The sequence below is a fragment of the Phragmites australis genome, chromosome 17 (assembly GCF_958298935.1).
Source record: "Phragmites australis chromosome 17, lpPhrAust1.1, whole genome shotgun sequence".
Taxonomy (NCBI): domain Eukaryota; kingdom Viridiplantae; phylum Streptophyta; class Magnoliopsida; order Poales; family Poaceae; genus Phragmites; species Phragmites australis.
Window position 1 is genome coordinate 9,718,107 of NC_084937.1, and position 72,089 is coordinate 9,790,195.

Consider the following 72,089-nt stretch of genomic DNA (forward strand, 5'->3'; position numbering starts at 1 on the left):
GTTGATTATGATGAAACGTTTTCGCCCATCGCAATGCTAAAGTCTATTCGGATTCTCCTAGCAATTGCTGCATATTTCGACTATGAGATATGGCAAATGGATGTCAAAACGGCTTTCCTTAATGGAAACCTAAGTGAGGATGTGTACATGACACAGCTTGAAGGTTTTGTCAATCCGAAAATGCTGGGAAGATTTGCAAGCTGCAAAAGTCCATCTATGGACTAAAGCAAGCTTCTCGGAGTTGGAATCTTCGTTTTGATGAAGTGATCAAAGGGTTTGGTTTCATCAAGAATGAAGAAGAGCCTTGTGTTTACAAAAGGACTAGTGGGAGCGCACTTGTGTTTCTAGTCTTATATGTGGATGACATATTATTGATCGGAAATAATATTCCAATGCTCGATGCTGTCAAATCTTCATTACAAAAGAGTTTTTCAATGAAAGATTTAGGAGAGGAAGCATACATATTGGGCATAAAGATCTATAGAGATAGGTCGAAAAGACTAATCGGATTAAGCCAGAGCACGTACATTGACAAGGTATTGAATCGGTTCAATATGCAGGATTCCAAGAAAGGTTTCTTGCCAATGTCACATGGCATCACTCTCAGCAAGAATCAATGTCCTAAGACATCTGATGAGCTCGAGAGGATGAGTGCGATCCCGTATGCTTCTGCTATCGGGTCCATCATGTATGCTATATTTTGTACACGCCCAGATGTCTCCTATTCTCTAAGTGTTTCGAGCAGATATCAATCGAACCCAGGTGAATGTCACTGGGCTATAGTAAAGAGTATCCTCAAGTACATGAGAAGAACTAAGGATATGTTCCTAGTCTATGGAGGTGAGGAGAAGCTCGTTGTAAATGGTTACACCGATGCTAGCTTCCAAACCGACAAGGACGACTCGAGATCGCAGTCTGGTTTTGTGTTTTGCCTTAATGGAGGAGCGGTGAGTTGGAAGAGTTCCAAGCAAGAAACGGTTGCTGATTCCACGACGGAGGCCGAGTATATCGCAGCTTCGGAAGCTGCAAAAGAGGCTATTTGGATCAGAAAATTTGTTTCTGAGTTGGGTGTGGTCCCTAGTGCGTCCAGTCCAATGGACCTCTATTGTGACAATAGTGGTGCCATTGCACAAGCAAGGAGCCTAGGTCGCACCAGAAGTCCAAGCACATACTTCGGCGCTATCACCTCATTCGAGAGATTATTGATAGAGGTGATGTAAAAATATGCAAGGTGCACACGGATTTGAATATTGCTGATCCGTTGACGAAGCCTCTCTCACATCCCAATAATGAGGCACACTTGAGCTCTATGGGTATTAGATACTTGCGGGATGGACTCTAGTGCATGTGAGAGAATGTGTTCTGTCTATGCTAATGTACTTTTGGATAATTGTTATCTGGTTCCATGAATAATTATCATTTATATTGATCAGTAAGTATGTGACTTGTTTGTGAAACTCTTTGTTTTTATGATGTTATTCTAAATAGTCCATAATCTCATATCATTGTGTGGGACAATAATGATTTATAGATTAGCACATTTGACTGAATGATGATCATGTTTCACGGATCATAGATATGGAGATATCAAATCAGTAATGTGGACACATGTTAGAGAACATGATGTTGGATAGACCCACCCTGAGATACTACTGGGATTGTTATTTTTAAGGTGCCATCAGTTGTTATCTCAAATGGTGTACCTACAGAATCCTTTGACCTGAGATCATCATTGATTCCAGAATGTGTAGTAACACACTTAGAGGCTTCCAAACGCTATTCCGTAACTGGGTAGTTATAAAGGTTGCTTTCGGGTATGTTATGAAACATGTCGTGGGATGTGAGTGATCAAGATGGAATTTACCCCTCCTAAATAACGGGAGAGATATCTCTGGGCCCCTCGAGGTAGTTGGATTGGAAAGTGCATGGCCATGCCAATGTGATTAAAGAGTTAATCATGGTGAATCCACTACTTGATCGAGTGAATGGTCGAGCTATCACAAGGGTGGCACGAATCTCGCCTTGAGCTTGACTGGTATCGTGTGGTAAAGGGATTGGTGCATGAGTATATCAAGGTTCAGCCGATATGATCTTTGTGTGCATTCGGGAGTCAATATGTCCTGCTAGGTACCGCTATTGACTTGCAATTCAGAAAAGGGTTTTCGGATAGCGGCCGTTTACACATGAACCTAACGGGTCACACACTTAAGGGGATGGAATATAAAACTTGTGCTGACTCTAGTGCAAGTGGGAGATTGTTGGTAATATGCCCTAGAGGCGATCGAGTTTGCGGATTGGATCTGCTAACGGGCTTTAATGTTGATTAAAGGACCATTAGGGTTTAGAGTCATAATGGGCTTTAATGTTGATTAAAGGCCCATTAGCGTGCTCTATATAAGAATAGGCAGGGGCCAAGGCGCATTGAGTTTTTTCAGAAAAACAGATCTTGCCACCAAAAACCCTGGCCGCCTCCTATTCCCGAACTCCCTTCGAAACCCTAGCCGGGCGCGCGGTGCTAGCACACCGGCGCACGGCGATTCCATCCTTGTACGTGTGGATGCCGTAGAGGCACTGCTACTATTGTGGTGCTGATCTGCTCGGGACGTGCTCGGGACGAGGTTGACGATCGACTACTTGACGCGCACGACGTTGGATTGGTCTGCTCCAACTCTTCTTCCGTTGCACTGCTCGTCAAGTGGTAACGATTCATGATCCCCTACTCGCATGGCTTCCTGGTTGAATGCGGTAGAGAAAATTTATTTTGTGCTAGCGTAGCCTACCCGCAACCCTTCAGTTACTTCTTGGGTTGTCGCTCCACAAACCGGTCCTTACTTAGGTTACTTGAGCAAACACTAAACGAACATCATAACCATGACAACCATCAAAACCACTTTGCTCAAAGCCTGAGATTCCATGTTGCTAGACCATTAACACATTAACGACTATTGTTGCATATATTCATTAGTCAATATTATGACACTTCTCAACATTCCAATAGCATGGCTAAGCAATCTACCCACAAAGACACCTAACCATAAACCATCTAGGTTCCAATGGATGATAAGAGAAAATCTAGGAAAAAACCTAACATAGGTGAATACCCATCATATTGATAGACATTGCATACAATTTTGTAAAATAAAACAGTTTAAAAACATAGGTTCAATATGATCAAGGACACTTGCCTTTTTCCCGATGCTGCTCAGTGTTGTCGAGATCTTGATCTTGAAGTCCCGTGAACTGCTCCGGAATGTTATCGACTAATCGCGAGAACTACCGACAAACAACACAAAGGAAAACACTAAGAACAACATACCAAACATCATCAAAATACTTTAAAAACACTATGGTTGTATAGGGATGATTTTAGAAATGTTTAGATGCAAGAATCGCCTAAATCGGAGTTAAGATGAAAAGAGAACAGTTTTTGGGAGATGGATTAGACTGAAAAAGAAATGCTGATTTTCTGGACTATCTTCCTATGGGAAAGGATTTATTGCACAACCACTATATCATGCTTGAAAACATCATTGCACAAGATTCTAGAAGTGTAGGGCAAACTAGACTTCACTGACTAGGCTAAGGAGAATGATGTGGTGCTGACTTGACATGTTATGCAAGTACCATCTTGGATTAAAGAAGTGATACGTGGAGATCTAGTCTCGACCACCTATGATGGATAAAAGGCCAAAGGTTGCGCTTCTAGGTTAAGGATATTGCCGGTGACTCTATGTAGCGGTGGTGGTTCGGGTTTCGTCGGAGATGGCGATCGGGCATGTGGCCACAAACATCGATATCGGCTTCAGTGGTGTTTCAGTGAAACAAGGGAAGCATGGCGTACAACACGGAAAGACTAAATCAATGGTATGGTTGGTTTTGGAAGGGGTCATCCGAGGTAGAGGCAAAACAGCGATGACTACTGCAAGGTTTTGTGGTGACTGCGAACAGATGTAGGAACAAAGACGCTAGCATTCCCAGAGATTGGCTATGAAATTTGAGGAAATGTTTGAACAAAGATGTTCATATATCCCGGGAACACAATGCTATGGCATAGTTTTGGGTAGATCCTCCATGGAGAGGAAGAATGATCAACGGAGATGAGACAGGTGATGGCTACGATATGCTGTGGTTGGCAATGGCGTCCTGGTCGTGTCACTGTACAAATGGGGATGGGTTCCTAGAGTCATGTAGAAGACTCCATGGGACATGCTGTGACGCAGTTGGTGCATCCATACGGCTTTCAGATTGACGGGGAACACGAATGCAAATCTGGTGCGCATGCAGAACATGTCCAGAAACCGGACAACGGGTATGTCGACTTTGATTGCGGTGGTTTGGCTGCTCTACTGGCCGAACTGGTTGGTGAGGGTGTGGGGAACATCATGGGACATGCACCAGTGAAAGGGCTTGGTGATTTGACCACCGGTCGGTCGGGAACGTTGATGCCAATCGGCTACAGCGCGGCTGTCATGCGGCTGTCCGCGACGGTGACGACTGTGGCGGCGTAGATCAGGCTTTGGCCGGGACTAGGGCTTGGCCAGGGACTTAGTATGATGCTAAAACAGTAGTAAGGGAGGAGAAGAAGGGATCCTCACCTTGCTTTGATGGTCGAGGAAGGAAGATTTACGGAGAAGACGATGTAGTGCATCATGGGCGGCGGTGGCGGCGCTCTGGCGATGTACAGACATGGCTGCAGCAACTTCTAGGGCTTGGGGCATGGAATAGGTGTAGGAGAGGGCATGCAACTCATATATATAGGGCTAGGGGCGGCTGGTTGAGGTGGAGTCCAAACCGAACATGAATCGGATTCGAGTTCGAGTTGGTTACAATTTCCTTTTTCGTAGCTCTGTATTATGAGGATGATATTTCCATCGTTCGGACTCCAAATTGGACGTTTCTTGAATCTAAATTATAGTACTCAAAACTATCTATAACTTTGATAGTCATTGGAACTTCTGAAAACGCCATCTTGATTTCCAAACATTCATTACAAGATAAACTGTTTGAACTCGGACTTCTCTGCGCAGCACTGATTTCGGGGGCCATAACTCATAGCTCCATTATCTAAAAGAGGACTTTCATAGGTTCAAATCGAATCTCTCGACGAGACCTACAACTTTGGTATTGTCAAGATTTGCATTTGAGGCCGTTTTGAACCCCGAAACTTCATGAGAAGATGAGGCTATCCAGGACTCCGCGAAAATTTACAGATTTCGTGGATCCTTTGTTGGGCCATCTAAAAGACTTGGCTAAGGGTTTGGACTTGAGCAAGATTGAGCCCAAAGACACTTTAGGTATATCTAGGGTTTAGAAAAGATACTTTTACAGAGAAATTTGAATAGGGTTTGAATTTGAATTGAGTCTGGAGTGAATTTAAGAGAAACGAAAAATGAGGTAGAACAAGAATAAGAGTAGATAAGGAATTTGAATTTGGATTTAGGTAGAATTTGAGAAAGAGGAGAGATTGACTTTAAACAAGGATTTGGATAAGATTTGAATTAAACTGGAGAAGGATCAGGTATAATCAAGGATTGAATAGATGATGAATTCAAATACCTTGAATTCCAACCATTAAGATCCTTAACTTATTCGCTACTGAGTTTTGTTAAAACCTTTTCAAAATCTTTTTTTCACTCAAAACATGAAAGAGAAAGAAAAGAAAATGAACTCTAATGCATTTACCTGGCTCCTAGCAAAACTCAGCATGCAATGCACACAAAATAATAACCTATATTTATTGATTGATTAAAAAAATAGGTTTTAAACCTATTCTACTGGCGAAGCTATTCAATAATCTTGGAAAATTTTAAAAAGTTGTAAATTCTGAAAATCAGGGTGTTACAGCGATTCATCTTGTAGCTTCCCGATTGTGTATTACATCCTTTAGTGGATACGTCGTTAAGATTGTGAACCTATGCACTTGGAAGTAGTGCCGTAATTTTCGGGAAGCCATCAAGACTGCATATATTAGCTTTTGTACTTGCAGGTATCATAGCTTAGCATCGTGTAGAACCTCGCTCACGTAATAGATAGGCTTTTGGACCTTGGCCTTTTTCTTGGGGCATTCCCATTCGACCGTCAGTACCGTACTTACGACTTGTGGGGTAGCTACAATATACAAAAAGGGCTCCTCTTTCTCGTTAGGCGGTGTAAGAATCAATGGGGAAGACAAGTACCTTTTTAACTCCTTCAAGGCGCATTCTACTTCTTCTGTCCACTCAAATCAGTCTTGTTTCTTCAACAACCTGAAGAAAGGCATTCCTACTCACCCATCCTAGAGATGAACCGACTGAGAGCAGTGATGCAACCTGTCAGTTTCTGAACCTCCTTCAGCATTCAAGGTTACCGCATCTGGTCAAGAGCCTCAATTTTGCGCAGGTTGGCCTCAATGCCTTTACTTGACACCAGGAAGCCGAGAAGCTTGCCGGACGGCACACCGAACATGCACTTTTCGGGGTTGAGCATCATGCGATACTTCTTGAGGTTGCCGAATGTTCCTGTGAGATTGTTAACCAATGCGTTTCTGGTTTCCAACTTGACTACAACATCATCGATGTATGCTTCTACATTGCGCTCGATTTGGGGTTGTCGACATTTTGAATACACATTTGTTTTGTAGCACCAGCGTTTTTTAAACCGAAAGGCATCTTTACATAACAAAATACACCGAAGGGAGTAGTAAAAGCCATTTTATGCTCATCGTCTAATCCCATGCTAATTTGGTGATACCCTGAATAGGCATCTAGGAAACATAGCAATTCGCAGCCTGCCGTAGAGTTGACAATCTGGTCGATGTGCGGGAGAGGAAAAGGATCCTTGGGGCAAGCTTTGTTGAGGTCGGTGAAGTCGATGCACATTCTCCATCTGCCATTGGTCTTCTTAATGAGGACGGGGTTCGCAAGCCACGTAGGATGACACACTTCTTGAATGAAGCCTTCCTTTAGGAATTTATTGACCTCCTCCTAGATGGCCACTTCCTATCTTCCGCAAATCTTCGCTGCTTCTGTACCATAGGTTTGGCGCTGGGATCTTGAGCATTTGGTAAGCATAGTGAACCACCGCCATGAACTTGCCCAATATTGGGCGACCTAGAATCACATTGTATGCCGTCTCGAAGTCCACGACATCAAAGGTTAGCTTTTCTGTGTGGAAATATTCGTGTGCCAAACGTGACCGGCAGCTCGATCTGTCTTAGAGGCATGGTCGATGAGTTGGGAGTTATGCTGTGGAAAGGCTTGACTCCTATTTGAAGCTTTGATCTCTGAATTCCCATCTTGTCCTAGGTTTTGGAGAAAATGAGGTTGAGTGAACTACCACCATCAATGAGAGTTCTGGAAACTTTGACGTTGAGTATGGTTGGTTGAACCACAACTGGGTATCAACTAGGATGTGGTATTGCGACCGGATGATCATTTTGAACAAAGGCGATCGACTGTTTTAACCACCTGAGATATCGAGTGGGTCCAGTTAGGGCCAAGTTGACTTCTCGCTCGACTGCCTTGTACTACCTTTTGGATTCATAGGTTGCGGATCCTCCGAAGATGTGCACCAAGCTGTGGTTTGCCTCATGGAACTGTGGCTCACTGCCCCCCACATTCGACTTAGCCTACTTATTACCACGTTCAGCGTTCGTCTTGATCATTTCATCAAGCTTTTTCTTGAACACATAGCACTCATCGAAGTCGTGCTGGTTGCTCCGATGGATAAGACACCACTTCCCGCCACCTCAACTGAGGCCTATGTTGTCTCTGGTGTTGCGCGATTTGTTCCTGTCCACTGCAACTATAGTTGTATCGGGTCCCTTGCGCTTGTCACGGGATTTGGTTTTCTTTCCTCCACTCTTCAAGGACTCAGGTTTGTCCTTTCCAGATTGAAGGTTTTTAGCACGCACCTATGCTTCTGCTCGTTTTACACACTTTTCAGCTAACTCGAAAAGCTCTTTGACCATACGGATCTTCCGAGTAGCCATCTTTCCATGTAAATCTATGTCCTGAACACCTTATTTGAAGGCGATGATTACTGACTCATTGGAGATATCAGGGATCATGGTACGCTTGTCACTGAATCGGCGGATAAATATCGAAGAGATTCATTATCGCCTTGGTGTAGCTGGTGGAGATTGTTTTCCGTTCCTGGTCGCTCGAATGTGCCTTGGAAATTGGCTATGAAGTGAGTCATGAGTTCCGCCCATGAACTAATCGAGTTGGGCATCAAGTTTAGCAACCAGGACCTTGTGGGTCCATCGAGGGCGGTTAACAGGTAATTGGCCATTACTCGATTGTCACCACTAGCTGCTCAAATAATAATGGTCTAGATCCGCAACCACTCATTGGGATTGATTTTCCTGTCATATTTTTGGATTGGGTCTGCTTTGAACTTCTTGGTCCACCGAATTGACCGAAGTTCGTATACGAAAGCCCCGTAGCCTCCGTAGAACTCATCAGGAGGAGGTGGTGGGGGACTTTCACGCTTGCCTCTTTGATCAGGGGAGTCACGTCAACCATCCCATCCTGTAGACCGGCGGTCATAGTAGCGGCAATCATCTTCACGGCATTCTTCGCAGTAGTTTTCGATCACCATCCATAGATCATGCCGATTACGGGGAATACGATTCCTTAGGTCTTCCTAACTTCCGCACCTATGGACGGGGTAGTTACAGTTTGGCCCACATTGTCGTATTCGGGCTCGACCACTTGAGCTTCTCATTTGAGATTCCCCTACTCGAGAGCGTTCCCGTCCGTGGCTCCTCGAGCCGGGGCCGTACCAACTGTGGGGCCTGGAATTGCCAAGATTATTTGCTCGAGCAACTTGGATCTGAGTTGCATCGAGTAAGGTCTTGACTTGATTAACCATAGGAGTTAGTGGATTCGTTGGATGTAACTCTGGAAGGGATCGAAGGATTAGATGCACTCCTCGTATATTAGCATCTAGAGTATTGAACACGTCGTTACCAAGGCTCGGTGGCGATCAAGCCAATGAAGCCTCATGGTGACTATTCAGAGGGAGCTTCTCCCTCAAGTCGTGAGTCGTCACAGGCAGAGGCGTACCCACCGGAAGTCGCTGGGAGAGGCCAGGAGGCATCTGTTGTCCTATGGTCCGTCAGTGAAGGATCGTGTCGGGTGCACGCAAGGCTCTAGTTGCGAATGTTTCTGGTGGTAACTCGGTGTCGGTACCGTTGGGAGCCACAGCTATTGCCGGCTCTTTGGGAATTTCCGTGCCGTGATCGACTACGGCCTCTGGATCAACCGCCATTGGGTTAGTCGATGGGGGGTCATTCCTCTGGCTAGTGTTAGAATCACCGTTGCCACCCTCATCGCTGTCGGTGTCTATACAGTGGAGAACATTAGGCTCCATAGGATCCCACTCGAGATGTCCCACGTCACGATATGCATCCACTAATCTGGATTCGAGGGTACTGGTATGGATCAGTCCACCTTGGCCATCCTAACAAAAAACCATGGTTCCGAAGATGATCTCCGAGTTGACAAGAGGGGACCCGAAGTTGTCCGTCGTCGACTCGAAGTGGTCGTAGAAGCCATCGTTAGAGAATCCAACGTAAACATGAGCCCGAGACATGATTAATCTTGCAAAATAGAAGAATGCCTCTACCTGGTGTGCCAACTGTTGAAGATTAGTTCCTGACAATGTGTCCGTAAATAGATTGGGTACCTTCGAGTGTAGAGATTAATTACGAGATGGGATAATCGATGTATGCAGGTTTGGGCCCCCGATTGGAGTAATACCCTACGTCCTGTGGGGGTGTTGTTGTCGTATTATTGATGATCTTGAGTATAAGCAATGGGGCTAAATCTATTATAGAGAGTATATCAGATCTGATCTAACCTAAAGCTAAGGTCACTGAGTACCTCCTCCGCTAGGGTCTTGATGCTTGCCTCGAGTTCTCTCTTCTTATGTTTTCCTCGTCTCTTGTTCTCGTCCCCCCCAGCCTTATATAGGGGTGGGAGTATCAACTCCTATCCAGCCATGGTCGATAGGGAGTTGTTTTCCTTGATGTTCAAGTAGGTAGATCTATTTTGAGTACTAACCGCATCGAGTTAGGTAACTAATTGAAAACTTCCTGATATGTACTTCCGTGATTCCGGGCGTATCAGGTACCACTGGTTTGGTTCTGTGATATCTAAAACTTCTTAATATGTGTCGTACATACCCTATTCGTATATGATATATTCCTTATGCGCATATACCCTATAATTAGATATTCGACAGGGCGCCGCACAATCCACATCGGTCGTGGAGCACTCGAGGCCGACGTGTGAGATGGTGGAGGCTGACTCTCCACGCGGGTATGTTGAGAACCCCCGCCTATGGAAGGTGACATGACCCTCTTGCGCTTCTTCTCCTCCTGGTGGTTCTTCAGCTTGAACTCCATTGTGAGAGAGGTGCTCACCAACTTGGTAAAGTCGGCAATCTCATGTGTGGATAGCCAGTCTTGCATCTACGAGGTGAGGCCGTTCACAAAGTGGTATTCCTTCAGCTCATCAGTGTTGACCTCATCCAGCGCATATTGGGCAAGGTGGTTGAACAGCTGCACGTACTCCATGATGGTTCTGCCTCCTTGGTTGAGGTCCATAAACTCTCACCTCTTGATCTCTATTATCCCCTTGTGGATATGATAATCACGGAATACCTAGCGGAACTCCTCCCAAGACACTCGGTGGTTGGTCGGGTGCATGACCAAGTAGTTGGTCTACCACATGCCCACCGCACCCTGAAGTTGATGGGCAGCGAAAGGCACCTTCTCATGGTCTTCACATCTGTGAAGAGCAAGTTTCTGCTTGATAGTACAAAGCCAATGGTCGGCATCGAGAGGATCCTAAGCCCACGTGAAGGTGAGCGGCTGAGTCTGTAAGAAATCAGCAAAGTCATCTCAGCGTCCGGCTCCACCTCCTCCTTGAGGGGCCGTGTTACGCATGAGAGCTTCAAGGAGCGTTGTGTGAGCGTAACAATTCTGCTCAATTTGCATGAGCACATCCGCCATGCTCAACGGTGGAGGGTTGTTCTCATTAGAACACTCAGTAAGATCTTTGAGACTACGGTGGGTTCTCATTCTATTGCAACGATAAGACGAAGAGGGGAAACTCAAATTCTGACATAGCCTAAAAGCATTTGCCATATATCATTTGCTTGGAGCCATAATATCGTATATATGGAAACATGCATGCATATGACCAATAGGGAAAAACGAATGCATGGTTGATTCCTATCTACCGTTTCTTTCTCAAGCGCTTCTCTCTGCAACAAACATCAAGATCACTTGTATTTATATAACCAATCATCACTCTTCACACCAGAAAGAATAAGTGCATGAACGGTGCTTGTGCATCTTGCCGCACAAGCGACAACTCATATGTTGTTGCCAACATATTCACTTTCTGTACCATCGCCATACAGAACACATCAGGCCCCTGCCTCGCACTAGTTGAGCCCCCAATATTTACCGACATCGGGATGCGTTCCTTTTCGTCGATGCACATAAAACATAAATGCATCATAATGCGGAAACGAACAACTTAAGCGTCGTACATATCCATGCTTTACACTTAGGGGCATAATATAGCATGTTTATAAATATTAGCAAGAGAGGCACTAAAGAAACTTTAGTGGGTTGCTTAGTGATGTTGACACACTTACTAAGCAATGCTTAGGACGTTGTTTAGGCTACTTAATTAAACCAAGCTCTGGTACCATGCTGTGAGGAACTGTCCAAATAATATTCTAATTAATCATTAGGAGGATTATTGTTCATAATCACAACCTCAATGATTAACCAAAATACCATCTTGGTAGTCCCGGCACGTGTTTTGTGCTCAAGATTGGAACACATGTCTTTCCAACATGTACATCACAACATAGCTTAAGAAAGAGCGAATAATTAAAGTTATAATACAAGTTCCAAAGCATGATAATTTATAACAGTTTGCAACAAAAGAGAAACTACGCAGTGGAAGATTAAAACCTTAACAACAACAAAAGCAGAGTGGAGCCATATGCCCTTAGGCTCCACCCCAAAAGCTACGCCTCAACAGAGTAGAATGCACTACACTTGCCCACCAACTACATCGGTGGGCACGAAATAGCCAAACATCGCCTCACCCTCGCCAGCAGAACCTGAAAGAGCAGCATTAGTACGACGGTACTCGCAAGACTTAATCCATATAGGGCACATATAAATAGCCCAAATCCAAGGATCATGCATTGAGCTATTAGCAAGAGTAAGGCCACAGGGTTAAATAAAATATATGCGGTAAGCAACCTGGAGAACTACGCGTGAGCATCTATACTTAACCAACATACTAGTGTACCCTGCAAACCACAACTTGAGCATATATGTATAGGAGCCATAGTATCCCATCAACAAAAACCACCGATCATTTCCATCATACCATAAACTTATCCCACATTTGTAAACTGTACGACCGATGTAAATGAGTGGAAGCATGCTCATGACCGAGGCCATGGCATTTCAAAATATTTTTATACCCTACAGGGGGCACAACTTTACCAACACGACTTGAGGACTATTCAACCTGTGCTACTCATGAAAGTACACTCAAGGGGGTACTCATGTCAACCTTTCTCATACCCGGAACCACCACTTGCAATGCTCCTATGGCACCGAGGTTACCGCGAGCAAGTCCTGGCCATGCTCCGGCTCCCCGACACCTTGCTTCTCCTTTTCTTTTTCTCTTACACATCATAGAGCCGCAAGGCAAGTATCAGCACAGCATATGACAATCGGCTTACCTTACCATTAGATCAGCATGTGGTGAGTACGGAAAGACCGAACTGCATCGACGGACGGCCTTAAACGATGAAAAGCGGTCTATGGCATCAGGGCTCCTCTCCCGAACTACCCAGAGGACTCCTCCTGGGCAGAAGATATCTCTAACACAACCCACATCTCACCTCAATCTCACATCTCAACCTCATCTTTGTATTTGTGAACAGTGATTAAGCCTTAGGCTCGCGAACAATGGCAGTACCATCGCTCAACTTCTATCGAGGATCTAAGCATTGATAAGCATTTTGTATAATCCTTGAAGCTAGATACCAACTATATCATCAAGGCTACAAAGGACAAGGATTCGTCAATAAGTCAAGGTAGAGACAATGGATCAACATAGGTTCTACCCATATTAGCCCGACAATGGACTAAACACATGCAAATATACATAAAGAATAATTTATCAATTTAGACTCCATTTAATTTGAATAAAGGGTGTGGTACGCTTAGATGCTTGCCTTGCTGCTCTGTGGTTTGCCCGATACTTCCCGCACATAACTCACATAAATGCGGAAGGTTGGCGTAGTCCTGGATTGGTCTTGGTTCATGCTCTGGATCTTTGTTCACTACTGAAGAACGCATGCAATGATGAGCATGAACGACATGCAATGACGGATGCTCCACAGTGTATGACAACAGTGGCAATGCAATGCTTCATGACATGAGCTTAGAGCATCAAGGATCTCCTTAACTTAAATTATTATTAAACATTTAATAATTTATGAATTTAATTAAGCTTAACACAAACTTAAATTTAATTAGAAAGTTAACTATGTTTAAGATGAGCGTGAGTATTTCTAATGAACAGGGCACAAAATAATGAAATTAACATAATTGACCTCACCAATTTTGGGGTTACCAACAATTAATTATGGATTAATAATGCTTAAACCTATTTTATTAACCAATTAAATTCCAGTACATATTTCATAGCTCCTAGTATTTTTAACATGTAAATTATGCTCACACAAACCCAAAAAAATTGGTTTCACTATTTTTGGAGCAATATTCTATTTTCTATGCATTTTACATCTTTCAGACGAATTATTAGTTGAACCAATATTCAAATTCATAATTTCCTATTTAACCGAGTATTTTAAACCCTAATTCCTTTTTACAGCAGGCTTGAGATAGCTATAGAGATGAAAGGTGGGCCCGAGCTTTTGACCCCAATCCAAATGGCCTTGAGGCCATGGCCGACACCTCGCCGAGCGCTCAGGCGCACCTCGCCGGTGTCGGACGGTGCCACGGCTCAGCCATGTTCAGCCAATGGTGGTGAAGGTGCAAACGAGGGAGACAACGGCCGACAAGGGCAGCTACGACACCTGCACATCCTAGGGAAGCAGTTAGGCATGGTAGCACTTGGCGGGCTCGGCCGGGGCACAGTCGGCGACAAGTGCCATGGAGCGGCGGCACTCGGTTCGCACGGACGGCCGCGCCGGTGACGGGCTGGAGAAGAACTAGTGTGTGCACAAGCAAGAAGGGGTGGGGGGATGCTCACCACATTGTGGACTTGGGAGACGGAGCAGCGGTTAGGTAGTGCGATGGTGAGGTGCCGATGGAGGCGCCAGCGTTGGGGATGAAGGTGCGGGTGCTCAAAATCCGCCCAAAGAAGAAGGGGAAACCAGCGTGATTAGACTGGTGGAGCATCACACATCCTCTTCCTTGGCTCCTCATGGCTTTAGCCCAGTTGGAACGAGCTCAACTCATCGGATTTTGCTGGTAGCGCGCATGTGCTGTGCCCTGAGCTCTGCTTGGATGGCCGGCCGAGCAAGAGAGAAAGAGGAAGTGAGCAGAGAGAGATGAGAGTCCACGAGGAGGGGATAAGGGCCATGGTTGAAATCCCTGAAAGCATTGGTGCCATGCTCGGCTTGTCCAGCGACGTGGCTGGCCACCTAAGTCAACAAAATCAGTAGCAGACAGAGCGCAAAGAGGGAGGGATGGGCGATGAACAGTAGCCCACTGGAGAAAATATCCCCGCCACTTTTCTAATCCATTTGGAGGTCTTCCTTTGGTCCAAAATTTATGGGACAAAATTTGTGTCAAACAATATTTCATGTACAATCCATTTTAACTTGTTTGACCCAAAAATCTTGAGCCAAAGTTGAACTAAAATTCTTCAAATATGCAAGCTTTTCTAACTTGTTATTATTTTTATGCCTTCTATATAATTCCAAAAAGTTGGGAAAAATTCATTTATATTCTTCATATGCCATGGACTAATTTCTAAAATTGTTTCCTACTCTATGTTGTACAGCAACTTTGTGTGATGCTTCACAAAACATCACTTTTAATTAACTTAACAATTTGGGTTAAATTTAAATCACATACCAAAAAATGCTCAAAACAATAAACATGTTGCTAATAATGCTCATTACTACTTAATGACTTGATTAATGATTTTGGGTTGTGACAAGGGGCATGACAGGGCAGAGCCATCCAGAGCCCTCGATAGCGGAAGCCAGAGGTAGAGTAGGCGGCAAGGCTGAGGTAGCCCACTAACCCCTCAGTGGTGGAAGCCTGAGGTGGAGTCATCGGCGAGGCTGAGACTGCCCGCTACCCCATCAGAAGTGGATGCCAAAGGTGGAGTTGACGGCAAGGCTTAGGGGCATGACGGGGCAAAGCCATCTGGAGCCCTCAACGGCGGAAGCCGAAGGTGGAGTCATTGGCGAGGCTGAGGCAGACCGCTACCCCTTCAGTGGTGGATGCCGAAAGTGGAGTCGATAGCGAGGCTGAGGTGGCATGGGGCCATCTGGAGCCAACATATTTCAAGTCCCTCTCAAGTTCATTGGAATCTCAACTCCTGCATTGTTGCAGTAATTGTTTGGAGAATAATTACCTCTTCAGCACGGAGGGTTTTGCCTTCAAGATGCCGAAGGGTTTCGAACATAATGTGTTCTAACAGGGAATAGCAAAATTTTGAAACTTGTGTAGGATCAGCCAAGCCTTCTAGCTACCTAACTCCCCGGCCCCATTGCGCTTTTCGGTCGTGAGCAGGCGGAGGGCGCGTTTTATTAGTACTAATGCCATGGCTTTAGCCGAGGCAGGAAAGCTTCTAAGAAAGTTGTACCAGACGTATATGCCTATGTGTGCATGTATGTATGAATGAATGAATGAAATTGTACTAAGTTTTACTTTCACCTTTTAACTTTGATCATACTAATGCTTCGTTTGTCTACTCTTTCCCAGCCCACTCACTCTCTTTACCCGCTAGCGGTTGGAGGGTGCAATTTTTTAGGTGCGCTTCTTTCGTACATTGGCTAGCGGTTTTCCATGACTTGCGTATTTTTTCAAGCGTAAGGTGTTAGACCTCTCTAGCACAATGGCTAGGCCTTCAAGATGCCGTAGGGTCCTTGCGGGTTCAGCACGGAGGCTAGGCCTTCAAGATACTGGAGGATGCATGCCACAACCATCATAGAGGCTAGCTAGGCCTTTAAGATGACAGAGGGTCCAATGTTAATCCGACACAGAGGCTAAGACTTGAAGATACCAGAGGGTGCATGCCACAGCCATCATGGAGGCTAGCTAGGCCTTCAAGATGGTTGAGGGTCCAATGCTGATCTGCACGGAGACTTTTCCTTCAAGATGCTGGAGGGTTTTGCACCTCTCTGACACGGAGGCTTTGCCTTCAAGATATCAGAGGGTTTTCCACCGCTCTGGCACCGAGGCTTTGCCTTCAAGATATCGGAGGGTTTTGCACCTCTCCAGCACGGAGGCTTTGCCTTGAAGATGCCAGAGGGTTTTGCACCACTCTGGCACAGAGGCTTCGCGTTCAAGATGCTAGAAGATTTATAAAATAGGTCTCTAAGACCTCTTCACCACTGAGTCTATGCTATCAGTGAGGAAATTTTTAAGACGTCTCCTCATGCGAAGGTTTTTGAAACATCTCTGTGTGCAGAGGTTTTTAGAACATCTCCACGTGAGGAGGTTTTCAAGTCATCTCTGCATGCGGAGGTTTTTAGAACATCTTCGTGTGCGAAGGGTTTTGAGTCATCTCTGGGTGTGGAGGTTTTTAAGACATCTCCATGTGCGAAGCTTTTGATGTCTATGCACTATCTGAGCAAAGGCATAACCTAACCTAAGTTTTGTACCTTACTGTTAACAGTGAATAGCTAGTTGCAACAGTTAATATTACTTGCTGGCATGGCTAATCTCAGCATGCGCCAAGCTAAAATACTAACTTGAGTTTACATTTTAACTATTGCAAGCAAGAAGCAAGTTGCAACAAGACACTATGTAAAAGGTCGAGAGTAAACAGCGAGTACAATCTTCGTGACTATTCACTGAGAGCTAGATATGCTGAGAGCTTAATCTGGCTTTTTGCACAATTAAGAGAGCTGTGTGAATACCTGTAGAGGCCGTAGGCACGATTCTAAGCCGTGATGGCACGTGGTTGGTGGTAGGATGAAGCCTGGCAAAGACCTGGTTCCATGCCATCGAGGCTTGGATTTGATGCCTGGTTCCAAGCTTGCGCCCATGTGATTAGCACTCCGTAATAAGTGCTAGCCACAAGTTGTTGGTAGCGCGCCACAAACGTGCACCACCCATCAGAATCTGAATGTTACTAGACAACCGACGGGGTCATTGTATACACAAGGGGTGTGCCATGATAGCACCTCCTTTCCTGGAATAAGCACCTTGTCGCATTCCAGGGAGTCGGTGTTGGAGTGGTGGTGCCTAAGTATGCCTGGCAGCTGCGGATTTTGCAGTATGCTGGCGAGGAGGATGAGCACCTGTAAGTTCCACACCTCAAGCGCTAGCATCACTGCCGACATAGCGGATAGCCTGGCGAACACGAGCAGGTTAGTGAAGGTGGCCCACGTGAACCCAGTCCACGTGTGCCTGCACCTTGGGCTCCTCACGGTGTATGCAAACTGGGCCATGATGAAGACCCACCACATTAGGCAGAGTGCAAGTGATGCGCTGAGCAGGCCCAGCCCTAACCGGCAGACCACGCGCGGATGGAGCGCCAGGTGGAGTGTGAAGCTAGTAGCTGGGATGTTGGCGTTGGGCGCTACGATGGGCTACGTCTACAGGAACTTCTGGATGAGGAAGTTGGCAGTGTACATGAAAATCTATGGGATGAGGCGTAGGTGAAACTTCGTGGTGGCGCAGGTGATCTCCAGCGACTGGCCCAGCAGGAAGAGGAGCGGCCTTGGGAAGGCATGCATGACAATGAGCAGTGTGTCGGTGGCCATGAGCAGTATCGTGGAGCATTGTTAGAGGATGCCCAGCACCTAATACTTCTTTGCTCCATGCGCCTGCCAGCACATCATCTCCACCACTCTCTTCCTGTCGTACCTGAGTTGGTGAGGAACTCGCAGATGTGAGCTGGAGGGTGCCTCTGATGTGTGGGTGGCCTTAGCAGGGCTGTGAGCCATAAGCGGCCTCCGGCTGAGGGGAAGCCCAAGCATGTGAAGGAGATCTAATGGAGCTCCGACCGCAGACCAGAGGGGCTCCGCCGGAGTATAGAGGCTCTCGCAGCAGTTGTACTTCGGCTGTAGATGGGCTCTGGTAGTGGAGGGCTCTTCCGAAGTGGAGAGGCTCCAGCCATGAAAGAGAGGCTTCACCGGAGTGGAGAGGCTCCGACAATGGTTGTACTTTGGTCATAGATGGGCTCCAGCAATGGTGGGCTTCGGCGGTGGAGGGCTCCACCGAAGTGGAGAGGCTCTGCAGAGTGGAGAGGCTTCGGTAGCGATTGTACTTCGGCCGTAGATGGGCTTCGGTAGTGGCATGGAGGGCTCCACCGGAATGGAGAGGCTCCGACAACGGTTGTACTTCAGCCATAGATGGGCTCTGGCAGCAGAGGGCTCCGATAGCGATGTAGAGGGCTCTGTCGGAATAGAGAGGCTCCAGCCACAGAAGAGAGGCTCCGCCAGAGTGGAGATGCTCCAGCAATGGTGGGCTCCGGTGCGGAAGGGAGAGGCTCCGACAGTGGCATGGAGGGCTCCAGCCACGAGGAGGCTATGGCAGCGACATGGAGGGATACGACCACGAAAGGGAGGCTTTGGCCTAGAAGCGCTGAGCACGGAGGTGAGCAGGAGCACAGCCTCCGTGATGCGCATTTCCCGATCTTCTGAAAGGTAATATGATAAGTTGATTGGTGGAGCTTCGACATTGATGATCCAAAGGCTCGAAATAAAGCAGATCGAGAACCCTCGTAACCACTACACCACTACCCTGTGGTTATCAACCGTGCCATGACGCAGTTGACCTCACCAAGAAGACTTTTCCTGCAAGCGAATCAAGAACACAAGCAAGAACAGGTAGATGCAATTTGAATATTGCTAACTACCAATGAAGTACCTGAGTTACGGTTCAACAAATCGATAAACGGCGAAGCTGTCTAAAATAGAATAATCTAAACTAAACCCGAGCCTAAACTATGATGACTACTGTGTATATGTAGGAGGAACATGAGAAGGTCGACCTAGGGTTGTGCAGCCATGGAAAGAGACCTACACAACCTGAACTTCGACTCCGACACAATTACAAAACACAACTAGGTCCAAAACGGTAGCACAACACCTTATTCTTCCAACTTTAACTACACCATAAGGAATATTTGATCGAGCTTATATCCATTATATTTTAAATTGTTTTTCATTGTGCATCCATTTTAAGCCTGAAGCGAAACAGGATTTTCTATGGCCTAGCCTGGAAAAAGCTCTAGTGCAAAACGTATGTCACGTGCAGGCTCAACACCCATACACACACAAGGAGGTTGCTCTACCCCTCCTCAGAAATTCTTTTTCACACGCGTGGGTTGTCTTGCTCACGTCACCCTTTGACAGGCCCTACTTTCCATGTTTAAAAAAAAATCTAAAAACTTTTTCGAATAACTTTTCTAAACAAATTATCTTGAAACTTATTTAGAAAACTTATCCTAATACCTGTCTTGATAATTTTTTTGGGAAAACTTTCAAGTTGGGGAGAAAAAAATTTTCTAAAAGAAAAAAATTACGACTATAAAATAGAACAGTCCACCCCTACTTCGTGCAGTCTTTCCCTTCGCAGTGTTCTCTGTGCAGACCTGGGCTTCAGATCTACGAGCCTGCATTCCTCTTTAGAAATGGAGGGGTTCAGCAGGAGGAATTGGTTTTTTCCATTGGAAGTCCATTCATCTGTAGCTCCCCAGATTGGGCCACTGACAGATTGGGCCCCTGTCCAGTTACAGATCAGGCATAAATTCGCAATATTTTTGTTTGATTTCCACATGTGAAAGACAAGTCACCTGCTTTATGCAGAGCTGCTGCCAAACAAGTAAAGAACAAGGAACACTACATGTGATGCTTTAGGAAAGAATTCATTATGCGTATGAGGTTAAAGATCTGGGCAAATATGATAGATCTGAGTAAAAGAATGTTGGTTCTAGGTCTTTCATTTTTGCATTCTATACCCTCACTGGCATGAACTTGGAAGTTGGAATAATGTTCTTTTTAACAATACGAAAAATCTATGCTGTTCTAATGGACAAATCACTCTTGAAGAAACATAATTTTTTTGCTATTTCAGTTCTGTCAGAATCTCTTCACTTGAACCTGGGCTCCTTGCTTCGCACTAGATTCAAGCATGGCTTCTAGAACGGCAACATCACAGGCACCTTCGACATAAGAACTGCGGGGTCAGCCTTGTGGTCTCCATCCTGCATGATAATTTTTTAGGAAAAAGAAAAGAAACCAGAATGAAGCGAAAATATGCAGTAAAGAGTTAAATGTTATCGTGTATAAGTCCAATTCCAGTTCATAAAAGCTAACCAGATTTCCTACGACAGGTTAATGTTGAGCTACTTTTCATATGCTAATAAGTGCTCGTCAGCACATACAGTGAACCAATATTATGAATATGTTTTCCAAAAAACAAATCTCATGATTAATGATCAGCTTTACTTGTTTTTTTAGAAACAAATGGCAGACAGTTCAAACTCGATGTTGATAGTATCTAAATGGAATAACAGTACATGGCAACTTAGATCGTATCTTGGGATTTTTCCAAAAGGGGAATTCCAAGATATTTCAATGGTTATTGATGTAATGAGAAAACCAAATGATTTGAAACTGATCAATACTAATAACAGTACTTTGCTAGCCTCCAAGATGTCATGGACAAACGCATTCAGTTTTTCATTCACTCCACAGAACGGGTAAAATGTCGTCTGGCACTGCCCATTTTAACTGGTGAATAAGACCTGCAGATGCATGATGTGGTTCATAAGTAAACAGAAACAAGATATCAGCTCAACTAACACTTGAAGAAAAAATTAGTCTTTTGCCTGGTAACCATGTTTCCTACTGTCAATATCCACGTTCTATTTGAATTGTTCCTTTTGTTCCATCAACCTGCCATAATATCTGCATAATTACTAGCAAGCTGAGAAACACTGATAACCAAATTAAGAGTATGCGACCAATGATACTCCCTCTGGCCAAAAATATATGACATTTTAGATGAGACACAGTCTCATAGATTTGACCATTGTTTTCTAATAGAATATGTTTATAAAATACAATAAATTTGTGATATTATGAAAATATTTTTCAAGACAAATCTACACATATGATTTTAATGTTTCCAAACAAAATATTTTGAAAGCTATTGTTTGTAAAAGTTGTACACATGATTTTGAAAGCATATTTTAATGTTTTTATGAGTTGAGGGAGTATATGAATAAGAACTAATAGCATTTATGCGACTCCCGTAAACATTTGAAATAAGATTTAACTCAACCTTTGGTGACCTTGAATTGACTGCAAATACAGACACCAGCACATCCATTTTCCAGTTGGCTGCATCAAACCATCAAACATCAGTACTGAAAATTTTTGGTTCCCAAATCACTTTCTGTTTCAGAAACTTACAAAAGGGAACATAAGTTATCTGGTGGTGGTAAAGTCGTATCACATGACGGGAGATAAATGATACAGTTGCTATTTCAGAACCTACAAGCTGTTAGAGACAATCGTCATCTTAACAAAGCAGGCAGGAAAAACTAATGAATGCATTTGTTATCTGAAAGGGCACATCAATTCAGTAAGTGGAACCATTGCTAAGCTACTTCGACGCAAGGATATTACTATCAGAGAGGTTGTACAAATGTGGCAAATCTGACCACTTCAACTTAAGATGACATAAGCAGTTGCCCATTTTCAGCACTCTATTTTCTATGCTGATGTGGAGTACAAAATCCTAAACTTGATTACAGTTTTTAACTAGGCAATGCTGCTTCAGGTAACATAAGCCAAAACATGATCCATACTTTCTCAAACTTTGAAAAATAACGTGGTGAAATTACCATTCGTAGTCGTGCAATGAAGCGGACACCTATGTCCAGTATGAAACCACCCTGCAATGTAAAGTTATTGTAGTGAGGACAATGGCCATGCATCTTGAGTTCATTACAGTGGAACATTTATATACTGATCTGGGGTGATAGTTCATTTGCAAACAGCAGCAGAAAGATATTTACAGCAGTATAGTTATTGAAAGTTAAATTAAACAGAGCTGTACAAATTCATTGACTAAAAAGTTAAATCTGTATTGACAAAGGAAAAGCATGCAACTTATTCAAATATTGCATCATTTCCTTAGGGCATAATATTATTAATTGACAAGACGATGGTTTTGCAGGGAAAAAATCCTTTGGTATGACATCCGAATATCTTATATTTGGTAACATTAGTGGATAATTAGTATGACCAATGAACTGTACATTGTCATAAGAGTTATTATGGTAAATGAAACTTAACTCATTCTTAACCATTGTCTAGTTCACATATTTATGCTGCAGCTTGGAATTGTTTCAGGTAAGTGACAATGTAAAGAAATGAAGATGTGATACAGAAAAAACAAATTGTAGACTACTTGTTTCATTACCACAAAATTCCGTCTCACCAACAGATTAGATTACCAACATAAATTAGTAAAACACCAACGGAAAAAAAGACTAAGATTGTGATTGTGTACCTCCGGTTCAAATCTGTAGTTTTCTGCGAGAGCCCGAATTGGTTTATGTGGGAACTGTTTTGGAAATGAGTTGTACATTGACAGTGCAGATTCTACTTCTGTTGTCACTGAAATGTGTATGACAAATTGACAATGCTTATCAGATATATGTATTCGTCATATCCACTACGATACATATGAAAGACATAAAGAAAGCATAATGTACGTACATCCAGAAGCAGGTTTTTCTTCACAGCGCCGGAAAATATATCATGCAAACAGCGATAAATAAATTAGAATATTTGAAAGAACAGATTTTTGTCATTTGGCTGCATACTAATTAGTGGGCTCCTTTTTATTGCAGCTACTAGTCCTCTACCTCAAATCATGTCGTTAAGATGCTCTTTATTTTGTCATTTACCTTGAATCACATGCTTTCCTGCCTTGAGAATCTTTAGGGAAAGTTCAACCTGCAGATTTGGACAATGACGTGAGAAACTCTCAAAGACTTCTATCTTTTCAATTAGAAAATAAGGACCAAATCACGAATGGGGCATCATAAATTGACTTGGATCAAGTAGATTTATGTTTAAAAATCTACATGCTACAAGTACGGACATTCTTTTTTTAGCAGCAAATATTAAGATGTATTTCTAGTTCTTCAGACTAGCGAGGAGAATAATTCATGAAAATGTTTTCATTTACCTTTGGGTTTGAACGCATACTTTTATTTACCTTAAAGAAATTGAAAGCAGAGAGGGAGGGAGAGAGAAAAACACCATAGCCGAAGGTTTATCTCAAAACACCAAAACCACTCCTGAATCCGGATAACGCTCTTCTCCTTCTCCTTCTCCTTCTCCCTCCGCTGTCGCTCCTCTGCTCTCCTGTCCGCTCTCTCCAATGGCGACAACCATTTCCTCTCTCATAACCCCTCCGGCTCTCCACAGGCGCTGCCAGAGCCTCGCCTCCGCGTCCACTCCAGCCTCCCTCTCCTTCCGTGCCGTCGCAGCGCCGCGGGCGAGTCGCTGGGCGGTGGCGCTTCGGGTGGCCGCCTCCTCGGCGGTGCTAGAGGCGCCGGAGGAGGTGGCGGCGCGGAAGCTCTACGTGGGGAACATCCCCCGGACTGTCACCAACGACGAGCTCCGCGATATGTTCGCAGAGCACGGCACCGTCGAGCGGGCCGAGGTAACGTGGTACCTTCCGTTTTCAATACCTAATACCCCACGCCCCGAAGATTGTAACTTTCTCATTTCTCAGTCTTTAACGGTTCTTGTTTTCTCCACTCCTTTTTTCGAAGAAATTCAGTCTAATTTAGCGCTTGCTCAAGCATTACCGGTTCTTGGAAGGGTAATCGATGCGGAATTTAGTTTCTTGTACTGTGCTGTAGAATTACATCAACCCACAACGCTATGGTGTGATGAGTTGCTTTCTGTCTGTTCAAATAATTTAGCTCAGCGAACTTATTGGATGTCCAATCGTTTCGCGCAGGTTATGTATGACAAGTACACCAATCGCAGCCGGCGGTTTGGGTTTGTCACTATGAGCACGGCGGAGGAGGCTAACGCTGCAGTTGAGAGTCTCAATGGCACTGTAAGTGTCCAATGTTCACAGCCTGTCATTGCGAATTCAAGTTTTGGGGCATGCTCATGACTGCAATGCAGGCATGGCGTGACACATGTTTGTTCTGTACCAGGAGGTTGGAGGTAGAACGATTAAAGTGAACGTGACAGAGAGCTTCTTGCCGAACATCGATCGATCGGCACCAGAACCAGAGCCTGTATTTGTAGACAGTCAGTACAAGGTTTATGTTGGTAATCTTGCGAAGACTGTAACGACAGAAGTTCTTAAGAACTTCTTCTCTGAGAAGGGGCATATCCTCAGCGCCACGGTTTCTCGCATTCCCGGGACTTCAAAGTCCAAGGGATATGGCTTTGTCACCTTCTCTTCGGAGGAAGAAGTTGAAGCTGCAGTTGCTACATTTAATAACGCTGTAAGCTTCTCTTGCATATTTTATACAATCCGCCTTCTGTTTGCTACCTCATGGAATACTTGCCATTTGCCAAACAAAACAAAAATGCATTTGCAATCTATATCTTATTATTTCAGTGAAACATAGATGGGATTAATCCTGAGTATTATGTGTACAAATGAGTTACAATAGCATGGTCTTAACTACATCAACTAATGCCATATTGTTTGAACATTTTATGCTGAAAGAACATTAATCAGCAATATCCTGTGGTCCATCTTTTTTCATCGGTATTTCAACACATGAATTAAGACAAATCAACTATTAGATTCACTATTGAAAAATTCTGATGCATTATAGAATTGGCATGGATTTTGATCTTAATCTCTAGACAGGAACATGCGACTCATGTCTTATTATTCTACAATTGAATGTTGTTTCAGCAATTGGAAGGACAACCCATTCGTGTGAATAGAGCTTAGATTAGCAGAAATTTGCAGGAGCACTGAAGGCAAGGGGGGATATCTTGGCGAATACATGTAGACTGAGGGATACATGGAGACTAGATTTTTAACAAAGTGATCAAGACCTTCCATGTAATTTCAATCTGCCAAACAATTTTTGTATGATAACAGTGCTGCACATAAGTTATTTGCGTTTACATTGTGTTGTTCCTTATCATCATGTTATTGTTGATCATGTTGCATTAGCGCATCCTGATAGCGGCTAGTATCGGGGCCTCAATTGGTACGAGGAAGGGTCTCTTAGATATATCCTTGAATTTGGTTCAAGTTGACAAAGATGGGCTCTATATAATAATTACATAAAGGCGGCATGGTTTTGTTTTTGTTCTGTACCATCTTTGTCAACTTGAACCAAATTCCACTTCTTGTATTGTTGTTTCAATCTCAGGCTTCCTGCTTTTATAGATTTGCCTGATAGGACGTGTTCAATTGCATTCCCTGTTCTTTTTATGAAACTCAAATGCATTCAACAAACAGTAATGGTTTCAAAGAGAATAGTGGTGATATTAGCGTTAGGCTTTCAGCCTTGTGCTCCAGTAGTACCTTGTGATGATTTGTGGGAAGATAATTATATGTATTAGTCTTGATATCAATATATATACAATATATGTGTCAATATGAGCATAGATACATTGGCCTCCTAGGTATATCCTTGACAACCCCCTCAAATTAAAAGGTGGATATGAAACATTGAGTTTGAGTAAATAAAACCGATGATGCTCTTGAGTTTGTGCTTTGATGAAGAAGTTTGTAACTTGCAATTTTGATAGCACATACTAGAGAGGAATTGTTTTCTGGTGGCAATGAGACCGAGTAAAGAAACATCAACACCAATATGTTTTGTAAGTTCATGTTTCATAGGATCAGTAACAATCTGTATGGTTCTAGTGTTTTCACAAAGAAAAGGTATGAGTGCTTCACAAGATACTCTAAAATCAGCCAACAAACATCGAAGCCATATAATCTCTGTAGTGTAGTGATAAGTGCTCAAAGTTATGCCTTTGTACTAGAATGTGGCATAGCGGTCTGCTTCTTGGACTTCCATATAAGAGAAGTAACAAGGAGAATACAATAACCAATGATAGAACGGCGATCCACCGAATCACTACCCAAGTGGAGTCCGAGTAAGCATAAAGCTAAGCGGACTAGAACAAACACTGAGATGATGTTCCCCTCAAGTAACGTAGTACATGAAGCAAATGATCAAAATGCAATGAAGTAGGAGCACTCACAAACTGGCTCAAAATATAAACTGCATGATCTATCGAGAGGGATCCTCATGGGGTGCCATCAGTAGAGCGAAGATGCAAATGAAGCTCCATAGGTGTAGCAAATACCCAAGTACCAGTAATGCCAGAGTGAGCAATAAGATCTTGAATGTATTTTCATTGAGAAAGATAGTAGCCCTTTGCTGAAGACACCACCTCAATCCCTAGAAAGTAACTAAGAGGGTCCAAACCAGACATCTGAAACTGCTCACTCAATTGTTTCTTCACATGAGCAACATGCTTCTTATCATCTCCAGTAATTAACATATCATCAACATGTAGGAGAAAAGTATGTCCTCATGGAGACAGATGAACAAAGAAAGTAGGATCATGATCACTAGGAGAAAAATCAGCAACTTGTATTACAGAAACAAAACACTCAAACCAAGCACGAGGAGCCTATTTGTGACCATACAAAGCATGTCGACGATGACAAACATGTCCTAAAGGAACATCAACACCTAGGGGTGGCTGCATATAAACTTCCTCATACAAATCACTATGAGGAAAAGAATTCTTAACATCCATCCAAGAGGTGATCTGTCACACCCGGTTTTATAAAGGGACAACAACCAGATGCAAACCATATGTATGCTAGGATCAAGTTTCATATATGCAGCGACTTCATCAGTGTATCACACAGTGCCATTATTACAATGTTTAACTTAAACAAAATAGATAGACCTCAAAGTCTTTAACTAAAGCACACAAACTAAACACAGCGAAGTTCCATCTTCCACAGGCAATTGACAAGGGATCCACCAGCCTAGCAATCTCCGTCTTCATCGATGTAGAAATCTGGCTCTCCTTCAATGTCTCCATTGTCTGAGCAGTGGTTTGATGCATATTTGGATGAAAATAGCAAGTGTGAGTACATATTGTACTTTGTAAGTGTGGGAAATATATGACATGCAAGCTTGATTAAAGGAATAGGCTATAACAGGTAAATTTTCATAAATACCAACTGTGCTATCGTACAGAGTTATAAAAACATCCTATTTAACTATGTGATTCATCACTAGACTTCCAACTCTAGGAATATCTTGACTTTTTTCCCAACTACCTAAAATTCACATCAAATTCCCAAATCAACCAACTTGATACTCATCACAGGTAACCAAGAACCATCCACTAACATTTACCCTTCACAGGTAACCAACCAAAACAACCAAATCAACTAATCATGTGAGGATCCAAGTCTCTCATGACCGTGAGCATGGCTGATATATTAGATTTTACACTCTGCAGAGGTTGTCCAGCTTTCCCCAAGAATCATGATTTTCCTTGTTGTCGTGCCGACCAAGCACATAACACACGCCAATGGTGTGTCACCCTGAGATCACTACAAGCCTGTTATAAAGCATCCTCCCAGCAAGAATAAGCCCGCTGAGGTTTCACCACCATCAAAGTGGAGTCACACTACCCAAAAGCCCCCTCATGCGCCTAGTAGCTTCGGAAAGAATCACTCTTCCCTTCCACTACACCACCAGTGGCTCATTCTATGCTGAAAATCCGCTAATTACTAAGCCAGGCCATACCTATATAAGCCTTGTAGTTGGACATTACTTCTTGGGTTGTCACTCCACGAACCAGTCCTTAGGATACCGAGCAGCCACTACCACCCACCAAAGTGTTTCACACACTTGTGCCTCATGCACCATCATCAACCAACCTTCTGCTCGACATCCCTAAGTTCCCTGTTGCTACAACAATTACCAGAATTCCCATCCCATTGTTGTATAGTTGATTAGTCATGTTTAACTAACAACCCATCCATACCCTTGTGCAAAGCTAAGCATAAACTACCCATAATCCACTATTAACAGCTAAGGCGACAAGGATAATATGTAACATGATACTAAAAGTAAATGGAATTCAAAATTAATAGTATGCATGTTTGAAATACTGCTAAGACTCTTCAACTACTTGGTCCTAGAGATTCTCGAACTGCTCCTCGTCTGCTCTCAAAACACAACGGAAAAATACACACCAACTATCTAAGAACAGTACACCAAACAATAGCTAACATATATGAAAAGGGTACTAAAAGATAGTACACGTCGCTACGAACACGTAAGCGTGAAAATCACCTAAATCGGAGCTGAAACGAGAAAGTTACGTTAAAAACAAGTTTTGGATTAAATCTGAAAAAAGGACCTATTTTGAATTAAACAGAAAGTTTAGGGGCCTTTTTGTAAAAATAGAGGGACCTAATTGTAATCAAGGAAAAGTTTAGGATCTAAACTGTAAAAATACAAGGGTTTTTGGTAAATTCAGAAAAGTCGAGGGGCTTTAATGCAAATTTGCCATTATTCCCGAATTAAAGTAAAAAAGAAAAATGACTGGGTAAAGGCTTGAATGATGTGGCAGTGACTGGGCTTAACACATGGGCTTAAGTGCTGAGGTGGCTGGCTGACATGGCATGATGACGAGGCAAAACATGCTGACTTGGATTATGAGGCCACATGTCAACGCACGATTGGCTCGGGCGAAGGGGTATTCGGGTTCTAATCTGGGCTGTTCAACTCGGATTTGATGGCTGAGAGGTAGGGGAGAAGATTATCCAACTGGCGGCAGAGAGAAGACGGTGGCAGGAGCTCGAGTGCGGCGGCGCTCTCACCGGAGACCGGTGGGAGACTTCGTCGCCGGGCACAAGGGACGACGCCGAGCGGCGGAGAAGGAAGGAGGGGACACGTGGGTTCCGTTTGATGGCATACCTTCGACGGCGCGGCTCGGGAAGTTGGTCGGCGAAGGGGTAGACGCTGACAGCTGTAACATCCAGTTTTAAAGAAACAAAACCGAGCACAACACATGTATGCCAGGATCAAGTTTCCATAAATCATCATTGTATCATCACATTGCCATTATTACAATGCTATTTAACTTATTACAAAGGACCCGAGGGTCTAAAAGAAAACACAGCGGAACTAAAAAGAGGTCTTCAGCGCCAGCGGGGTTTCCATCTTCCATAGGCGTCAATCGGGGGCACACCAGCCTAGAACAGCAGCTCCGGGTCGAAGTCATCCTCGTTGAAGGTTGCAGCTTCATTTATGGCTTCTAAACAACGGAAGAATGCAAGGAAGGGGACAACAAGTGTGAGTACAAAGATGTATTCCGCAAGTGGAGGAAAAACATGCTATGGGGCTTAAGTCAAGGAAAGGTTAGACATGGTTAACTGCACTATACAACTTAACCTATGACTCCAACATTGGGCATCCTATTTACTAAGTGAAGACACAATTCTATCAAAAGGATTGACTCATCAAAATCCATCCGACTACCAAGAATCATCAGGTAATTCCATTACCCAGCTACCCGACCAACCATACCAAAGCCAGATCCCAACTAGTCCTAAAGAAGTCAAAGCCTGCTCTTGACCGTAAGCACGGTTGATCAATCAGTTTGATACTTTGTAGAGTTTGCACAGCTTTCCTCACGAGTCGTGATTCCCGTGTTGCTCCATACTTCTAGGGTTTGGAGTCGGGGTCTCACTACAAGGCCTTTACAAAGCTCCCACTAACTTGCAGGCACCCACTGAGGTTTCACCGCTCACAGATAATTCAATCACTGCAGAAGCCCACTCTTGTGCCACTTAACCGTCCAACGATGCCCACAGAGCCAGAGGGGTGGCTAATTAGTTGGCCAGGCCGTACCCATATAGGCCTCATGGTTATGCGGTTTAGCCAGGTTAAATGCTTCAAGAACCGGTCCTTAGGACCCCACGCAGAAACAAACATAAACATGCTATTCAACACCACCACAACCAGCCGTCCTATTAGGATCCCTATATCATGTTGCTACAAAATTACCTTTGCCAATTCTTGTTCCGTAATCATTAATCAATGTTGACATCTTCCCAACCATGATTGCACTAGCACAAAATACCCATTATATCTCATGATGAAACAACGGCAACAAGGAATTATCATTCAAAACTAGTAAATCCTAATGTGGGATTCCATTTAGTCAAGCATGTAATAGAAGGATAATGATCTACACATGAATCCTAAAATAGGGCAAAAATGCTCAAGGACACTTGCTTTTGACAGAGGGTTGCTCAAAATCTTCGAAAGCTTGGTCTTGGCGATTTCCAAACTGCTCAGCTCCTAAAACGACAGATCAGAAAATCACACAAAGGAAACCTCTAAGTACAGTACACCAAATAGTGCTAAATATAGATAAAAGTCCTAGAAAAAGATTCTACACGTCGCTACAAACATTTGGGAGTGAAAATCACCCAAATCGGAGCTACGAGCAAAAAGTATTGAGCTTTTGAAGTTCCAGGCCTAAACTGCAAATTTTACTTGATTTTCAGAGAAATACCGAATTGATTTTATACTAAAAAAGTGGATTTATGATGTCATAAACATTTGTTGAATTATTTTGCTACTGGAAAATCTATGGAATAGGTTTATGGGCCTCGTGGACCACGGCCTTATGGCTGGTCCACGGTTCATGGTGGACCGAGGCTCAAAGGGGTAAGCTCGGTCTAATCCGAGCCGTCAGATTTGAATTGGGCACCTAGGGTTTAAAATGGGATGGCGGCTGGCGGTGCAGGACGGGGAGGCGGCGTCCGACGGTGGCGGGCGGCTGGAGCTCGCTGGAGATGCGTGAAACCGCGCATCCGGCCACGGTTCTCGATGGCGCTTGGCGCAAAAGAGAGAGGAGGGGAAAGGGGTTCTCACAACGGGTCTCACAGCGATGGAGGAGCTCCGAAGGTGGTCGGTGACGAAGAACGGTGGGCGGTGATGCTCGGTCTCAGCGGGGACGGCATCCAGCTATGGAAGGATGTCCAAGAGGCATCAGCAAGTGATGCTTGCGGTCCTGCGACACCGATGAAGGGATAACCAAGGTCAAAAGAGGTCTGTCCATGAAGAAATTAGGCGGCGGCGAGCTTCTAACCCGCGACAATGGTGGCGATGGTGCCAAGCTCAAATCTGTGCGCAAATCACAGGGGAAATGGATGGTTTGGGGGCGGAACCTCGCAAGGGAGATGATGAGAGGCTTAAATAACCGAGGGAGGGAGAGGGGCGGCCAGATTTGAGAGGATTCGGCCAGTGCCATGATTTCCTTTAAAAGCATCAGTTTCCAAATTAAAGAGAGGAGAATAAAAGGGGAAACGACCGGGGAGGAGGGAATAGGGGGCGGCGATCATGGTGGTGGGGTTTGATTAGCGATTTATGGTGCGGGGAGGTGAGATTTGATCGGGTGCGGGCGATTTTGAGGACTGGTTGAGTCGGGCAGCGGGAGGTTAGGGAAGAGGAGCTGGTTGGGATGGGCGGCTCGGCTGGTAGCTCGGCCAAACAACAGGTCGGCTCGGCCAAACGGCAGGTCGGCTCGGCCTCGCGTGCTAGCGCGGCAAAGAGGGGCGCGACCCACTCGGGGGAGGAGAGGAAATGGGCCGGGAGAGAAGGAATACGACCTAAAAGCCATTTTTCATTTTCAAATGCCTTTTCTATTTTAGATTTCAAACAATTTCAAAAAGGGGTTTAAACGAGCGACTTCTAGCGAATTTTTGCAAACTTTTCCACGCATAAAAACCATATTGCACCAACGACATGAATGGTTAAAACATATAACCTATGCCAATTTAAATTTAGAAATTAATTTCCTTATTGAACAAAATTGCAACCACCTATTTAATTTCTAGCAAAATTTTAAACTATTGCAATAATTGAAATTTAGGGTGTTACAACGGCACTCAGGAGTGCGTCGGGAAGGAGCTCCAGTTGTTGATGGGCAACAAGGAAGGGTCGTCGGCCTTGCTCTTGAGCTTGCAAAGCCGGAGAGCTGGTCATCGAGGGCGGAGTGGCACCGGAGCGACGGCGGCGCAAGCTTGGTGGGTTTGGCAATGGAGAGGGGTGGAGGCTAGGGTTGCAGAAACAGATGAAAAGGAGGGGGTGCATGCTTATATAGGTAGGGGAAGAGGTAGACATGGAGAGTAGCTCGGATTCGGTGGGAGTTCATTGGGATACGGCTTGGGAGAGGCGGCAGCGTGCTTCCGACTCGGGCTCGGTGGAAGAGTTCGGGTTGGAGACGAATCCGACCAACGGGACCCACGCATCGATGGCATAGGCAGAGAGGGCGAGCAGGAGCGGCAGGCTGGGCTGGCTTCAGCCCACGCAAGCGGGGAGGTGGTGGGGGAGGGAAAGAGGAGGAGGGAAAATGGGCCAAGGGGAAGACAGGCTCGACCTAAGGAGAGGACAGGACCGGAAGGAAAATAGAGAAAGGAAAGAGGAAGGGAATTTGGCCCAGGGAGGATAAAAAGATTTCTTTTATGAAAGCCTTTTTCAAACCTTTTCGAAATTCAAACGATGCTCCTTGAGATTTGAAAAATTCTTTTTCCACAAAATAAGAACCCTAATGCATCTATTCTCAGCATGAATGCAACAAAAAATATAACCTAGGGAAAAATTCAATTTATTTTAGAAAATAGGTTTTAACCTATTCTACTTATTTCAAACCCTAATTAAATTCTGGCAAAATTTTAGGGAATTAGAAAACTAAAAACCAGGGTGTTACATGGTCTAGGAATGAGTAGCTACCACTGCAATTAGAGTACAAATTGTAGTCATGTGAGCAACAGGAGAAAATGTCTCATCATAATCTCTCCCTTGAGTCTGCTAAAACCTTATGGCAAAAAGACGAGCTTTGTATCTCTCAACTAAACCATCTAACTTGGTTTTAATTTTGAACACCCACTTACATATGATTGGGATTACATGAGACGGTAGGGGAACAAGATCCCATGTGCTTGTACAATCAAGTGGAGTAAACTCCTCAAACATAGCAGACTACCATTTAGGAATGCCAGATGCCTCCTGATAAGTGGATGGCTCCTCGACAACAACAAGACTCGTACGTTGATAACCCCACCTTTTAGGAGCCTCAATAGTAGTATGATAACGTAGATTATATCAATGACTAGCAAATGACTCATCAATAACAATAGAATCATCATAAACAGGAGCATCAAGACTGGCTAAAGAGGTGGGATTTAACAGAGGATAATCAAAAGGAACAATGAGAAATATGCATGCAATGAGAGGAAGGACATAACAACATAACCCTTATGCTCAGGACTATACCCTAGAAAAACACACTCAATTGACTAGGTAGTCAACTTGGTCTTCTCACAAGGGTCATTCAAGACATAGCATGTACAACCAAAAACTTGAAGGTGGTCATATTTAGGAGGTGTACCAAAAAGAACCTCACTAGGGCATTTGCTAGTGTTTCTTCTAATGAGGAGACTCAAGCTTGGAGACGAAGTTTGAGAGGATGGAACACCACGAGTATATTGATGGTAGGAAAAATGGACCGATCTGGGGGAGAATCACAGGTTTGCTGTGATGCGTGTTCTGTGTCCATTGCCACCATATTTTGTTTGCCTTGTCCTTCTCTTTTCTCTTCTTCTCTTCGCCCCCCTTTCCCCAGACGACCATGGCCCCCTATTTATAGGATCATGCGTAGCTTGGCGTACTAGTTATCATAATGTACGAATATCTGGGACCCGACCGAATTATTGGGCCTTATCCTGGATAACTACTTTCTATCCTATCGGGGAGATAAATATCCACCATGGTAACTATCGTGGTGCCTGCCCCTGGAGTGCGGCGAGCCAGTCGCCAATTGTGGCCCGGTGCCACACTGTCAGGGGTGTTAGAATAGCCTTCATTACGCCAAGGTGTCAGAGTGGCGCCCATCAGTCGAGGCCTTTAATGCCGGTCACTTCTTGGCAGGCAAGGCATGACTAGCACTCCCCTTTCTGTAGATCTTCCCAGGGACTGCTGACTCACCCTGCTGCCTTCAGGAAGGTGGCCCGATCATCCCGAGGCGGGGCCTCAGGAGGCATGGATCCGGGAGGTGAACACTTCAGGAAGCAGGACTCCAGAAGACCGGGGCTTCATGAGGCTGAGGCTCCAGAAGACCGAGGCTTCGGGAGGCTGAGCCGGTTAAGCCAAGGGAAGGCTTTGCAGGTACGAAGAGGTACCATGAAGGGACCTGATGACTTCGAAGGTCGAGCTTTTAGCTAAGGATCCAGAGATCAAGGCTCTGGGGGACCTGCATAGTAATCTTCAACCATTATCCCTAGGTTGGCTTATTTTCTCCCAACAGTACCCCCTCATTCTCGGCCCCGACGTTTGGGAGGGGGGAGAGGATGTAGAGGACAAATCAACCCTAGCCTCGTGTTGTATCGAGGATGCTTGATGGTGATTCTCTGTCCTTCGAAGTTGCCAGAGTAGAGGTTTCGTGTAGGTTTGGAGAATCCCGTACGTTCACCTGGCGGGACAAGACGTGCCACTACTGCGTTTTGTCTGGATAATGCGAGGGGTCACTAGGGTCTTGTGCTCGCGATCCTGTCATGCGCCGAAAGAGGTTTGGGTCATTAATGTAACGGGATGTCCACTCGAGAAAACAAGGCATTTCGTCGTTTGAGTGCTGCCACATTTTGGAGGGAAACCGGATAGGGCCACATCCCCCTCCCCTAGGAGTCTTAATGGGAGGACACGACAACGTTCGTCCAGCTTCATCTTTCGGACCTACGTGGCTGTTGGCTCGGGTATAAAGTCGGGGTTACCCGGTTGGAGCCTCCGTAGCCCATGAGCAAGCAGTTATCCTTGACTTGAGTATGGCATCATCTTCCTCCTCATCCTCCTCGGAGACATCGATGATCTCGATGGCTCCTTCGGGAGTCGGGCTGTTTCGGTCGTCGGTAGAGGCATCGGAGGAGAAACAGCTTCCTCCCCTGCAGGGGAGGCAGTTATCCGCTACTCCGGCCTGACCTTTGGCTGGGAAGGGCGTGCCTATCGAGACCACAGATATCTCTTATGACGATGAGGAGATCGACTGGGATCTCTTGTTAAGGGAGAGTGAGCCCCATCAATGGGGCTAGCGGCGAAGCAGGAAGAAGCCGGGAAGGTGAGGGAGAAGGCCTCACCGGTGACTTCCTCGGGCTCCTCAGTGTCCTCTAGCAGCTCAGGAGCTAGCTACTATATCGGCTTCTGCAACGACAGGCCGCAGATGAGGCGCATACGCCATCTCATGCGTGGCCCCTGTCGGGACCCGTAGGAGGTGAAGGCGGTCACCAAGATGGCGTACTTGGTGACTCCATGATATATCCAAGTCATGGCTGAACTTAGTCACCTTGTACTCTTTCTCTCTCATTTTGCTCCGCAGGGATCTATCTTCTTCGTGGCAATTTCTGTATGGTTGTTTTGGTTTGTATCCCCTGGATGTACTGGTTGTTTAATAATATAACGTAGGTCTTCAAGAACGATCGTATCTTCCTCCATATCGCAATGCGAGAGGACCTTTCAAAGGGGTGGCCGCATGCGTGTGTGCTTTCGTGCCTCCCAACCATACTTCTTCGTCCCTTTCAAAGGCGATGGCTAGTTTTTCTGACGACCGGTGGATATTTAGGCTAACTGAGGAGAACCGGGTGGAGTAATGGCGATCTCGTCATCTCTAGTTACTGCATACTCCTTCCTAATTTGTTCCAAATTTCTGACTCAGCGAAGTCCCTCTGGAACCTTTGGAGATGAGCTCCGGAGGTGGTCCTTGACCCTTCAGGTTCTTTAGCAACTACCCGAGTTGAAGGTGACGATGTGTCAGAGGCGCAGTCGAAGGCTTAGGCAAGAGAGGTGGTCCGCGACCCCCTTGGCTCTTAGCCGCTGCCCGGCTCCAGAGATATTCCGTCCAAAGCCTGACGATGGCACATCGGAGGTGAAGCCGAAGGCCAGGCGGAAGAGAGTGTTCGAGATCCCCTCGGCCCTTAGCCACTGGTTGGCTCCGGAGGTATTCCATCCGGCGCCTGGCGATGGCGTGTCAGAGGCAAAGCCGAAGGCCGGGCGGAAGAGAGTGTCCGCGACCCCCTCGGCCCTTAGCCGCTGCCCAGCTCTGGAGGTATTTGTCTGGAGCCTGGCGACGGTGCATCAGAGGTGAAGCCGAAGGCCAAGCGGAAGAGTGTCCGCAACCCCCTCGGCCGTTAGCCACTGCCCAGCTCTGAAGGTATTCCGTCTGGAGCTTGGCGACGACGTCTCGGAGGCGAAGCCGAAGGCTGGGTGGAAGAGAGGGTTCACGACCCCCTCGGCCCTTAGCCACTGCCTGGCTTTGGAGGTATTTCGTTCAGAGCCTGGCAACGGCGCGTCGGAGGCGAAGCCGAAGGTCGGGCGGAAGAGAGGGTCTGTGACCCCCTTGGCCCTTAGCCACTGCCAGGCCTTGCTATCCCTGCGATGGATAGTTGAGGGTTCCATTATGTTTCTCGTGCCACGCACATTGGGATTTTATTAAATGTTAGTATAACAAAATTGACGTATGAAACGTGTCTTAAAAGGAGATGGTAGGGTAATGATTTTACCTTTTACCATGCGTGTTTTGGAGTCACGCGGGTCATACCTTTCCCTGTAGGGAGGGGGATTTCATACGCTTTTGATTGGTCTGCTATGCCTTTTTAGAGGCTAGTGGGTTTTGTACCCCTTTGGCACTGAGGCATTTTTCCTTCAAGATGTCGGGGTATCTTTCCCGTTAGGTTCTTTCAGAATCTTTTGGCCCAGTGGAGTTTTTCAAAGAAACATCTCTATTGCGGGGGTTTTTCGGAAGTCTCTCCGTGGTGTGGAGCTTTTTGTGAAAGCTCTCCATCATGCGGAGGTTTGGAAAAGGCTCTCTGTTTTTGCCAGAGGTTTGTAAAAAACTCTCCATAGTGCGAAGGTTTTGGAAAGGCTCCCCATTTCTGCCGGAGGTTCGTAAAACTCTCCATTGTGCGGAGGTTTGGAAAAGGCTCTCTATTTTTGCTGGAGGTTTGTAAAAATTCTCCGTTGTGCGGAGGTTCGAAAGGCTCCCCGTTTTTGCCGGAGGTTTGTAGAACTCTCCATTGTGTAGAGGTTTGGAAAAGGCTCTCCGTTTCTGCTGGAGGTTTGTAAAAATTCTCCATTGTGCAAAGATTTGGAAAGGCTCCCCATTTTTGCTGGAGGTTTGTAAAACTCTCTGTTGTGCGGAGGTTTGAAAAAGGCTCTCCGTTTTTAGCAGAGGTTTTATAAGGTTCTCCGTTTCTGTTTGAGGTTTGTAAAAACTCTCCGTTGTGCGGAGGTTTGTAAAAGGCTCTCCGTTTTTGGCGGAGGTTTTGTAAGGTTCTCCGTTTTTGTCGAAGGTTTGTAAAAACTCTCCGTTGTGCGGAGGTTTGTAAAAGGCTCTCCATTTTTTGCGGAGGTTTTGTAAGGTTCTCTGTTTTTGTCTGAGGTTTGTAAAAACTCTTCGTTGTGCGAAGGTTTGCAAAAGGCTCTCCGTTTTTACTAGAGGTTTGGTAAAGTTCTCCGTTCTTACCGGAGGTTTGGTAAAGCTCTCCGTTTTTACCAGAAGTTTCGGTAAAGTTCTCCGTTCTCACCGGAGGTTTGATAAAGCTCTCCGTTCTCACCAGAGGTTTGGTAAAGCTCTCCATTCTCACCGGAGGTTTTGTAAAGCTCTCTCTCCGTTCTCACCAGAGGTTTGGTAAAGCTCTCCATTCTCATCGGAGGTTTTGTAAAGCTCTTCGTTTTACCGGAGGTTTTTGGTAAGGTTCCTTGGCATGTATTAATGCCAAAGCCCCTACACACTATTGGAGCTACGCAATACCTTCCAGGAAACCTAGGCAGTCTTGCCTTCTAGGTGACCTAGGCATGCTATGCCCGCGGTGTGTAGGCTTGGCGTGCTCCTAAGGAAACACCCGGGGTGCACCAAGGATGTGCCCTGACGCATGGCATTTATATGACCAAAGCTGTGCAATGCCTTCTAGGACACCCTGGGCATAATCTGCCTTGCAGGTGACCTAGGCATAAGCAGCGCCCACGGTATATAAGCATGTCGTGCAGAGAGGATTCCTTGCGACAGCATTCCTCAAAGCACCGCATCCTCACATCAGGGTAGTCCCCTGATATGCGGTGTCCACACACTATCGAGGTTACACAATACCTTCCAGGAAACCTGGACAGTCTTGCCCCCAGGTGCCCTAGGCATGCTACGCCCGCGGTGTGTGGTCTCCACTTCCGACCAGGGCAAAGCCTACCCTCCGGGAAACCTTTTCAGGTGACCTTGGGTTTAGGCAAGAGATGCTTACTAGGGCTTGTCATGCCTCCAGAGAAATCCCCCGAGGGCGCCGCAACTACATTACCAAGGAAGTCCCTTGATAACTGGCTTCTACACACTATCGAGGCTACACAATACCTTCTAGGAAACCTAGGCATAGGGCTGGAAACAAGCCGAGCTGAGCTTGGCTCGGCTCAGCTCGTAAAAGCTCGGTGAAGTATAGGCTCGGCTCGGTTCGGCTTGGTTTGCAAACTGAGCTAAAATGTCGGCTCGACTCGGCTCGGTTGCTGGCTCGAGCCGACTCGCGAGCCTTCCAGACCATCAGGCATCAATGCATGACAAAAGCTCGAAAACACCTCACACGTAAATAGGGAACACACGTAACAACAACTATTAGATTTATTTATATACATTCATGCAGGAGTCATAAAACACAGCTCAAGCTCACACCAGGTAGTCTCAGGCTTGCTGCGGCTTTGCAGTCTTCATCACCACGCCCAGCTATATGCCTATATAGCTCTGTATTGCATCCATCATGAGGCCTAGCTATGAATAAGCAGGGCAGTAAATCAATGGAGCAAAAATATGCACACATGCACAGTCTACAACTAAAACAGACTGATGCTAGAGTGCTGAACTACTGAACCAGGCATGCCAACGGTCCATGGCTTGGTTTGGCTCATGAGCGGCTTGCGAGCTAGCTCGGCTCGGCTCGGTTCACAAAACGAGCCAACGGTGTGGCTCGAGCTCGGCTTGTTTGGGTAACGAACCGAGCCGAGCCGATCCTCCATGAGCTCGAGCTAGCTCGTCAGCTGCGAGCTTTTTGTCCAGCCTTACCCAGGCAGTCTTGCCTTCCAGGTGACCTAGGCATGCTACGCCAACGGTGTGTGGGCTCCACTTCTGACCAGGGCAAAGCCTACCCTCCGAGAAACCTTTTCAGGTGACTTTGGGTTTAGGCAAGCGATGCTTAGTGGTGCGTGGGCTTGTCACGCCTCCGGAGAAATCCCCCAAGGGCGCCGCGACACAATCTATCAAGGAAATACCTTGATATGTGGCGACTACACTTCCGAGGCCACACAATGTCTTCCAGGAAACCTAGGCAGACCCGCCCCCAGGAGACCTAGGCATGAAGCGTCTACGGGAGTGTAGGGATTTTGTATGGTTATGCTAGCTAAGTTTTGCAGTCTACTGTTGGCAACAAGAAACTATTTGTAGCATGAAACATAGCTAGGTTAAACAAATGATCATGCTAAATGAGAATGTAACTTAAGTTCTACTGGATCTACTTAGTAGCCATCTATTGCAAAATGACTTCTAACAATATAGTTGGAGGCCCCCAACAAACTCTCACCTTGCCGCATGAAAAACGGATCACTAGGTAAACTACTGGGTAGTTAACAGTGGGCGTACCTTTGTAGGAATAAGGCATCTATTGTGAGGCTTGGCGGCCTCGAAGCCTGTGGCTAGGCTGGGAGAGGCGGAGCTTGACCCTCTCTACCTTTAGCCGTTGCCCGGCTCTAGAGGTAACCCGTCTGAAGCCTTGCGGCAGCACGTCGGAGGCATGGTTGAAGGCTAGTCGGGAGAGGCAGTCCTCGACCGCCTCGGCCCCCAGCCGTTGCCCAGCTCTGGAGGAACTTCATCCAGAGCCTGGTGACGGTGTGTCCCCGACTCAGTTCTCGTTGCTGGGTATGGTACAGTTGATAGTAGGGTTGGTGGTGATGGTAAAAGGTTGAGGGGCCGGGGATTCACCCGGGAGTTTGCCCCATGCCCCCGAACTCTGCGTCATCCTTCACCGGCTCCTTCTGTGGCCAGGTATTCGGCTTGCCTACCGAGGTATTCCTCCTGGAAGGTAATGAGGGTGCGATAGTCATTGGTGTTGCGGCCACACCCTAGTCCGTGCAGGACACACCCGTATGCCTTCGAGGGCACAGGAGCTTGGAGTTGACGTTGGGGTCGCTATTGAGGGCAGTGTGCCCCGGAGCCTATGGTTTCCCCAGGGTTTTTTCCCCCTTAGGAGACCATCGAGGCTGCTCGGTGAATCGGTTTTCGGAGCCAAAGTGGTTCTGACTATGCCTCCCCGGACAAGGCGGGCTTGGAGTTCCCTGTGCGAGGTTGGCGTTGCGAGGGCGGCATCGGAGGCACTAGCAGGATCCGCGCCTCCCGGAGCCCTCGATCTCCTTGGAACCCTTTCTTGCCTGAGGGGCCCAAGGAGGGCGCTGGGTGGACAGACTTTCCGAAGATGTTGGCTCGCTCGGGGAATTCCAGGAGTGGTCGAAGGGGATACCCGGGGACCAAGCCCAGTTGGGAGCATTCTTGGGTTGGACCGCCCAGAACCATTGGAATGCAGCCTGCTTGGCTGTGGCTTTGGCCACGTCCTCTTCTGAGGCAGTGAGGTCTTTGTTGTGGAGGGGCTGGAAGGCCTCTGCGCCGTCTAGAGTTCCTGTGCCTACCCCTGGAGTGGGCGAGCCGGTCGCCAATTGCGGCCTAACGCCACACTGTCAGAGTGGCGCCCATCAGCCTAGGCTTTTAATGCCTGTCACTTTTGGCAGGCAAAGCATGACCGTCACTCCCCTTTTTGTAGATCTTCCCAGGGACTTCTGACTCACCCTGCTGCCTTCAGGAAGGTGGCCCGCTCATCCCGAGGTGGGGCCTCAGGAGGCATGGATCCGGGAGGTGAACACTTCAGGAAGCAGGACTTCAGAAGACCAGGGCTTCGGAAGGCTGAGGCTCCGGAAGACTGAGGCTTCGGGAGGCTAAGCCTTCGGGAGGCCGAGCCAGTTAAGCCAAGGGAAGGCTTCGCAGGTACAAAGAGATACCGTGAAGGGACCTGATTACTTCAGAGGTTGATCCTTTAGCTGAGGATCTGGAGATGAAGGCTCCAGGGGACCTGCATAGTAATCTTCAACCATTATCCCGAGGCTGGCTTATTTTCCCCCCAACAGCCAGCAAGATTAGAGATGGGTTGTAAGTTAATGAGATAAACAACTGTAGAAACAACTTCTCCCTAGAAATGATATGGAACAAAAGATGAAACGACAAGTGTGTGAATAATCAATATAAGTTGATGATATTTGCATTTAGCAATATCATTCTGAGCATGAGCACCAAGACATGAGAGATGAGCTAAAGTGCCCTCAAAGGTGAGAAACTGCCAAAATTGAAAGACAAATATTCACCTCCAAAATCATAATGAAACTCTAATAGTTGTGGAAAACTAAGTGTGGACCATACAAGCAAATGACTGATAAATAGAACACAACTGGGAGTGATGTTTCAAAAAATAGATCTAAGTATATCGAGAATGATCATCAACAAAAATGACATAATAACTATGACCACCCTTGGAAGCAAAAGGTGAAGTACCCCATACATTTGATTGAATAAGATCAAAAGGTCTAGCAAAATGAGAACTACAAGTAGAATATTGAAGTTGTACTTGCTTCTCAAGTTTGCATCCCTTACAATGAACCCGTGTACTCCCAAAGAAAAAATAATCTTGAGAACTCATCTCTCTCTCTCTTTCCCATGCCTGTGACTCGACGCAGCTATCTGCTCTGCACCGCACCGGTACTGTCACCGTGTGTCGCAGCCATCCTCATGCCTCGCACCATCTCGTGCCCAGTGCAGCTCCCTCGAGCCCCACACCTCGCCTTGCGCTCCGCACCACCGCCGTGGTCATGCCGTCACATACTATAAAGATGAACAGTGCCCTCTTCCACCCCCCTCCGTACCACACCATCTCCCTCACCTCAATCGCCTCCCTCACTCATTCTCTGAGCATTGCAGCCACAGCAACACGAGGAGCTCCATTGCCACCCCTCTCCTCCGTTCTCAACCGAAGCCACCAAATCCCCCAAATTCAAGCCACATACCTTAGCCACTCCTTGAATCGCCTCCACCATGGTGTAGATCCAAGCATCCTCGCTCCATTCCGTCGGTCACCGGAGCCCGCCACTACCCTCCGTTGCTGGCATGGTGCCATCCGCCACCCCTATCGCCTCTCTCCCTCCACCTCTCCCTCTCCCTTATCCTCTCTCGCCCTCGCTGACAGGTGGGCCTGCCCTTTAGCCAAGCTGAGCAGCCGAGCCACCCGGTCGAGCCGAGCCGAGAGGAGCCACCATGAGCTGAGCCAAGGATTTTTTTCCCGATAAAACTTCTAAAGCCCGTTTCTCCTCCGTCCTAACTCTGTTTTCAATGATTCTTCCATCGATAGTCATCTAAATTCTAGATCTATGCTTTTTTCATTTGTTATGTTTGTTAGAGGAAGGCGCGTTCAAGAAAGACTCAGAGGATCCGGAGTTTGACAAAGGACCCAGATGAGGACTTCAACGAAGGCAAGTCCTACACCGTTGATCATGTTGATCCTATCTTTTCAAACAGAACCCGTAGAGCCATTGTTTCAAATTATAGGGATATGCATGCTTAAGTTAATAACTAAGATTTTTTTAAAAATATGCTAATGTAGCTATGGCCTAGCTTGTTTATGCCATGCCTTCATATTGTCACCTTTATTCTATTGAAATAGAAGGTCCCCAACATCAACTATAATGATCGATTGGATGAATGCTTGTTTAGTAGCATACTTAGGATTGATTTGCTCAAATGAAGCAACTGGTATAATTACATATGTTAATCATGCCTTTTTGAAAAGTTTAAAGTGTTGTATACTTGGTGTGTGTAAGATGTGTTCATAGAAACTCCAGTGTGTTTTTGACGAGGGTGAGTAAGGTATCTGACAAATGTGAAAAGTACCTTAGAATAAGGTTTGTCTTTGTGGTGTTCTTGCTGGGAGACACTTGCCTCGGTCGTATAAGGACTGGTTGTTGTGACATCCTACCTAGTATTCAATCATACAACCACATGACTTGAATGGGCAGGACTTGACCCAACCCCTTCAACTTAGTTCGGTAGCCACTCGGAGGCTGGTAGTGGCAACGGGGGCCAGGAGAAGACATGGGCAGTACGTAACCCAAGGTCCGACTGGTAATATTGTTAAGGCTATGTCAGAGCCTTGGGATTGCTAAATGGTCCTTCCCGTGGATATTCTAAGACCCCTGCTATCTTAGTGCCCCGTGGGTGGATATTGTGGCTATGTTGTGAAGATGTTGCGTCTCGTTATGATAGTTCCACCAGTTGCTAAGGTTGGAGTTTGTGTATATCTTGTGAATAAAGTGTACAGCCTCTGTGGAGTGTTAAACCTATCCGGATAGCCGTGTCCTCGGTCAAGGACATACTATGATTCAGTCACAATGATTAGCTTTCCAACTTGAGTACCTCATTGGCATATGAGTGGGTAGTGTGCCCGTGCTTTCAAAAAGCGTTGGCTATGTGTCTGGAGTATCCTGGACTGTGTGTCCACCAGCAAAAGAAGTGTGGGAACTAGGGGATGGAAGTATTTTCCCCAGGGCCAACAACCCCATCAACTCAACTTATGTGTTCCCTCAAAAATGTTTTAAGATAGTCTTTGCAAATTGAACATTGCCTCAAAACTAGTTTTCTGCAAAACCCAAAGACTCTACAGCCTTATCCTTGATCTACCTTTTATGAATCTAATGTCTCCCCTTGAGGTAGGCTTGCTGAGTACCTTACTCACTCTTGCTATATGTGGATTTAGATGATGAAGAGGCCGACTTCGTCGAAGGTAAAGATGAAGAATAGAAAAATTGGGTTTCATCCACACTCAAGCTTCCTGTAGGGTTTGGGTCACTTTTGCATTATTTCCGTTGTGCTGTGAGGCTTTATTTAATTATGCCTACAGGCTTTTATTGTAATGAACTCAGTATTGTACCCTAATATCGTACTTTAATCGATGTATGCTTGTGATGTACTTCTGTTGGAAATATGTGCATACCAGCTACTGATCCATTACTGATATATGAGTTGCACAAGGTGACCCAAAGGAGGGGTCCGACAGAGTGGTATCAGATCTATACTTGACTGTAGGGTGAAACTGTAGGATTAGTCGAGTAAAGGAGTGATAGTTCTATAACAATCTATTTTAATAAATTTTCTATCATCCCCATTGCCTATTTACCTTGATGTTCCTTTTTAATAAAAAGGTTTTTCACTCGATCCCGACTCACCTTTTTTTTCAAAATTTTGGCAGATGGAAGGAGACGGATGGACCACCACCTACTGCTTGGATGTGCAAGGCTTCCCACTCATCTTTTGTGAGACCCTGATGAGGTTATGGTACACTTAGTGCCTGGAGTATCGTGGACGAGAGTACCAAGAGAATGGTACCAACAAATGTGAAGTCCAGGTCCTTATGTTCGAGACACCTGAGTATACAGACTGGCAGCCGCACAATACTATGATAGCCTGAATTGCTTAAGCATGTCATTAAGCATCATTAGCATCATGTTTATTTGTTTTAAGAAATTTTTAGCATGCAATTTCAATTAAATATAAAATTTTAAAATCAATGTTAATTGGTGCATTGTGAAGCATCTCACAAAGTTATTATGAAATATAGGGCTGGCAATTTTAGAATTAGTCCATGCCATGTGAAGAATATAAATAAATTTTCCCACATTTGGGAATTACTGAAGGCATAAAAATTACCACAATTTAGAAAATCTTGCATCTTTGGAGAATTTTAATTGGAGATTGATTTAGGCTATGGGGGTCAAAAAAGTTAAAATGGATTGCACGTGTATTATAGTTTCACACAAAATTTGTCTTATAGTTTTTAGAACATGGGAAAGCTTTCATTTGGTTCACAGAAATGCAGTGGATATTTTTGCTTCGGCTGTCACTGTTCATCCGCCACACCCGTCATCCTCTCTCTTTCTCTCGGTCTCTCTCTCTCTCTCTCTCTCTCTGTCTCACCAAGCAATGCTTAGAGGGCAGCGCCAGCTTTGTTGACTTTTGCGGCCGATCACATCGACGGAAAACGGGGCCATAGCACCGAGGCGACCAGAGGCATGGGCTGTCACCCTTATCTCTACCTTATCCCTTGCCTGCTCTCTCTCTTCTCTCTCTCACTCGGCCACCTAGCACTGAGTAGAGCAGAGCAAAGCATACCACTGTGCTGATGCCAAATCTGCCGCGCTCGAGTGCCAATCTGTCAAGCCCGAGCCACAAGAAGCACCAAGGGAGGCCGCCGACGGTGCCCCAAGCTTCTCCCCGCCGGATTCCTCTTCCTTCCGATCAAATCAAGCGCGCGGATGTTGTCTTCCCCAAATCTGGCTTGTTCCTCCACCGCTCACTGTTGACCCGTCGAACCACTGCCTCCCCGGCCCAACCAAACCCGCGGTGAGTTTCCCCGAGCTCCCCTCTGTAGCGAAAATGGACCTATTAGGCCATGCTTGTGATTTTGGTGATTAATGACAACATAGTTAATAGGAATAACATGTTTGTCAAGAATATATGTGAGTGGGTATCATGGATGCAATACATGAAGAAGTCACCGAAGCCGGGAAAGGTTTGGTTGCATTGGAGAAGTCCCAGGAAAAATGACTTTACCGAATGGTCCGATGTTCATGGGGTTAAACACACCAGAGCATTGTGTCCAGAGGTATTTGACCTCACCGGATGGTCCAATGCTCATAGGAGGACACACACCGGAGCATTTCCACCAAAGAAGGTTGTAGCCGTTGAAGATCGAAGGTCAATACGCCGGAAGGTCAGGTGATGAAGAGAAGTGCACCGGAGAATACACCGAATAGTGAACAGTGCAAAGATGAGGAAGAAGTAGAAGACCCCGCTGGATAGTCCATGATTGATTTGAACTCACTGGAGGAAAGCACCGGAGCATTGTTGACAAAGGGGAGAATATAGTGACCTCACTGGAAGGTCCGGTGCTCTGAAAATGTGTACACCGGAGCATATTTTCTATAGAGGGTTGCATGGGGATAATGCACCGGATGGTCTAGTGATGAAGTGATGTGCACCAGAGAATACACTGGAGCAATTGACACAGAGAAGATGTTGGCTCGGATGGTTAAGGTGTACTCACAGGAAAGTCTGGTGATGAAGATGGATTATACACCGAAGTATCCGATGTTCACAGAGGCTTGAGTGGGGTTCCAACGGCTAGTTTGTGAGAGTGTACTCACTGGATGATCCGGTATTAGTACTATTGTTCTCACCGGATCCGATGTTAACAACTTTTCAGAGCTGTTGGGTTAATGGCTAGTGCGCGAGTTTGAGGGTATAAATACCCCTCCACAGTCATTTGAGGGTGTTGTAGTCTAGAGAAGTTCATATACACCTGAGAAGACATCCAACCCACCAAAGTGCTTAAAGTGGTCATCCAAGGCAATTAAGCACAAGATTAGAGATTGATAAGTGCTTATAGGCCTAGAGTGTGTGTTGCTAGTTGATTGCTGCATAGAGAGTGGATCAAGGAGTGATCCAACAGTGTACATGTTGCTACACCAATACCTTGGAGTCTTGGTGACTTTCCAACAAGCTTGTTGACCCTCCGACTTGGTGTGGAGTAGCAGCAAGGCGATTGTGCAGGGACGTGGAGACCCTTGCCTTTGTGGCTCAAGCTCTGAAGTGATCACAGTGGCAACGAACCGGAAGAGAGGATAGTGGTGAGACCTTGCCTGGGTGGCTTGGTGGCACATCCAGGTGGAGGCCATGTCTTTGTGACTTGGTGGCTCAAGAGCCATGATCGGGTGCCGTCCGAGAGCATATCCTTTGTGGAGCTCTAACATGGACTAGGGGTGGCATTAATGCCATCGATACCACAGGAAAAAAAATCCTTGTGTCAAGTTTGCTCTATGTACCTTATTTACGTTTCTGCATTTACTTACTTGCAAATTTACCTTCTTAGATAGGTTGCAAATGCTTTGATCGGTAGAGTAGACACACTAAATAAACCAAGAACAAATTTAGATAGAAATTAACATAGGTTTATCTTGTATTGTTTTTGTAGCCAAAATAGCTCTAAGTGTCCTAATTCACCCCTATCTTAGGACGTCACCAATTGCTTCAATTGGTATCAGAGCTAGGGCTCACATCTAGCTCTTTAATTTGTGTTAGAGCTTCACACCTTTCACAAGGTTTCACCAATTCAAGTGGCATTTGAGCCTTAGTCTCATTGTGATCGATTATACTTCACTACCTAGTGAGTTGTGACGTCTGAGGTTAGGATGGATTCCTATAATGCTCCACTTTTCGATGGCATAAATTTTTCATGTTGGAAAATTCTAATGTCTTGTTATTTGCAAGCCCGAGGGTTGGATGTTTGGAGAGTCACCGAGGAAGGGATGAAACCTGGCATCAACAACAAGGAGAGATAATTAGATGCATTGGCTAAGAGTGTCCTTTTATCATCTATATATGTTGATGCATTTAATTATGTTTATTCTCTCACCAATGCACATGATATTTGGACTAGTCTCATTGAAATACATGAAGGCACAAAGGATGCACGCAATGAGAAATATCATGTGCTTGTTACTAAGCTCAATGGTATCAAGCAACTACCCCATGAAAGTGCTAATGACATGTATTCTTGTTTGAATATTCTTGTTAATAAGATCAATGGGTTAGGTTTGACGCCAATTGAAGATGATCAAGTGGTGAGAAGAATACTTCAAGCTCTTCTTCCAAAGTACAAGTTGATAGTCTCCATCATCTACGACAACAATGACACCAAGAAGATGACTCCAAGTCAAGTGCTCGGCAAGATCACTGCCCATGAGATGACAATGAATATAGGGTAGAAGCTTCTTCCTTATCTGATACAAAGAAACTTGCTCTCACAAGCAAGCAAGCTCAATGCCAACACATGAAGGCAAGGATGAGGAGACAAGAGCAAGAGTCAAGCTCAAGCGAAGATGATGGTGATCAAGATGAAGAGAGCTATGAAAAGGATGATCAAAGCACATCAAGTGATGAAGAAATTGATCCTAAGATGGCCAAGCTCTTCTCAAAGTTAAAGAAGAACATGAAGAAGATCAATGCCAAGGTTGATCATCCTATCTCCATTAAAGACTTGGTCAACACAATTGATCATATCAAGAAGGAGAAGAGGAAGACCAAGAACTAGAGGGAGACAAGGGGAAGAGTCAAGGCATTCACAAGCATAGGACGATGGGGAGCGACGATGAAGAGTCAAGCTCAAGTGATGAAAGCCTCACCATCCGCCCCTCCAAGAAAAGCTCTTTCTCAAAGTCGTCATCACACAAGTCGTTATCACGCAAGTCATCTCACAAGTGCCTTATGGAAAAGGTATGGATAGCGATGTAAGTGATGATGAATCCGATGAGAATTTTCCTTCCTATGATGAACTCCTTCATTTGATCAATGAGAAACAAAGGGCCCTTAAGAAACAATCTAAAGAACTTAAGAAATTCAATCACTTAATGATATTCATGCTACATTTGTTTCTAATTATGAACAATTATTGTGCAAATTCAATTTGGTAAACAAGGAGCATGAAGAGTTTAAGTCTAAATTTGAGTGCATTGAATCTCAAACTAAGGTCCCATTGAAGCAATCTATCTCTTTCTTTAATTTCAATCCTAAGGTAGATGCTTCACTTCTTGTGATGATTTAATTACTTTATCTAGCTCACCCTTTTGCAATGAGATTTGTGTTGAGAATATTGTTGTATAATCATCTAACAACCTCATTGCACAAGAGAATGATGAGATCAAGTAACAAGTGGAGAAGATCAAGGAGGACTTGGTGAGATTAAAGGGCAAAGAACGTGTCCAACCTCCTTAAGATAACCATGCTACCATGGTGAAGAATCTTGCGAAGGGTTCAACTGTGACATGCTTCAAATGCCATCAAGAAGGCCACAAGTTCTTCCAATGCAAGCAAGTGAAGAAGGAGATCAAGGAAAAGAAGAAGATAGCGAACCTCTCCAACAAGACCTCCAACCTTTACACCAAGCCCAACTACAAGAATAAGATAAAGAGCAACCACTACAAGCTCAAGAAGAAGTAAAATGGAAAAGTGGTTGCACACATGGTTGGGAAGACGGATCGGAGGTGGAACCAATCTATTTGGGTGCCCAAGGAAGTCATCACCAATATGAAGGGGCTCCAATCGGTTTGGGTTTCAAAGAAGACTTGAAGCCCAAGGCGGCTCTAGGGAGTTGGAGGTTTGGCTTCAAGATGAAGTGGAGATTCAAGCAAAAAAAACCAAGTGTTCAAGATGGGTGCATTGATGAAGATCATAATCGTCACATATCCAAATACCCATCCAAAGGTAGTTAAGATAAATGAGCTACATGCAAAAAAAACCTCTAAATTATTCTCATTTACCTCATCTAGGATTGCATGTGCTTATTTCAATTTATTGCAATACCTAGTGTAGGTTTTCATATGGTAGGTTGCTTGTGTTTATCTCCAACCTATGATCAACCTACATGGTTTATTAGTTGTAGGTCCCTTACATGGCATTAGTTTTTCATTTGGTATGTTTTATGTGTCATGATCCAATGTATAGGATAAATCCTCATTGTTATCAATAACAAGTGTATACATCTCAAGTATTCAACACTTGTATGCACACATTAGGGGGAGTATATCCTATAGGTTGTGATTTTAAGACTAACATGTACTGCAAGTTATATCTCTTGTAGTCTCATGGAGCAATCAACATGTCTCCAGATGTATGCAATACTTAAACGCTTCAATTGTATCATTGTCAAATCTTTTGTTCTAAGCAAACTCCATGCATAATATAGCTTAACCTTCCTATCTTGACATATTTTTTATTGTGCATATGTTTCATTCTTCTCGTATGTATGCACACATATAGGGGGAGTTTAGACTACATTATGTGAGTTTCATAAATTGTGATACATGTGCTTTCATAGCTTACAATTGGTATCATACCCTACAATTGGTATCATTCATTTGTAATGATATCCATTAAATTGATATACTTTCAATTGGATCATGATTTGTAAAACTCTCTGATAAGGACATCACTCTTTCGGATACACACACACCGAGTATTCCTCCAACAATAGGTCCATTGACACGAGCTCGTGCACGTCAACTAAATCAAGAGGTGAGCTCATTCCTTAGTGTTCCTTTATATTTTGATGAGGATGGGATACTACTGAATAATTGTAATGTATTATTACTTAGGAACACGGGACAAGAACAGCAAGGACGCCCAAGCCAAGGTGGAGGCCCAATCCAGTTCGAGTCCGTTTCGGAGTCCAGGACCAGTCCGCACTAAAATCGTCGCCCAGGACGCATACGGACTCCGTTTTTGACGTTCTACACATGGTTGGAAAGCTAAGGAGATAATATTTCCAACGGTACTGGTCCCATATCCAAATTCGTTCTGAGTCAACGGGAATCGTCGAAACAAGTGGACGTCCAGAATCTGTCAGGGTGCTGCGCCACCATCTTTTGGGTCGTTGGACCGTGTAACGTGTTGGAGTCCATTAGGGACACGTCCAGGGGTCCTTGGCCGACCGTAGTCTTTTATATACAGTAGCCGCCACCCTAATTAGGGTTGGGTTTTGCTTAGATATTGATCTACACACGAATTGTGAGATTTTCGCTCTTGTTCCGGACCGACTAGGCCGCCGCAAGTGTTTGTGGAACCCCGACTTCGAGTGCTTGAATTCAATTCACAATATTTCAGATTGCATCTTCTACGTTGTTGCTTGTGTTCTCGGTACGCTTGCAGGGATTGAGCCTTCTTGGCGAGGTCAACCGCGCGACACGGTTGATAACCATCGGAGCTGTGGTGTAGTGATTGCAAGGGAGACGATCTGTTCGGGTCGAATCCTTTGGATCATCAACGTCGAGTTCTCCACCCACCGACTTATCACTACCTATCGGAAGATCAGGCCAAACATTACTCATCAACTGGTATCAGATTTTCAGGTTGCCCGTTAGGTAATTTCGTTTTCCCCTTTAGATTAGTCTGTTTTTCATTACCTAGAGTCCAGAAAAAGCCAAAAAAATTCCGTCAATTTCCGCTGCCCTAGAACCCTTTGTGCCTTTGCAATTTTTGTTTTCAGTTGCGCGTTGTTGAGTTTGTGTCCGTGGTCGAGTCTTGTTGCTGGTTTTAGAGTCGTGTTCTTGGTTTTTAGTCAACGCTCCGTGCTGTTTTGATCACGCCGCTATCCCATCGCCACCATCCCCACCAACAAGTCGAGCCACCACATTACTCAATTTGCCACCGCGAGCCGCCTTGTGTTACTTTCCGCCACGCCAACCCTAGATAGGTCGCAAGCCGCCTTGTATCAATTGCCCTGCCACCGCTGCCATCCTTGTTCATCTCGCGATCCTATTGCTTGCAATAACTTAAAGAGGTCAATTTCTGCAAGAGTTGCTTGAAAAAAAAACCCTAAATCGACAGGGGTTCAGTAAAACAGCCATAACTTTCTCATACGGACTCGGAATCAGGCAAGAAAATTTTTTCACGGACATCTACAGAAAAAGTTACATCCGTTGCTCCCCGGCCTTGCCGGGTTTCGCCGAAATTTTTTTCCCAAATTCGGCTTGGAAGATTGAGTATTCGAGCCGCGAAGTTTCCGCACGCTTTTCAGAGAACGTGCTTGATTTTCTGTAGGCCACATCTTGCATCCGTTTGAGCTGAAAATTTCTGTGGTTGTTGCTTGTGTGCTCCTAGTTCAGAAAAAAATATCAGAAAAATACGAAAAAAAAATTCGTGATTCCTACTAGTGCTAAAAGACAAAAACGAGGAGCACATAGAGAACACCCAGATAATTGTGCTGTTTGCTGTGTCTTTCTCTGATAATCCTTTTTACCTTTGTTTCAGCTGTTGTGCTAGGACTAGGGACACGTGATAGACCAGCAACTGTGATTCATACTTTGGACACTTATTTAGCTTTGCTCTTCTGATTACAATTATTGCTAATCCTTGCTACCATATTGTGCCTTCCAAGCTCCACCTCCTTTGATCCGAACAGGTTCACTCTTGCAATCATCCCACGCTTCCACGGTTGTTCCTCCTTGCTACGTTGGTAAGAACATTTGTAAGAGCGTGGTAAGACGCTTGAGTGTGTGTGATTCCACCTTCCACAACCTAGTAGTTGATAGGGATAATATTTGTTGTCCTTTGTTTTCTACTAACCATGTCAGGTGATGGCTCTCCATCGGATTTTAAGGATTGTGTGTCCAAGGAAGAACTCAACAAAGCCTTGCAGGAGCATACTAGGCTATTGACAGACATTAGAACAAGCATTGCTAACCTCGTCACGCGAGTCAACGACCTTGAGTTGCGACAGCCACCACAGGATGATGACCATTCACATGATGATGATGATGATACTAATGATGGTGACCAAGAAGATGGTGAGGTTTTTGTTGGGCAAGATGCGCGTGCTGAGCAACGTCCTCATGCTGAACAATTACGTCATGGCCAACAACAACGTCGTCAAGGTAATGGAGGTAATAATGTTAATCGCATCGGTCGCGATGATCCTTATTCTAAGATTAAGTTTTCAATGCCTCCTTTTGATGGTGCATATGATGCTGATGCTTATTTGAATTGGGAAATGACGGTTGATCAAAAGTATAGTTCTCATATGGTTCCTGAAATGCATAGAGTTAGACTAGCCACTTGTGAGTTCACGAATTATGCTATTATTTGGTGGAATGGTCTAGTTTCTTGTGGCTTAGAACCTGAATCATGGCCTAGACTAAAGCGTGCCATGCGCAATAGATTTATTCCTCCTGATTATACACGTGAATTGAAAAAGAAATTGCAGCGCTTAAATCAAGGTTCTAAATCTGTGCACGATTACTATCAAGAGCTTCAAATTGCTATGCTTCGTTGTAGTATACAAGAGGATGATGAGGATACCATGATTCGTTTTTACTCCGGGTTGAGACGTGAAATTAAGGACCTTGTTGATTATAAAGATTACAATACTACCAATAGGTTGTTCCATTTTGCTATCTTGGCAGAAAAAGAATTGCAGGGTCGACAACAGGTGCAGAAATTGCGGAACAATTTTGGGAGTACATCTACTTCACGTGTACCACCGGGACAAGCAACAACATTCCCTTCTACATCTACACGATCTGCTGCCCCCTCCTCCAATACTCGGGCGAGTTCAGCAGGAGCACCACAACCATCACGTGAGGTGAGTAAATCTACTATTTCGCAGGATCCAATGCCACGCTCTTCTTCAGGTGCAGCTACCACGGGTCGTACAACGGGCATTGTGTGCCGTCGCTGCCAAGGTATTGGCCACGTCATGAAGGATTGCCCAAGCCAGCGAGCATACTCCGTAACAGCAGATGGTGGATATGTTAGTCATAGTGATGTCGAGGAAGAATATGCATTTGAAGCTAATCTTGCAGCCGATCATGACATGGATAGTGAGGGGGAGGAGATTAGTGGTACCGCTTCCACGGAGAGTTATGCTGCACGCACCTTCATTGTGAAGCGAGTTTTGAGTTCTCGAATGGGGCAAGCGGAGCAGCTACAACGCCATAATCTATTCCAGACATTCCTCATTGTCAAAGATGCACGTGTTCGTACCATAATTGATGGCGGGAGTTGCAACAACCTCTTGAGCTCCGATCTTGTGAAGAATCTTTCCTTGCCAACACGTGCACATCCTCATCCATACTACATTCAGTGGTTCAATAATAGCGGTAAGGTTAAGGTAACAGAATCTGCGAGAGTACATTTTTCTATTGGTTCCTACCATGATTATGCTGATTTTGATGTAGTGCCTATGCAAGCATGTTCACTTTTGTTAGGCCGTCCTTGGGAATTTGATACCGATGCTACACACCATGGTAGAAGTAATAAATACTCTCTCATGCACAAGGGAAAGAAAATCTCTTTGCTTCCTTTGACACCTGCTGAAATTGTGCAATGTGATAAAGCTTTAGCTGACAAAGAAAAGAAAGAACGTGTTTTGGAATCTGAAAATCAGCAAGTAGCTCAATCTGTTTTTCCACCTAAGAAAGAGAAGAACACACCTAGGTCCGAAGGCATTAAGTTAAAGGGTGGTGTTATGCTTGCTACTAAATCTGACCTTGCTGAAATTCAAGATAATGATACTTTGTGCTATGCTTTCGTATGCAAAGAGGTTTTATTTTCAATTGATGATATACCTAGCTCTTTGCCTGTTGCTGTCACTAACCTTTTGCAGGAGTATAATGATGTCTTTCCAGCTGAGATACCCCCGGGGCTACCACCATTGAGAGGGATAGAGCACCAAATAGATTTCATCCCGGGAGCGACTTTGCCAAACCGCGCTGCATATAGGACCAATTCGGAGGAGACTAAGGAAATTCAGCGACAAGTCCAAGACCTTTTGGACCGTGGGTACGTACGAGAGAGCCTTAGTCCTTGTGCTGTTCCTGTTCTTTTGGTTCCTAAGAAAGATGGTACATGGCGCATGTGTGTTGATTGTAGAGCAATTAATAATATCACAATAAGGTATCGTCACCCTATTCCTAGGCTAGACGATATGCTTGATGAGTTGAGTAGTTCTATTATTTTCACGAAAATTGACTTGCGTAGTGGTTACCACCAAATACGAATGAAATTGGGAGATGAATGGAAAACTGCTTTCAAAACTAAGTTCGGTCTATATGAGTGGTTAGTGATGCCTTTTGGTTTAACTAATGCACCTAGCACTTTCATGAGATTGATGAATGAGGTTTTACGTGCTTTCATAGGAAGTTTTGTGGTGGTGTACTTTGATGATATTTTGATCTATAGCAAGTCATATGAAGAACACATTGATCATCTATGTGCTATTTTTACTGCTTTGAGAGAGGCACGTTTATTTGCTAACCTTGACAAGTGCACCTTTTGCACGAATAGAGTTGCTTTTCTTGGCTATGTTGTTACTCCATAGGGAATTGAAGTGGATGAAGCTAAAATTGAAGCCATCAAGAGCTGGCCGACCCCTGGGACTATCACACAGGTGAGAAGTTTTCATGGCCTTGCAGGGTTCTATCGGCGTTTTGTGAGAGATTTCAGTACCATTGCTGCCCCACTCAATGAGTTGACAAAGAAGGGCGTTCCGTTCCAATGGGGGCCAGCACAAGAACAAGCTTTTAATACGCTGAAAGATAAGCTTACGCATGCACCTCTACTCCAACTTCCGGATTTTGGTAAGACTTTTGAGTTAGAATGTGATGCTAGCGGCATTGGAATTGGAGGAGTGCTACTACAAGGAGGTAAACCTGTTGCTTATTTTAGTGAGAAATTGAATGGGCCATCTCTTAATTATTCGACTTATGATAAGGAGTTGTATGCTTTAGTGCGAGTTTTAGAAACATGGCAACATTATCTTTGGCCCAAGGAGTTTATTATTCATTCTGATCATGAAGCTTTGAAACATATTAGAAGCCAAGCCAAACTGAACAAACGTCATGCTAAATGGGTTGAATTTATAGAGTCTTTTCCTTATATCATTAAACACAAGAAAGGTAAAGACAATGTCATTGCAGATGCGTTATCTAGACGTTATACCATGTTGTCCCAACTCGATCATAAGATTTTTGATTTACAAACAATTAAAGGATTATATGCTACTGATTTGGACTTTAAAGATGCTTTCGAACATTGTAAAGAAGGAAGAACTTGGAATAAATATGTGCTGAATGATGGATTACTATACCGTGCTAACAGGCTATGCATCCCAGCTAGCTCTATTCGCCTATTGTTCTTGCAGGAAGCGCATGGAGGTGGTTTGATGGGATATTTTGGAGTGAAGAAGACCGAGGATGTACTGGCTACTCACTTCTTTTGGCCTAAGATGAGGCGCGACGTTGAGCGCTACGTGGCACGCTGCACTACTTGCAATAAAGCTAAGTCTCGCTTGAACCCACATGGACTTTATATGCCTCTTCCTGTTCCTAGTGTGCCTTGGGAGGATATTTCTATGGATTTTGTTTTAGGATTGCCTAGGACCAAGAGGGGGAGGGATAGTATATTTGTCGTTGTGGATCGTTTTTCAAAAATGGCACATTTTATACCTTGTCACAAGAGCGATGATGCTACAAACATAGCTGATTTGTTTTTCAGGGAAATCATTCGCTTGCATGGAGTGCCTAACACCATTATTTCGGATCGTGATGCAAAATTTTTGAGCCACTTTTGGAGGACACTTTGGAATAAACTTGGGACAAAACTGCTGTTTTCGACGACATGTCACCCTCAAACTGATGGATAAACGGAGGTTGTGAACCGCACATTATCCACCATGTTGCGGGCTGTTTTGAAGAAAAATTTGAGGATGTGGAAAGATTGTCTACCCCATATTGAGTTCGCTTACAATAGATCAGTTCACTCCACCACCAAGGTAAGTCCGTTTCAGGTAGTGTATGGTTTTAACTCCCGTGCCCCTATTGATTTACTTCCTTTACCAACATCCGAGAAATTGAATTTTGATGCTAAGACACGTGCTGATTTGATTCTGAAAATGCATGAGTTGACTAAGGAAAATATTGAAAAGATGAATGAGAAGTATAGAACTTATGGTAGCTGAGGTCGGAAACATATTACTTTTGAAATTGGTGATCTTGTGTGGTTACATTTGCGCAAAGATAGGTTTCCTGATTTGAGAAAGTCTAAATTGCTCCCTCGAGCTGATGGTCCTTTTAAAATTGTGGAAAAGATCAATGATAATGCATATAAGCTTGAGTTGCCTGCAGATTATGGGGTTAGTCCCACATTTAACATTTCAGATTTAAAGCCTTACTTGGGAGAAGAAGATGACATTGCGTCGAGGACGACTCCAATTCAAGAGGGGGAGGATGATGAGGACATCACTCTTTCGGATACACACACACCGAGTATTCCTCCAACAATAGGTCCATTGACACGAGCTCGTGCACGTCAACTAAATCAAGAGGTGAGCACGTTCCTTAGTGTTCCTTTATATTTTTGATGAGAATGGGATGCTACTGAATAATTGTGATGTATTATTACTTAGGAACACGGGACAAGAACAGCAAGGGCGCCCAAGCCAAGGTGGAGGCTCAATCCAGTTCGAGTCCGTTTTGGAGTCCAGGACCAGTCCGCACTAAAATCATTTCCCAGGACGCATACGGACTCCGTTTTTGATGTTCTACACGTGGTTGGAAAGCTAAGGAGATAATCTTTCCAACGGTACTAGTCCCATGTCCAAATTCGTTCTGAGTCAACGGGAATTGTCGAAACAAGTGGACGTCCAGAATCTGTCAGGGTGCTGCGCCACCATCTTTTGGGCCGTTGGACCGTGTAACGTGTTGGAGTCCATTAGGGACACGTCCAGGGGTCCTTGGCCGACCCTAGTCTTTTATATACAGTAGCCACCACCCTAATTAGGGTTGGGTTTTTCTTAGATATTGATCTACACACGAATTATGAGATTTTCGCTCTTGTTCCGGACCGACTAGGCCGCCGCAAGTGTTTGTGGAACCCCGACTTCGAGTGCTTGAATTCAATTCGCAATATTTCAGATTGCATCTTCTACGTTCTTGCTTGTGTTCTCGGTACGCTTGCAGGGATTGAGCCTTCTTGGCGAGGTCAACCGCGCGACACGGTTGATAACCATCGGAGCTGTGGTGTAGTGATTGCAAGGGAGACGATCTGTTCGGGTCGAAGCCTTTGGATCATCAATGTCGAGTTCTCCACCCACCGACTTATCACTACCTATCGGAAGATCAGGCCAAACATTACTCATCACTCTCTCCCATGTGCTTTAATGTTTTTCTCTTTGAGTTCAACATGTGCATATAGTCCCTTTTAGGGATTGTTGACAAAGGGGGAGAATTTGGACAACCAAAGCAAGAAGCAAGTAATAAGATAAGGGAGATTGTAGCAATAAGCAAGATGGTCTAGGAATACCAAACTTGACAAAAGGAGAGAAGAACAAGATGCTTGAAGAAACATAAGGGCCTAGATCAAAAAAAGAGAAGTTATTGCATAGGTCGATTAAGGGAGATAGTGACAATACAGAAAGGGGGAGCCACAACAAAAGAGAATTAATTTGTAAGAACATGCATCCAAGAAATATGGTAAGACTTTGTGCTCATTTATGATCTTTACATTTGGAATCATTTGTTATTTGCCACTTGCTTTGGATGTGTTGTCATAAATCACCAAAAAGGGGGAGATTGTAGCAAAAATGGCCCTATTAGGTCATGATTGTGATTTTAGTAATTAATGACAATATAGTCAATGGGACTAACATGTTTGTCAAGAATATATGTTAGTAGGTCTCATGAATGCAATACATGAAGAAGCCACCGAAGCCGAGAAAAAGTTTGGTTGAATTGGAGAAGTCCCATGATAAACTACTTCACCGGATGGTCCGGTGTTCACATGGTTGAACACACCGGAGTATTGTGTCCAGAGGCATTTGACCTCACCGAATGGTTCGATGCTCAGAGGAGAATACACATCGGAGCATTTCCACCAGAGAAGGTTTCAGCCGTTGAAGATCGAAGGTCAACACGCTGGAAGGTCTGGTGATGAAGAGACATGCACCGGACAATACACCGAACAATGAACAATGTAAAGACAAAGAAGACGTAGGAGACACCGCCGGATAGTCTAGTGATTGATTTGAACACACTGGAGGAAAGCACCGGAACATTGTTGACAAAGGGGAGAATGCAGTGACCTCACCGAAAGGCCCAGTGCTCTGAAGATGTGTACACCAGAGCATATTTTTCAGAGATGGTTGCATTGGCTCGGCTGGCTAAGGATAATGCACCGGATGGTCCGGTGATGAAGTGATGTGCACCGGAGAATACACTGGAGCAATTTACACAGAGAAGATGTTGACTTGAATGGCTAAGGTATACTCACCAGAAAGTCCGGTGATGAAGATGGAGTATACACCGGAGTGTCTAGTGTTTACAGAAGCTTGAGTGGGGCTCCAACAGCTAGTTTGTGAGAGTGTACTCACCGGATGATCCGGTGTTAGTACTATTATTCTTACCGGATCATCCAGTGTTAACAACTTTTCAGAGTCGTGGGGTTATTAGCTAGTGCGTGAGTTTGAGGCTATAAAAACCCCTCCACTTAGTCATTTGAGGGTGCTGGAGTCTAGAAGTTCATATACACCCGAGAAGACATCCAAGCCACTAAAGTGCGTAAAGTGATCATTCAAGGCAGTTAAGCACAAGATTAGAGAGTGATTAGTGCTTACAGGCCTAGAGAGTGTGTTGCTATGTGATTGCTGCCTAAAGAGTGGATCAAGGAGTGATTCAACAGTGTACCTCTTGGTGCGCCAACACCTTGGAGTCTTGATGACTTGCCAGCAAGCTTGTTGACCCTCCAACTTCATGTGGAGCGGTGGCAATGCAATTGTGTGGGGATGCGGAGACCCTTGCCTCTGTGGCTCAAGCTCTGAACTGATCACGGCGGCAAAGAACCGAAAGAGAGGATAGTGGTGAGACCTTGCCTTGGTGGCTTGGTGGCTCATCTGGGTGGAGGCCTTGTCTTTGTGACTTGTTGGCTCAAGAGTTGTGATCGGTTGCTGTCTGGGAACATAACCTTTGTGGAGCTCCAACATGGACTAGGGGTAGTATTCATGCCATTGATACCACAGGAAAAAATTCTTGTGTCAAGTTTGTTCTCTCTACCTTATTTATGTTTCTGCATTTACTTACTTACAAATTTACCTTCTTAATTGGGTTGCAATTGCTTTGATCGGTAGAGTAGACACACTAGATAAACTTAGAGCACATTTAGATAGAAATTGATATAGGTTAATCTTATGTTATTTTTGGAGCCGAAATAGCTCTAAGTGTCCTAATTCACCCCCCTCTTAGGATGTCACCGATCCCTTCACCCTCTTGCTTTAGCGCGCGTTATTTTGGGCTTAGCCCATGGCCAGTGTGCTCCTCCTCGCATGACCGTGCGCCACCGCCCATGGGTGCTTGTCACCGGTCGAGCCACCACCGGGCTTGTCGGCCAATTGGCGTGCTGTTGGATCTAAATGCTCGAGTAGATACTCTAGATGTATTCAGCCGGGTCGATTGCGCCGCCGTCTAGCCGCCGGTGTGTTGAATCGAGCCATCGCCATGCTGTCACTGTTGTGCTCTGCCGCTTGCCACTTTTCGGTTGTCATTGTCGACCACGTGTGTCTCAGTCGGGTCCACCGTGTCGTGCTGATGCTTTGGCTGCTTTCCCAGTCCCCACCACCGCGCTGTTCGCCGTCAGCGAGGCTGGTAGAGCCGGCCGCCGTCGTCAGGGCACTGTGCAGCCAGGCCTCGAGTCAATTTTGACCTGAGTCAAACACCCGGGCCCACTATCAGCCACTGAGGCTGGAGTCCCCCCAGTGTAAAACGGTTTTCGGGCATTTAAATATATGGTAAATTCAGAAATAGTGAAATCAATTATATGTTCAAGTATTATTTCGGCAAAAACTTTTAAAATGCATAGGCAATTAAATATTACTCCGAAAATTATGAAACCAATTTTGTTGGGTTTGTATGAGCATAATATACATGTAAAAAATACTAGGAGCTATGAAATATGTATTCAAATTTCATGGGTGAAAAAATATGTTTGAGCTTCGTTAATCCATAATTAAATATTGGTAACTCCGAAATTGATGAAATCAATTTTGCAAATCTTATTAGTTGATTCCCTGCTCGATAAAAATAATCACCCTAATGTTAAGTATAAATTAATCTAATTAGGTCTAAACTTTGTGTTAAGCTTAATTAAATACATAAATTATTCAATGTTTAATAATAATTTAAGTTAAGGAGATCCTTGATGCTCTAAGCTCATGTCATGAAGCATTGCATCTCCACTGTTGTCATACACTATGGAGCATCCATCATTGCATGCCGTTCATGTTCATCATTGCATGCGTTCTTTAGTAGTGAACGAAGATCCGGAGCATAAAGGGAGAGCGATCAAGGACAACGCCAACCTTCCGCATTCTGTGAGTTCTATGCGGGAAGTATCGGGCAAACCACGGAGCAGCAAGGCAATGATCTAAGCATACTGCATCCTTTGTTCAAATTGAATGGAGTCTAAATTGATAAATTATACTTTATGTATGTTTGCATGTGTTGAGTCCAATTTTGGGCTGATATGGTTAGAACCTATGTTGATGCATTGTCTCTACCATGACTTATTGATGAATCCTTACCCTTGTAGCCTTGATGATATAGTTGGTGTCTAGCTTCAAGGATTATTCTAAATGCTTAGCAATGCTTAAGTCCTCAGTAGAAGTTGAGCGATGCTGCTGCCGTTGTTTGCGAGCCTAGGGCTTAATCCCTGTTCACAAATACAAAGATGAGGTTCAGATGATGGTTGAGATGTGAGATTGAGGCGAGATGTGGGCGATGTTAGGGGTATCTTCTGCCCAGGAGGAGTCCTCTGGGTAGTTCGAGAGAGGAACTCGAATGCCATAGACCGCTTGCATCGTTTAATGCCGTCCGTCGGTGCAGTTGGCTCTAGCATTTTTCATGCTCACCGCATGCTGATCTAATGGTAAGGTAAGCCGATTATCATATGTCGTGCTGACATTTTTCTTGTGGCTCTATGATGCGTAGGAGAAAAAGAAAAGGAGAAGCAAGGTGGTGGGGAGCCTGAGGTATCCGTGACATGCTCGTGGTAACCCCGGTGCCATAGGGGCATAGGAAGTGGGTGGTTGCGGGTATGAGAACGGTTGACACGGGTACCCCCTTGGGTGAGCCTATGTGGTTACTCAAGTCGTATGGTTATCGAGTCATGTGGGTAAAGTTGTACCCCTATAGGGTGTAAAAACATTTTGAAATGCCATGCTTTCGGTCATTAGTATGCTTCTGTTCATTTGTATTGCAGTTGAAAAAGTGCCTAAGGATTCCTGAAGAACAAGTACCGTTAGAAGTGACGGACCTTCAATTGGACCTACGGTACCAAGAGAGGCCAATAAAAATATTGGGATAGCAAAACAACAAACCAGAAGGTCAGTAGTCAGATCTTGTCAGGTGCAATGGAGCAACCACACTGAGGTTGAAGCTACCTGGGAGAGTGAAGATATCTTAGGAAGGAGTTCCCCAATCTCTTCAAAGAAGACCCTCAAATCTTGAGGACGAGATTTACCTAAGTGGGGTAGGTTTGTCACACCCGTGTTCTCCCAAAGAAAAAAAATTCTTGAGAACTCATCTCTCTCTTTCCCATCCCTGTTACCCGACGCTGCTCTCTGCTCTACGCTGCGCAGCATCAGCGTCCAGTCGCCACGCGTCGCAGCCATCCTCGTGCCCCGTACCACCTCACACCCAGTGCTACTCCCTTGAGCCCCACACCTCACCTCACGCCACGCACCACCGTGTCCATGCCGTCGCCCCCTATAAAGATGAACAATGCCCTCTTCGTCCTCCCTCCACACTGTACCATCTCCCTTACCTCCACTGCCTCCTAACTCCATCTCCGAGCACCACCGCTGCTGCCACAAGAGGCCGAAGTGCCACCACCATCAGTGAGCTCCACCGCCACCCCTCTCCTCCCTTCTCACCCGAGGCCCCTAAATCCCCCAAATCCGAGCCACATACCTTATCCATTTTGTGAATTGCCTCCACCTTGGTGTAGATCCAGCCATCCTTGCTCTATTCCTCCAGTCACCGGATCCCGTTGTCACCCTCCATCACCGGCGCACCGCCGTCCGCTGTACTCATCGCTTCTCTCCCTCCGCCTATCCCTCTCGCTCTCTCTGCTCGATCTGGCCGAGCCAGCTGCCTCTCCCTCTCCCTTATCATCTCCCCCCCCCCTCGCTGATAGGTGGGCGCGCCGTTTAGCCAAGCTGAGCTGCCGAGCTGCCTGACAGAGCCCGACCTGAGGAATATTTTGAGAATATTCTGAGAATATTCCTTTTCCTTTTTCTGTTTTTTCTCCTAACAAAACTTCTAAAGCCCATTTCTCCTCCGTCCTAACTCCATTTTCAACGATTCTTCCACTGATATTCATCTAAGTTTGAGATCTACCCAATAATGTAAATTTCATATTTTTTAATTTAATTATTTTTTAATATAATCATTTGATTGATTGCTTGTATGTGCGCTTTTACCGTTTGTTGCGTTTGTTAGAGGAAGGTGCATTTGAGGAAGACCTAGAGGATCCGGAGTTTGATAAAGGAGCGGACGAAGACTTCAACAAAGGCAAGTCCTGCATCGTTGATCATGTTGATCCTATGTTTTCAAACAGAACCCGTAGAGCCATTGTTTCAAATTATGGGGATATTCATGCTTAAGTTAATAACTGAGATTTTAAAAAATATGCTAATGTAGTTATGACCTTATTTATGCCATGTCTTGTTATTGTCACCTTTTATTCCGTTGAAACCCTAGAAGGTCTCCAAAATCAACTATAATAATTGTTTGGATGAATGCTTGTTTACTAGTCAGCTTAGGATTGATTTTCTCAAATGAAACAACTGGGATAATTACATATGTTAATCATGCCTTTTCAAAAAGTTTGAAGTGTTGTGTGCTTGGTGTGTGTAAGATCTGTTCATAGAAACTCTAGTGTGTTTTTGACGAGGATGAGTAAGGTACCCCACAAAGGTGGGAATTACCTTAGAGCAAGGTTCGTCTTTGTGGTGTTCTTGCTGGGAGACACTTACCTCGATCGTATAAGGACCGATTCGCTGTAACATCCTACCTAGAATTCAATCGTACAACCACATGACCTGAATGGGCAGGACCTGACCCAACCCCTTCGACTTAGTTTGGTACCGACTCGGAGGCCAGTAGTGGCAACAAGGACTAGGAGAAGACTTGGGTAGTATGTAACCCAAGGTCCAGCTAATGATATTGTTAAGGCTATGTCAGAGCCTTGAGATTGCTAAGTGGTCCTTCCCGTGGATATTCTAAGGCCCCTAGTATCTTAGTGCCTCGTGGGTTGATATTGCGGCTAATATGTGTATACCAGCTACTGATCCAGAGACTGGTATGAGTTGCATAAGGTGACCCGAAGGAGGGTCCAATAGCTGCTTGAGTCTAGAGGAAGCTCATAGACACTTGAGAAGATATCCAAGCCACAAAAGTACTTAAAGTGATCGTTCAAGGCAATTAAGCACAAGATTAGAGAGTGTTTAGTGCTTAATTGCCTAGAGTGAGTTGTAGCTAGGTGCTGCTGTTTGAAGAAGGGATCAAGGAGTGATCGTAGCTTGTACCAAGTAGTACTTTGGTGCCTTGGAGTCTTGGTGATTTGCCGGCATCTTGGGCCTTGGTGGCTCAACCTTATTGACCCTCCGATTTGGTGTGGAGCGGCAGCAAGACACATGTATGGGGACGAGGAGACCCTTGCCTTGGTGTCTTAAGCTCTAAAGTGATCACGGCAACAAGTGACCGGAAGAGAGGCTAGTGATGGGACCTTGCCTTGATAGCTTAGTGGCTCATCGTGCTTGAGACCTTGTCTTAGTGACTTGGTAGCTCAAGAGCCGTGACCGAAAGAGACTTAGCGACAAGGAGCATATCCTTTGTGGAGCTCCAACGTGGATTAGGGGTGGCATTCATGCCATCAATACCACGGGATAAAAATCACTTGTGCTGAGTTTGTCTCTCTACCTTATTTACATTTTTGCATTTACATACTTGCAATTTACCTTGCTAGAGTAGGTTGCAAATCCTATTAAGTGGTAGAGTAGACACACTAGATAAATCTAGAGCACATTTAGATAGAAATTAAGATAGGTTTATCTTGTGTAATTTTTAGAGAAAAATAGTTTCTAAGTGTCCTAATTCACCCCTAACCCTCTTAGGGCGTCACTGTTCCTCACAATTGGTATCGGAGTCTCATGCTCTTGATAGGCTTAACATCATAGAGTTGTGACTCCCAGGGTTGAGATGGATATCCATAGTGCTCTACTTTTCTATGGCACAAATTTTCCACATTGGAAAATTCTAATGTCTTATTTTTTGTAAGCCAAAGGTCTAGATGTTTGGAGAGTTACCAAGAAGGGGATCAGACTTCGCAACACCAACAAGGAGAGGCATTTAGATGCATTGGCGAAGAGTGTCCTTTTATCATCTTTAAATATTGATGCATTTAATCATGTTTATTCTCTCACCAATATACATGATATTTGAAATAGTCTCATTGATACATGAAGGCACAAAAGATGTGCATAATGAGAAATATCATGTGCTTGTTACTAAGCTCAATAGCATCAAATAATTTGCCCATGAAAGTGCTAATGACATGTACTCACATTTGAATATTATTATCAATGAGATAAATGGGCTAGGTTTGACGCTAATTGATGATGATCAAGTAGTAAGAAGAATACTTAAAGCTCTACTTCTAAAGTACAAGTTGATAGTCTCCATCATCTACGACAACAACGACATCAAGAAGATGACTCCAAGACAAGTGTTAGGCAAGATCACCGTCCATGAGATGATCATGAACATGGGGGTGGAAGTGATGAGCAAAGTTGGCCTGATCTTCCGATAGGTAGCGATAAGTCGGTGGGTGGAGAACTCGACGTTGATGATCCAAAGGCATCGACCAAACAGATCGTCTCCCTTGCAATCACTACACCACAGCTCTGATGGTTATCAACCGTATCGCACGGTTGACCTCGCCAAGGAGGCTCAATCCCTGCAAGTGTACCAAGAACACAAGCAAGAACATAGAAGATGCAATCTGAAATATTGCAAATTGAATTCAAGCACTCGAAGTCGGGGTTCCACAAACACTTGCGGCGGCCTAGTCGGTCCGGAACAAGAGCGAAAATCTCACAACTGTGTGTAGATCAATATCTAAGCAAAACCCAACCCTAATTAGGGCGGCAGCTACTGTATACAAAAGACTAGGGTCGGCCAAGGACCCCTGGGCGTGTTCCTAATGGACGCCAACACGTTACACGGCCCAACGGCCCAAAAGATGGTGGCGCAGCACCCTGACAGATTCTGGACGTCCACTTGTTTCAACGATTTCCGGTGACTCAGAAAGAATTTGTACATGGGACCAGTACCGTTGGAAAGCTTATCTCCTTAGCTTTCCAACCATGTATATAACGTCAAAAACGGAGTCCATATGCGTCCTGGGCGATGATTTTAGTGCGGACTGGTCCTGAACTCCGAAACGGACTCGAATTGGATTGGGCCTCCACCTTGGCTTGGGCGCCCTTGCTGTTCTTCTCCCGTGTTCCTAAGTAACAATACATCACAATTATTCAGTAGAATCCCATCCTCATCAAAATATAAAGGAACACTAAGGAACGAGCTCACCTCATGATTTAGTTGACGTGCACGAGCTCGTGTCAATGGACCTATTGTTGGAGGAATACTCGGTGTCTGTGTATTCGAAAGAGTGATGTCCTCATCATCCTCCCCCTCTTGAATTGGAGTCGTCCTCGATGCAATATCATCTTCTTCTTCCAAGTAAGGCTTTAAATCTGAAATGTTAAATGTGGGACTAACCCCATAATCTGCAGGCAACTCAAGCTTATATGCATTATCATTGATCTTTTCCACAATTTTAAAAGGACCATCAGCTCGAGGCAGCAATTTAGACTTTCTCAAATCAGGAAACCTATCTTTGCGCAAATGTAACCACACAAGATCACCAATTTCAAAAGTAATATGTTTCCGACCTTGGCTACCATAAGTTCTATACTTCTCATTCATCTTTTCAATATTTTCCTTAGTCAACTCATGCATTTTCAGAATCAAATCAGCATGTGTCTTAGCATCAAAATTCAATTTCTCGGATGTTGGTAAAGGAAGTAAATCAATAGGGGCACGGGAGTTAAAACCATACACTACCTGAAACGGACTTACCTTGGTGGTGGAGTGAACTGATCTGTTGTAAGCGAACTCAATATGGGGTAGACAGTCTTCCCACATCCTCAAATTTTTCTTCAAAACAGCCCGCAACATGGTGGATAATGTGCGGTTCACAACCTCCGTTTGTCCATCGGTTTGAGGGTGACATGTCGTCGAAAACAGCAGTTTTGTCCCAAGTTTATTCCAAAGTGTCCTCCAAAAGTGGCTCAAAAATTTTGCATCACGATCCGAAACAATGGTGTTAGGCACTCCATGCAAGCGAATGATTTCCCTGAAAAACAAATCAGCTATGTTTGTAGCATCATCGCTCTTGTGACAAGGTATAAAATGTGCCATTTTTGAAAAACGATCCACAACGACAAATATACTATCCCTCCCCCTCTTGGTCCTAGGCAATCCTAAAACAAAATCCATAGAAATATCCTCCCAAGGCACACTAGGAACAGGAAGAGGCATATAAAGTCCATGTGGGTTCAAGCGAGACTTAGCTTTATTGCAAGTAGTGCAGCGTGCCACGTAGCGCTCGACGTCGCGCCTCATCTTAGGCCAAAAGAAGTGAGTAGCCAGTACATCTTCGGTCTTCTTCACTCCAAAATGTCCCATCAAACCACCTCCATGCGCTTTCTGCAAGAACAATAGGCGAATAGAGCTAGCTGGGATGCATAGCCTATTAGCACGGTATAGTAATCCATCATTCAGCACATATTTATTCCAAGTTCTTCCTTCTTTACAATGTTCAAAAACATCTTTAAAGTCCAAATCAGTAGCATATAATCCTTTAATTGTTTCTAAACCAAAAATCTTATGATCGAGTTGGGACAGCATGGTATAACGTCTAGATAATGCATCTGCAATGACATTGTCTTTACCTTTCTTGTGTTTAATGTTTCCATGTTTCTAAAACTCGCACTAAAGCATACAACTCCTTATCATAAGTCGAATAATTAAGAGATGGCCCATTCAATTTCTCACTAAAATAAGCAACGGGTTTACCTCCTTGTAGTAGCACTCCTCCAATTCCAATGCCGCTAGCATCACATTCTAACTCAAAAGTCTTACCAAAGTCCGGAAGTTGGAGTAGAGGTGCATGCGTAAGCTTATCTTTCAGCGTATTAAAAGCTTGTTCTTGTGCTGACCCCCATTGGAACGGAACGCCCTTCTTTGTCAACTCATTGAGTGGGGCAGCAATGGTGCTGAAATCTCTCACAAAACGCCGATAGAACCCTGCAAGGCCATGAAAGCTTCTCACCTGTGTGATAGTCCCAAGGGTCGGCCAGCTCTTGATGGCTTCAATTTTAGCTTCATCCACTTCAATTCCCTGTGGAGTAACAACATAGCCAAGAAAAGCAACTCTATTCGTGCAAAAGGTGCCCTTGTCAAGGTTAGCAAACAAACGTGCCTCTCTCAAAGCAGTAAAAACAGCACGTAGATGATCAATGTGTTCTTCATGTGACTCGCTATAGATCAAAATATCATCAAAGTACACCACCACAAATCTTCCTATGAAAGCACGTAAAACCTCATTCATCAATCTCATGAAAGTGCTAGGTGCATTAGTTAAACCAAAAGGCATCACTAACCACTCATATAGACCGAACTTAGTTTTGAAAGCAGTTTTCCATTCATCTCCCAATTTCATTCTTATTTGGTGGTAACCACTACGCAAGTCAATCTTCGTGAAAATAATAGAACCACTCAACTCATCAAGCATGTCGTCTAGCCTAGGAATAGGGTGACGATACCTTATTGTGATATTATTAATGGCTCTACAATCAACACACATGCGCCATGTACCATCTTTCTTAGGAACCAAAAGAACAGGAACAGCACAAGGACTAAGGCTCTCTCGTACGTACCCACGGTCCAAAAGGTCTTGGACTTGTCGTTGAATTTCTTTAGTCTCCTCCGGATTAGTCCTATTTACAGCGCGGTTTGGCAAAGTCGCTCCCGGGATCAAATCTATTTGGTGCTCTATCCCTCTCAATGGTGGTAGCCCCGGGGGTATCTCAGCTGGAAAGACATCCTTATACTCCTGCAAAAGGTTAGTTACAGCAGCAGGCAAAGAGCTAGGTATATCATCAATTGAAAATAAAACCTCTTTGCATACGAAAGCATAGCACAAAGTATCATTATCTTGAATTTCAGCAAGGTCAGATTTAGTAGCAAGCATAACACCACCCTTTAACTTAATGCCTTCGGACCTAGGTGTGTTCTTCTCTTTCTTAGGTGGAAAAACAGATTGAGCTACTTGCTGATTTTCAGATTCCAAAACACGTTCTTTCTTTTCTTTTTCAGCTAAAGCTTTATCACATTGCACAATTTCAGCAGGTGTCAAAGGAAGCAAAGAGATTTTCTTTCCCTTGTGCATGAGAGAGTATTTATTACTTCTACCATGGTGTGTAGCATCGGTATCAAATTCCCAAGGACGGCCTAACAAAAGTGAACATGCTTCCATAGACACTACATCAAAATCAGCATAATCATGGTAGGAACCAATAGAAAAATGTACTCTCGCAGATTGTGTTACCTTAACCTTACCGCTGTTATTGAACCACTGAATGTAGTATGGATGAGGATGTGCACGTGTTGGCAAGGAAAGATTCTTCACAAGATCGGAACTCAAGTGGTTGTTGCAACTCCCGCCATCAATTATGGTACGAACACGTGCATCTTTGACAATGAGGAATGTATGGAATAGATTATGGCGTTGTAGCTGCTCCGCTTGCCCCATTTGAGAACTCAAAACTCGCTTCACAATAAAGGTGCGTGCTGCATAACTCTCCGTGGCAGCGGTACCACTAATCTCCTCCCCCTCACTATCCATGTCATGATCAGCTGCAAGATTAGCTTCGAATGCATAGTCTTCCTCGACATCACTATGACTAACATATCCACCATCTGCTGTTGCGGAGTATGCTCGCTGGCTTGGGCAATCCTTCATGACGTGGCCAATACCTTGGCAGCGACGGCACACAATGCCCGTTGTACGACCCGTGGTAGCTGCACCTGAAGAAGAGCGTGGCATTGGATCCTGCGAAATAGTAGATTTACTCACCTCACGTGATGGTTGTGGTGCTCTTGCTGAACTCGCCCGAGTATTGGAGGAGGGGGCAGCAGATCGTGTAGATGTAGAAGGGAATGTTGTTGCTTGTCCCGGTGGTACGCGTGAAGTAGATGTACTCCCAAAATTGTTCCGCAATTTCTGCACCTGTTGTCGACCCTGCAATTCTTTTTCTGCCAAGATAGCAAAATGGAACAACCTATTGGTAGTATTGTAATCTTTATAATCAACAAGGTCCTTAATTTCACGTCTCAACCCGGAGTAAAAACGAATCATGGTATCCTCATCATCCTCTTGTATACTACAACGAAGCATAGCAATTTGAAGCTCTTGATAGTAATCGTGCACAGATTTAGAACCTTGATTTAAGCGCTGCAATTTCTTTTTCAATTCACGTGTATAATCAGGAGGAATAAATCTATTGCGCATGGCACGCTTTAGTCTAGGCCATGATTCAGGTTCTAAGCCACTAGAAACTAGACCATCCCACCAAATAATAGCATAATTCGTGAACTCACAAGTGGCTAGTCTAACTCTATGCATTTCAGAAACCATATGAGAACTATACTTTTGATCAACCGTCATTTCCCAATTCAAATAAGCATCAGCATCATATGCACCATCAAAAGGGGGCATTGAAAACTTAATCTTAGAATAAGGATCATCGCGACCGTTGCGATTAACATTATTACCTCCATTACCTTGACGACGTTGTTGTTGGCCATGACGTAATTGTTCAGCATGAGGACGTTGCTCAGCACGCGCATCTTGCCCAACAAAAACCTCACCATCTTCTTGGTCACCATCATTAGTATCATCATCATCATCATGTGAATGGTCATCATGCTGTGGTGGCTGTCGCAACTCAAGGTCGTTGACTCGCGTGATGAGGTTAGCAATGCTTGTTCTAATGTCTGTCAATAGCCTAGTATAATCCTGCAAGGCTTTGTTGAGTTCTTCCTTGGACACATAATCCTTAAAATCCGACGAAGAGCCATCGCCTGACATGGTTAGTAGAAAACAAAGGACAACACAATATTATCCCTATCAACTACTAGGTTGTGGAAGGTAGAATTACACACACTCAAGCGTCTTACCACGCTCTTACAAATGTTCTTACCAACGCAGCAAGGAGGAACAACCGGTGACGAGTCTGGAAGCGTGAGATGATTGCAAGAGTGAACCTGTTCGGATCAAAGGAGGTGGAGCTTGGAAGGCACAATATGGTAGCAAGGATTAGCAATAATTGTAATCAGAAGAGCAAAGCTAAATAAGTGTCCAAAGTATGAATCACAGTTGCTGGTCTATCACGTGTCCCTAGTCCTAGCACAAGAGCTGAAACAAAGCTAAAAATAAATAGCACAATGATCAGAGAAAGACACAGCAAATAGCACAATGATCTGGGTGTTCTCTATGTGCTCCTCTTTTTTGTCTTTTAGCACTAGTAGGAATCATGAATTTTTTTTCGTATTTTTCTGATATTTTTTTTCTGAACTGGGAGCACACAAGCAACAACCATAGAAGTTTTCAGCTCAAACAGATGCAAGATGTGGCCTACAGAAAATCAAGCACGTTCTCTGAAAAGCGTGCGGAAACTTCGCGGCTCGAATACTCAATCTTCTGAGCCGAATTTGGGAAAAATTTTTGGCGGAACCCAACAAAGATGGGGAGCAGCGGATGTAACTTTTTCTGTAGATGTCCGTGAAAATTTTTTTTGCCTGATTCCGAGTCCGTATGAGAAAGTTATGGCTGTTTTACTGAACCCCTGTCGAGTTAGGGTTTTTTTTTCAAGCAACTCT

The 72,089-nt window shown here is 44.7% G+C and overlaps 1 protein-coding gene and 1 pseudogene across 1 annotated transcript; one reads left to right on the forward strand and one right to left on the reverse strand.

Annotated features, from left to right (window-relative positions):
- Positions 1-20,325: 20,325 nt before the first annotated feature.
- Positions 20,326-23,470, reverse strand: LOC133896848 (dehydrogenase FPY6-like; annotated as a pseudogene).
- Positions 23,471-23,546: 76 nt separating this feature from the next.
- Positions 23,547-25,377, forward strand: LOC133897837 (small ribosomal subunit protein cS22-like). Its single transcript, XM_062338666.1, has 4 exons — positions 23,547-23,932; positions 24,236-24,337; positions 24,441-24,737; positions 25,160-25,377. The coding sequence occupies exons 1-4, from the start codon at positions 23,648-23,650 to the stop codon at positions 25,196-25,198; spliced, it is 723 nt and encodes a 240-aa protein (XP_062194650.1). The 5' UTR covers positions 23,547-23,647; the 3' UTR covers positions 25,199-25,377.
- Positions 25,378-72,089: the final 46,712 nt, after the last annotated feature.

Excerpts from the sequence above, each read along its gene's own strand:
- LOC133897837 (XM_062338666.1), top strand. The coding sequence starts at position 23,648 with ATGGCGACAACCATTTCCTCTCTCATAACCCCTCCGGCTCTCCACAGG. Across the intron at positions 23,933-24,235 it reads GCACCGTCGAGCGGGCCGAG|GTTATGTATGACAAGTACAC; the intron begins GTAACGTGGTAC and ends CGTTTCGCGCAG. Across the intron at positions 24,338-24,440 it reads TTGAGAGTCTCAATGGCACT|GAGGTTGGAGGTAGAACGAT; the intron begins GTAAGTGTCCAA and ends GTTCTGTACCAG.